This window comes from Brienomyrus brachyistius, chromosome 8 (genome assembly GCF_023856365.1).
Source record: "Brienomyrus brachyistius isolate T26 chromosome 8, BBRACH_0.4, whole genome shotgun sequence".
Taxonomy (NCBI): domain Eukaryota; kingdom Metazoa; phylum Chordata; class Actinopteri; order Osteoglossiformes; family Mormyridae; genus Brienomyrus; species Brienomyrus brachyistius.
Window position 1 is genome coordinate 5,554,766 of NC_064540.1, and position 62,416 is coordinate 5,617,181.

General features: G+C 45.2%; 5 protein-coding genes across 8 annotated transcripts; all 5 read right to left on the reverse strand.

The window, feature by feature from the left end:
* Positions 1 to 3,499: 3,499 nt before the first annotated feature.
* Positions 3,500 to 7,853, reverse strand: LOC125748155 (aquaporin AQPAe.a). The gene is made up of 6 exons (XM_049024027.1): positions 7,689 to 7,853; positions 6,588 to 6,782; positions 6,111 to 6,272; positions 5,092 to 5,256; positions 4,796 to 4,876; positions 3,500 to 4,659 (listed from the first exon to the last, which is right to left on the reverse strand). Exons 1-6 carry the CDS (start codon positions 7,839 to 7,841, stop codon positions 4,444 to 4,446), a joined length of 972 nt encoding a protein of 323 aa, XP_048879984.1. The 5' UTR covers positions 7,842 to 7,853; the 3' UTR covers positions 3,500 to 4,443.
* Positions 7,854 to 10,711: 2,858 nt separating this feature from the next.
* On the reverse strand, positions 10,712 to 29,656 carry baz2a (bromodomain adjacent to zinc finger domain, 2A). Of its 4 annotated transcripts, none has more exons than XM_049022645.1 (30): positions 29,568 to 29,656; positions 27,351 to 27,480; positions 26,389 to 27,195; positions 24,349 to 25,152; positions 23,706 to 23,909; positions 23,261 to 23,596; positions 22,645 to 22,705; positions 22,392 to 22,500; positions 22,135 to 22,236; positions 21,785 to 22,004; positions 21,509 to 21,570; positions 21,347 to 21,412; positions 20,900 to 21,256; positions 20,497 to 20,751; positions 20,146 to 20,360; positions 19,843 to 19,917; positions 19,269 to 19,440; positions 18,862 to 18,924; positions 18,637 to 18,781; positions 17,983 to 18,554; positions 17,638 to 17,848; positions 17,401 to 17,556; positions 17,137 to 17,297; positions 16,642 to 16,707; positions 15,508 to 15,791; positions 15,071 to 15,206; positions 14,567 to 14,713; positions 13,917 to 14,179; positions 13,671 to 13,814; positions 10,712 to 13,002 (listed from the first exon to the last, which is right to left on the reverse strand). In XM_049022645.1, exons 2-30 carry the CDS (start codon positions 27,478 to 27,480, stop codon positions 12,843 to 12,845), a joined length of 6,483 nt encoding a protein of 2,160 aa, XP_048878602.1. In that variant the 5' UTR covers positions 29,568 to 29,656; the 3' UTR covers positions 10,712 to 12,842. The 4 variants fall into 4 exon arrangements, with proteins under 4 accessions (XP_048878602.1, XP_048878600.1, XP_048878601.1 ...); XM_049022643.1 differs by having other exon boundaries at positions 29,456 to 29,632; XM_049022644.1 differs by having other exon boundaries at positions 29,351 to 29,632.
* Positions 29,657 to 33,355: 3,699 nt separating this feature from the next.
* Positions 33,356 to 38,775, reverse strand: ptges3b (prostaglandin E synthase 3b (cytosolic)). The gene is made up of 8 exons (XM_049023128.1): positions 38,552 to 38,775; positions 36,588 to 36,701; positions 36,046 to 36,115; positions 35,845 to 35,943; positions 35,407 to 35,496; positions 35,112 to 35,168; positions 34,404 to 34,431; positions 33,356 to 34,229 (listed from the first exon to the last, which is right to left on the reverse strand). Coding segments are annotated over exons 1-8 (480 nt in total). The 5' UTR covers positions 38,554 to 38,775; the 3' UTR covers positions 33,356 to 34,209.
* A 1,587-nt stretch (positions 38,776 to 40,362) lies between these two features.
* On the reverse strand, positions 40,363 to 50,037 carry LOC125747721 (nascent polypeptide-associated complex subunit alpha-like). Its single transcript, XM_049023170.1, has 8 exons — positions 49,907 to 50,037; positions 49,295 to 49,370; positions 43,722 to 43,807; positions 43,547 to 43,624; positions 43,067 to 43,213; positions 42,359 to 42,487; positions 40,801 to 40,923; positions 40,363 to 40,708 (listed from the first exon to the last, which is right to left on the reverse strand). The coding sequence occupies exons 2-8, from the start codon at positions 49,362 to 49,364 to the stop codon at positions 40,694 to 40,696; spliced, it is 648 nt and encodes a 215-aa protein (XP_048879127.1). The 5' UTR covers positions 49,365 to 49,370; positions 49,907 to 50,037; the 3' UTR covers positions 40,363 to 40,693.
* Positions 50,038 to 51,643: 1,606 nt separating this feature from the next.
* prim1 (DNA primase subunit 1) lies at positions 51,644 to 58,583 on the reverse strand. The gene is made up of 13 exons (XM_049023886.1): positions 58,259 to 58,583; positions 57,803 to 57,960; positions 57,560 to 57,666; positions 57,413 to 57,486; positions 56,465 to 56,601; positions 55,983 to 56,041; positions 55,788 to 55,898; positions 54,884 to 54,971; positions 54,655 to 54,787; positions 54,299 to 54,368; positions 53,450 to 53,550; positions 52,522 to 52,620; positions 51,644 to 52,256 (listed from the first exon to the last, which is right to left on the reverse strand). Exons 1-13 carry the CDS (start codon positions 58,365 to 58,367, stop codon positions 52,237 to 52,239), a joined length of 1,266 nt encoding a protein of 421 aa, XP_048879843.1. The 5' UTR covers positions 58,368 to 58,583; the 3' UTR covers positions 51,644 to 52,236.
* Between the last annotated feature and the right edge of the window lie 3,833 nt (positions 58,584 to 62,416).

Here is a 62,416-nt window from a genome sequence, read left to right on the forward strand (position 1 = left end):
AAGAATAACAATGATAATGATTGCATTGATGATGATGATGATGATGATGTTTCCATGAATAGTGTTCACTGGAATGTTGCCTCATTAAATAAATGTTAGATATGAAGTAATAGATATAAACTAGATATCCATTCAATAGTAATTTTATTAGGTACCCTGACATAGGACCAGGTATCACCTACTTTTTCCCCAAGATTTCAAAGGGCAGACGAGTTGTGCACTCCACTCAGAGAAACCTTTCTGCTCACCACATACGGAGCTGCTATTTTTGCATTTATGACCTTCCTGCCTGGCAACTCGCCTCCAACCTCAATGGTTAACAAGGCGTTTTGGGCGACAGAACTGTCCCCGGCGGGATGCTATTGTTGTCTTTTATTGTCCACAACCTCTACACACTGCAGTGTGTGAAAAGGTGGGCGTCTGAGATGCCAAAACCACCAGGTCAGGCACCATCAATCACACCATGAGTCAAATGGCTCAGATCACGCACCTTAGGCGCTCTAGAACTCGGCCGCACAGTAACTGAGCCGGTTACGCCTGTCTTCATGCTGTGTGTATTCAGTTGCAGCCACATGGTTTGCTATTTGCGTTTGTGTCAGCAAACAGATCTACCTAATAAAGTGGTATCTGAATGTGTATATTATTACACATCTAATTTTACAAGGTATGTTATCATGCAGATTTATGTTTTATGGCGCACTAGAGAAGTGATGTCTTTGGACAAGGTGGGGGGTTGGGGTTTAGTAATCTGTGGCCAAGGAAATGACATGCAGGCTAATCCTTCCCAGCTTCCTGATTATATGGAGCTTCATGCCATACTGTGATACGCTTAAGCAAACTTGCAAATTGAGGATGAATCCTTACTGACAGAAAAGTACAATGTTTTATGCAACAAGGTCAAAATGTGGTGCATATGGGCTTCTTTCACTGACTGTACACTTTGCATGTATGATGAGTATAATGATAGAATATAAATACTTCATTGAACATTGAGGGCAAATTCTCGCTTCATCTACCCCATCTTGCTCTCTGTGAAACACACAGACAGGTGAGAGCAAGCTTGGGGGTCACAGCGTAGGGTCAGCCAGCGTGCAGCGTCCCTGGGGCTGGGGGGGTTAAGGGTCTTGCTCAAGTGCCCATGGACATGTGACTACTCTGCCGAGGCTCGAACCGGCGACCTTCTGATCACAAACACACATCCCTCCAAATATATAGTATATCACTAAACCATCAATGACGTTCATAACTGTAGGAAAGACAAATTACTGAACAATCATTCCTTTGTTCAACTCAGCTTTGACAGGCGTAGTATGCAGCATTTAATGCGTTTGTCAAGAACAGGCTTGATTAGGTGAAATAGCACGGCATTCAGTCCTCTTTCGGTCCATAGGCAGTGCTTACCCAGTATAGAGTCACAGAGAGTCTGGAGTCCATCCCAGGAAGCACTGGGTGCTGACACCAGTCCACGGCACGGCACACGCTACAGGCAGACACATGCATGCACCCTGGCAGAACATGCAAAGTCCATGCATTACCACAGACAAGGTGAAAGTTGGACCTCCAGACCAGCATGTGCCTTGACCAGAACTAATACTCCCTAAAATCGGTGTCAACCACATACTCCCACACTATGTGTGCAATAAAAATATAGATAATTCTGTTCAATAGGAGTGAGGTGTGATCTGTAATAATCATACAAATGAATCTGTATTTGTTCACAAAGTTTTCAATAGTGGAGTTGTGCATGCGCTTTGAAGGACGTTGACAGTGGTAGCTGTGGTTAGCAGAACATAGAAAGACAAAGGTTAAACTCATCTATCAGACGTGTAATGTAATGTGATTATCCGCAAATAGCTGCTTAATCTGCACACTGCAGTCAGGTGGCACTTTATATCGGCATACAGTACTGTGCAAAAGTCTTAGGCAGTCAGAGAAAATGATGTTTAAATGATCCTCATGTTGGTATAAATAAAACTATGGTATTGTCTGGTGAAGTGTGTCAGCCTAAAGCCAAATAGAGCAAGAAAAATGGAAAAAGGTTTTTATTACCCAATATATACTTTTCTTATATAGGAGTTAATCGGCCTTGGAACTGCATAGGGGCATCCATGTCAGTATTTGCAGTATACATCCAATACACCCATATATTTTTTGACTAGACCACTTACCTAATCTTGTCTGGCTAATCAATACCTCAGTGAGTTAACTAATTAATTAATTAATTGATTGATCTGGTGGTGAAATTCCAAAAATACATGGAAGGGCTGGCGTGCCCCTGAGGAGAGGTTAGGGAACTGAAGTGGTGTTGTTATAGCCATCCAGCAAGATATCACGAGCTTTTTGTAAAACAGAAGAATTCTTTTTTTATTATTATTGTGTTGCTGTTCATTTGCATATGTTCTAATGTTAAATCACTTTTTTTTCTGAGTAAGAACTTACTGCACAGGCAAACAGCTGGGCCTCCAGCTCATTCCACTCCAATTGTAGGCACATCTGGGCCTCCAGCTCATGTTCTGGGTGACACCAGGCTTATTTCGTCCGGAACTGATTATGCAAAGGTTTGCATTGTTAGAACTGGCAGCCAGGAAAAGCCCTATAAAATCCCCGGCTTGTCAGGGGGGGGCTCCAGCCCTATTGAGCTTCTTCACCGGAGCATCGCGCTGATGGGTTCTGCGGCTGCCGGGAGGCCCGGAACGCTGAAAGGATACTGCTACGCTCATGGGAAACAAACAAAACAAAAGTCAAACAAAAGCAAACGAAACACTGCCAGTACAAGGTTTCGTTGTGCTTTGTTTGTGCATGTGCATGTGTGTGTACTTGATTGTGTTGGGGGAGGTGTTAGAACCACAAACAGACCACAAATAGAAGAGATGGACAGATATGAGAAATAAACCCTCCTTTGTTTGTACCTTGCTTTCCGCAAGTATTCATATGCAGCTATTAGACTCAAAGCGTTGTACTTTATTTATATCTAGATGACTGCCGATAGCACCTTGGATATGACCAAATATTAGAGGGAAATCACCTATAATTGCAGTGTGTTTGGAATATGCACGCTACGGTTCCACCAAAGGAAAATAAAACAGCATTTTTAAATTTCGCAGGAGATCACAAGAGTTCAGTGCAGATCTCTCAAAGATATACATTAATTCAAAAGTCTGTTTTTACTTGCGCTTGGCATGGTCCTTCAACGATCCATTAAGTATGGAGACGTCTGGCTCGCTTGCTTCATTATCCTGGGTAAGACTAAGACTTTGGACATCGCTCTCTCAGGTATGACAGAAGTAAAAACAGCTGTATGAAAAACCTTATGCGTTTAAACCCAAAACAGAACAACAACCAGTGGAGACATAACTAACATGTCACAATTATTACTGCATTCATCACAGCTAATGACCACCTAAGCTGTCAAAAGTACATTTTCCCTCATCTCTGTAGGGACAACATGAACAGAAATTATTCCTTTCAATGGAGTCAAATAGGGGTGTAGATAGATATTCTGGACTCCTCTGGCCCCCCACATTCAGATTGTTCTGACCTAGGGGGTTCCCCTTCCCTGCATTTTGCCAACTGGGAGCAACTTAGACATTAGATTTTGGGGCTAGAAAAAAAGCACTGTTCCCCCCAAATCTGCTAGGGTGTCCGTGCCCCTCCAGCACCCTTGGAGACAGATGGCAAATTTAATGTAATTATCCATAAAACAATGTCATTTTTAATTAACATACAAAGAGATGCTTCCCATTGAGAAGAATCTTGACCTTCTGGAGGTGGTGGCTCTGAGAGGAATGCTGTCCGAAGTATTTTGTTACGGCCGACACGGGTGCCTGGCAGGCATCCTGAGGGACGTGTTGGGTGTCCTCGCCATCAGTCTCCATTAACATGAGCGCGAACTAAAAGACCTAAAAGCCCACTAAGCAGCATTTTGTGGATGATGTCTCAGGTTTATTTTTGAATTCTAGCAGCACAAAGGCTTTATTGGGTGTCCAACAGCTACCCTTATGATTCATTTGCAATTCTTTAGATGTTGGGCCTCCTTTGATTATAAATTTGCCAGAACTCTTATTGGCTGCAGTAATGGATTTTGCGCAGAATAACCTCTTGTTCGGCATAAAGTGAAAATATAAATAATTTAGAGTATTTGCGCTGGTCCCATCTACTGTTTTTAGTTTGATCAATCTCTCAGTAGCTTCTTGCTTTGTGTTTCAAGAGTAAATTATTTTCATTGGCAAATATATCAACTCTTCCAGTATGCTATACATTAGTATATGTTTTACCAGATAATAGTAAAAAGCACTCAGAGAAGTTTCTATGATAGATTATGAAGGTGGCCTTTATGACATTAACTGATAATGGTCATCCCCACATAATCGATTGCTTTTGTCTTGCTGTGGTAGACCTGCACAATGCTATAAACTGCGATGACCTCTTGCCTGCGGTGCCCATTTAGCTGTGGTCGTGCTTATTGGCCTGCTTGGCCCTCATGGCCGTCTGGGTGACGGTGGACAGGGACGAGCGGGACACACTGGGCGCCTCCATGATCTCAATGTCTTTGCAGGTCAGGCAAGCGACCAGCTTCTGACGGGAGGCGCTGGGTGTGAAAAGGAACTCGTGGGACACGCCAGCCAGCACCGACCCAAGAGCTGGACCAATCCAGTACACCTGGGAGGGGTGGGGGAGGAGAAAAGTGAATCTCCTCCACCAATCCTTGCAAACCTCCTTAACTGTCTAGAGTGAAAGAAGCAGGTCAGACTGTTCACAGAGAAAGGCGGTGAGATGCTGAATTTCCAGAACCCACCCAGTGATGCTCCCAGAATCCTGTGATGATGGCGGGACCCAAAGACCTGGCTGGATTCATGCTACCTCCAGAAAAACGGCCCTGCGGAGACACAAGGAGTTTGTTCGGGAGAACTTTCAACAGATCACCTGAGTAAGTAGGTATAGAGAGCAGGAACATCCATCATACTGTATAGCTGTGTGCAAGTTGTTATGGATATCTATGGCTGTGGGGCACCTGTAGGGTCTGAAAACAATGGCCTGCTCTATGTCATTTGTAAAATAATCAATGAACCCTTGGCCTCTGCTAGGTCTCACCGCGGTAAGGACACCGGCACTGAGGGAGAAGCCAATGGCAAGGTTCCCAGGCTCACTCCCCTCCCGCCTCCGCTGGTCTTCCACAGAGAAGATGGTGAAGACCAGCTGGAACGTGGCCAGGACTTCCATCCCCAGGGCCTGGCCTGCGTTTCCATCTGAAGATACCTGTACGTGGGGAGGAGCACGCTGGCGTGAAGGCGGAGAACCGCACACAAACTGGGCAAAGATTACAAAGACAGACTCACACTATAGTCAGGGTTTTTCTCCTGTTCTTACAGAAGACAAGTAATTTGTACATCACCACTGTGTGGTCCCAAGCCAGAGTAAGAAAACTGGAAAAAGGTTTTTATTACCCAATATGTACTATTCTTATATAGAAGATTATTGGCCTTGGATCTGCGTAGTGGCATCCAGATTAGGAGCATTAATGGAAATTGTACCCGTTTGACTTCACATACCGTACTGCAAAAAGTCTTAGGCAAAGAAAGTTTTTAAAGCTATTTATCTGGGTAAAAGCGTATATTTGCTTACATTGCTCCTCAGTTTAACATTAGAATATACACAAATAAACAGTAATACCATTCAAAGAAAAAAAAATCTTGTTTTGCAAAAAGTTACTGATATCTAGTTGGACGGCCAGATGAACACCACTTCAGTTCCCAAACCTCTCCTCAGGGGCACCTCAGCCGTTCCATGTATTTGTTACATTACACCACCAACTCAACTTAATTAATTAACTCAATTAGTGAAAAAATTCGATGATGTACTGATTAGCCAAAGATGGCAGGCTATTGGTTGAGTCAACACATACATGGATATATTGCATGACTCCTGCAAATACTGGGATGTCATTAGTGGATGTTTGGAAATGGCTAAGCTCACGCACTTTAGATAATAGTGATGATAAAAACAGTTTTACACCACCATGAAGATCATTTAAACATCATTTTCTTGGGCTGCCTAAGACTTCTGCAGAGTACTGCATTTCAGTCCCATGCAGACTCACTCCCAGGTCTGACCTTGCTGGGGTAGCATTCTGCTGCGGATTCCAGGGGCAGAAGCACGTAGAGGATAGCAGCCCCCACAGTGGCGCCCAGGCACTGGCTGAGGACGTAGGCAACAGCCCTTAGCAGGTCCAGCCGACGCGTTGCCAAGAATGCCAGAGTGACAGCGGGATTCACCTGGGGAGCAAAGTTGAAAGACGGGATGCAGAAAAGTTGAAAGACGGGATGCAGAATGGTACAGTGTTTCTCAACCCAGTCCTCAAAGACCCCCAGACAGTCCACATATTTGCTTCCTCCCAGCCCCCAATACCCCTGTACCAGGCATTCTTGATTGCCTGATTGTTTAGTTTAGGTGTGCTAGGAGTGGGGAGGGAGCAAAAATGTGGACTGTCTGGAGAGTGGGGGAGGTGTTTTGGTTTGGTTTTCATACAATTGGAGTGGAAACCCTTCCATGGATCTGAAATATCTTCTGGGTGGACATTAGCTGCTAACCTGTGCCCCGCTGATTTCTCCAAAACAGTGACCAAGTCCAACAGCCACCATGCCTCCTGCCAGGGCAGGGTACAGTGGTCCTGGAGCAACGTCGCCGGGCCCAGGCACAGAAGAACCCAGCACTGCCGACACAAAGACCAGGGAACCCAGAATCTCTGCCAGCAATGCCCGCCAGAACTGGCGACTTCGTAGCTCCTGAGGAAGGCACACGGAACAGGTTATATTAAAATATTAAAAACACACCAGAAGATCTGCAGGCTCAGATATGGTTATAGTCGTGGGGAAGGCCTTATGCAGCACATTGAGAGAGCAGAATTCACGGCACTTTTTTGGTTATGGGTCCACAGAGGCCATTGTTCAATCTACCCCTCCAGTCACTAAGGAAATGACATCATAATGGTTCTGTGCCGATTCATGCAGAGGAGCACATGGACTCTTCCATAACCCCGAAGCTCAAATGAATAGACAGCTAATTAAGTCAGCACTCTCACATTGACATGATTAACATGCAGTGATTCATAAGGATCCACTCAGGCAGTCTAAACACAGGGCTGCCCAGCATATCAGCCATTAGCTTTCATCTTTACCACGGCGATTTGTGAAGGATATTTTTGTGGCATGGCAGCAAATATGAAATCATATTAAAAAGCATAATTAATGTTAAAAATGCTAATAGTAAAATCGCCCAAACTGCTCCCAGAACTGCATGAATAAATTAATTTATATATAATTGTTTTTTATGATGATCTTTCCAGCATCGCCATAGTAACACTTGCACAAACACACACACTTAGATGTCTGGGGTTTCTTTCAATGAAGTAAGCATGTGTCAAAGTTTTCAAGTCATCGTTTAAGCACTATGACTATATTAAGCAAATAAAAAAGCACTATGACAGCAACACAGGATTTTAAGTAAAGGTTTTGTTCCGAACACCCGCTAAGGCATAGATTATCCGAGCGTGTTGAATGTCAGAAACGTTACAGTGCCAGGCAGGCGGTCACTTCTGTGGAAGAGTTCCACTTTTTCTATATTTCTGCATTTTCTCTCGTTACATCCTAAGAAAGAAGCGCGACACAGCTGAGAGGGAAACCCAAGCTCACCTCGCGGAGGGTCATCCTGTGTCCCGTGTGTTTGAGTGCGCCTCTGTCTGCTTGCCGCTCCTTAGCATGTGAGGCTGCAGGGTTGTGTTCATCAGGGGGCGAGGGCTCATTAATTCCATTAGAAGAAGCTTTTGAAGGTCCTATAATATCCATTCGCCTCCGCCCCCTTCCTCACCACTGAAACACCCTCCCAACCCTGATTATTTTGTCCCCACCCGATTATTTTGCCATCAGGTTATTTTTTTAGATCTACCGTAGACGTCCAGATTATTTCTTTGAAAAGTCACCAAACCGGACACCGAAATATAAAAGTCTAGACAAAAAACTGCACCTGAAACTTTATTGTTTCTCAGCAAAATAAAATGGATGAATCTGAAAAGGTTGACGCAGTAGCCGGGTGACTAAAATCAATTTATAATTTAAGTTAAATAAACTAAGATTTTAACTAATCAGATTAACTTGATCGGCAAGAATCAAACACAGATAACCTTACCAATGAAATCTGTGAAACACAAAGCTATTGGGATCCCTTGGGAAAACAGCAGGCCAAATTGTATGTATAATCAACCAAAACCTGCAGTGAAAATGACACAAAAACAGGAATAACTTGTAATAACATGCAACTGCATTTTCAGCGAGCTTACAGGTAAAAACGAATATTTAAAATGAAGCCCAACATCACATCTGCTTTCCTGCCAGTAAACCATTTCCATTTCTCCTCCCACTCTTTATAACCACTCTTGCCTCCTTTCATGATCCAACTTCTGTGGTACAGCACGTTGCCATGGGGACCGCCTCTTTCGTGTACTGTGGTTGCCATGGCTTTTGCCTTTTTTTAGGCCACAACAGAAAACACCTTTTCTTAACCTTTCAACTCAAACACACATCACATTACCAACGATTTATGAAGACTTATCAGGATACACTATTTCACGAGATGTACACTCACCCTTTATTTTGCGAATAACTGATTATGTGATAATAGCGAATATAGAAACATGTGAGAACCATTTTGCTGGGATATCGAGATGAAACCCTTACAAATACAGAAAAAAAGAAGTCATTATTTAAACAGCTTTAAAATTTGCCTTTTAAAAATTAACTGCAAGTATATAGACAATGCACAAATGGTGTTTTAAAAAAGTTGCAAAGTAAAGCTCTGTAAACGGCAAGATTTTGTTACAGAAGGTTTCCTGAGCCAGTTTCGTTTACTAAGAGTTGAATTCTGCTCAGCTTTTTGAAGTGGTCCTCCTTGTGGAGTGGAGGGGAAAAGCAACAGAAGACATAGTAATAAAGTAACATAGCATTTACTAAGTTTTGGTCTATCACGCACGTTGTCCCGTCCAGAACAAACCAGTTAAAAGGAACTTGTGTGTAGCCTATTGTAGGGTGGATTACCACCCTTCGCTGACTCCCATAGAGCTCATAAGCCCCCACCCCTCTCTTGTGGTGGTAAGCCCGGTGTAGAGTACTGTTCAAATTCGCTTGCGTGGGAGATTTTGCCTGAGCTCGTATTGCTGACTCGGGCATAAGCCTTCCTCGCCGACAATGTGTTCCCAACGGCACGCTAGGCTGCCCCCTCAAACTGCCAGCTCAGGGATACCGCGGAGAGACCCCCAAGCCCAGAATACCGCAGCTGGAGAAGAGCAACAGCGCAAACATGCAGAAGCAGCTGCAGATACATGGACGTCCTCGTGCGATTGGGTCCACTGAGCCACATGTTAGGTCTCTGTGACGCACCGATAAAAAAACATCTATGTCAGCTACGTGATAAAAATCTTGGGTCTGGGCTGCCTGATAGAAAAAGTTATTCTTAGAATCTACAAGTACTATGAGTCTGTGGGGGCCACCCAAAGGGTGCAGCCTCAGCTGGGAGTGACAGGACAGGCTAACATGTGCTGCAGACAGGGAGCCCCGCAAGGCTGAAGCATGGATGAAAAAGGACCGAATGTGCTCTCCCTGGCAGCCCGAAAACAGTGACCCTACCGGGCCTGTGTGGTGTCAATGAAGACCCTCAACTATAAAAACCGAGAGTATAGCCCTCTAATCAGACAATATCACAGCTACTTAAGTCTAGTTGTTTGCAGTCTTAAAGTTGCAAAGATAATATGAGGTAGCCAAGCTTGCTTTGTGGCAAGACATGTAAACCACTTCACTTTGATTACTGGAATCTGAACGGCAGGGCTGCAGTGCTCTCTGATGTTCGGTGGCCCTATCGCACAAGCTTCTGCAGACACGCGTTAAAGAATGCATTGAATCCTTGAAAGTTCTCTGGAACCCTGGCAGATACGTTCTAAACAGCCGGCTTTAGGAACACAGCGGAATAAGCAGGATTTTCTCATGCGTCCTGTGAGACTTCATGGACATTGCAGACCAGCCTATCAACCCCCCCCCCCTCCCCACCATAACATTCTGTTGGAAGTGATGCACTCAATTGGGGCACAAAACAAAATCTAACATTTACTCAACCCACTCAGAAAAAATGTCAAACGAAAGCAGGCGACAGGTGAATTTTGAGTACTGATCATAGCCTCCTGAGGTCCAGCAATTCATCTTTGCCCCTGTAGAGAACATGATGTTTCTGCTCCTCTCTCTCATAGCACACGAGCCACTCGGTAAATTCCTGTTGTTTCTAAAAGAGCTTTAAGCTCTTATAGCAGATGTGCCCTTGCCAACCTCCTCTTCCTGTCAAATCAAACTTCTTAAATCAATATGATTTTTCTCCCCCTTGGATCAAGAGGAAAGAAAGGCAGTGTGTGTGTGTGTGTATGTGTGTGAAGACTTAAAGAGCCACGTCATTCTTGCTTTGAGACCAGTTGGGCAAGTCTTCAGTGGTTTGACTAGTTCATTAGACCAGTGTTTCTCAAACGGGTCCTCAGGGATCACCGAGACAGTCGGAGGGTCCCCAAGAAGCATGTTAACACTGCAATACTTGTTTTTGTGAAGCCATGTAACACCAAGCAGCATGACCGCAATTCTCCCCCCCCCCAGCATAAAGAAAAAAGTGCACCAATGGCATGAAATGCTCTTTCTACTAGATGTGGTTTTATTCAACTCACAGTACATTCTACAGATGCACACGTGTTACATCACATCAGTACAACATGTTCTTTAATGCCTCCTCTTAAAAATGATATTGGTCCTAAAAATATAGAAAGGAATAAATTTAAAGTCACAAAAACTGTACATTATTAAAAATTCACTTAACACCACATTTTGGTTTTAGAAAAACTATGTCCCTTTTGTGTTACAAGGAACACTTCCTATTTTTTTTTCTGACCAGTTTGATTTCAGTGTAAGAAACTAACCTTAAATACCTTTAGAATTTTTCCCCCCCCCATCCATTCCCCCCCCCCCATCTAGTAAACTCCTTGCTAATTCAGTGCCAGGTTTGTGTTCATTATAGAGGAAGGAAACAGAATTAAAGGCAGGGGAGCAGGTACACAAAAGACCAAATGCTGAAAATACAGGAAGGCCACATCTGTCAAAAAATCCACACATTAAAAATGGAGGAACTGCACAGCGCATGATGGCAAGCGGCAGTTGTCCTGCGCCTGTGTAGCTGGGCTCCATCGCATGCCCAAGCCAGTCTCCATACTCCCACAGCTGCATTTCCAGCCCCAAAAAGGGCCGCTATGCATTTTGGGGAACGGAAAGACAAGCAGGTGAAAGATTAACCTTTAAAGAACAAGAAACTAGTGGGAACATCCATGACAAGGAGCTGCGTCCATACAAGACCTGCAAGATGAGGCTTAGGGTGCGTAAGCTTTTGGATCCAGGTTCAGGAATACTGCTAAATTTATTTATTTATTTTGTTTTAATTGGTAGCGCTTGTCTAAGTTAGTGTTACAGGAATGATTGGGTCACCAGCTGCTGAAATAATTTATACACAAGACAGCTACTGGGCCAACTGATTTTTTTCTTTAAATAAAAGGAGTGAACAAATGCTAAAAAGCACTAACAGTTAACAAGTTTGGGATCCCCAACTGCCTGCAAAAACAAAACACATGGTGTGAAGTCACTTAAAACCACTCTTTAAAATTGAGCCTTAAAAGAAAATATGGAGATCCATTTCTCTTTGAACCAAGAAACTTAAAATCTAAAACTAAGACCATCCCAATTTCCCGCCTACAACCCCCCCCCCCCAGTAAAACACAGCTAAAATCATTATTTTGTGTTATACTTGACAGCAGTTCTTTACCATAGTAATGTACTGGTGATGAGAGGTCCGGCTACCATTCAGCAGGTGTACAGGTGTCAGGGAGGAAAGCGAAAGCTGCGAGTGTTAGCCAAGAGTCGCGAAAACATCCCAGGAAGAGCGGGGTGGGTGGGGGGGGAGATTTCATTTGAATACACTACTTCCTCCACTGCGAGAATTTAATTTCACAGAAGTAAATCTGTCCAACTTGTCAGACAACTAGAAAACTTTCCGTTCTGCTTTACTGGCCACTTATCTAGACAGCACTACTATGTGGTCTGTGCACATCCACTATAACCTATTGCTATTAAATAATTCCAGCTATTTTTTTAGTCTTTATATATGTATATATAGAATATATAATAAAAATAGAGAAAATTGCTTCTAGTCATGAGACCACTATATAATATTTTAGTGAAGGAAATCTAACATTGTCTTGAGAGTTTTGGAATGAGTCTGGTGAGGATCACTTTGGGGTGAAATCAGACAAACAGATGAATCCCTGTCAATGGGGTTTGGGTGGCTTTGAAAAATGACTGGGGGGGGGGGGGTGGATCCCTTAAACCTTAACACTAAGGAGGAGGGAGAGTGCTATTCATGGACCTCTGTTTGACAGACGGGTGTGTAATACACAAAACGGAGATGGTTAGATGGAAAATCGATAGCAGTGGAATTGGACCGAGGCAGGGACCAAGCGGAACACCTTAATCGCTGTCTGGCCTGACAGGCGAGTTAATCCAGACATCCTGGGCTGGAGTTTATGACGACGGAGAATAAGAGACAGTCTATACATATATTAACACACATACGTTTACAGTGAGCCACGAGGGGCTTCAGTAGCAGTTTTAGTAGTATTTGGGGACTCCCGCAGTAGGGATCTCTTGAGGATTGAGGGGTTGCGGGTCCCTGCTCCTCAGAGCTTGGTGCAGCCATGTCCAGCATTTGCCCCGAAGCGCCTATTTGTCTTTGTTCTGGTAGAACTCCGCCCAGCGGCTCTCGAAGAAGCGCCTCATGGAATGGCCGGCCTTGCCCACCTCCGACGTGTCCTCGTTGAAGAGTTGGCAGTTGTTAAAGACCAGTTGGGCATCGGCGGCAAACTCTTCGCAGCTGCAGTACCTGTCATAGACACGTCTCCATAAAAACACAGCAGAAAACAGAAAGACCTGCAGCCGTCTTAGGTTTTCCTTTTTAATTCCATTGATGTTCTAATTTTACCCCCTACCCAACCCCCACTTCCACTTCAATGTCACCCAACTCCCATGAACCTATGGAGACTTCCAAGAACAGCTGGGAGGATATATACTTGTATCCGGTTCTTCAGACAACCAGGGGTATATAGCGAGGTGGGGCGACAGCAGCACAGGCAGAGCAGAGAACTGCAAGCTGATTGGTCCATGGAGTGCTCCCTCTCCCTGTCACTCGCCCATTCAAAACATAATCGCTGACTAATGATGAAGCTGGCCCTTCTAGACGAATTATGCCCCCTCTTGCATACCCCCCTGCATACACATTCAAAAGTTTGAGGACCAAGGCCTACCGCTGTCACTGGAAAGCAGGAAACCGCTTGAAGGCCAATCCCAGAATAGATGCCACCTGAGTACCCGCATTTCTCAAATAGCACCAGTCTGCCTGCCTGATCGGAGAGGTCAGCACTTCTCATCCCGACCCCAAAGTTTGGTGAGCTGGCTAACAAAAGCCACTAATAATTCACAATGAAATCCATGGGCAAATGATGCAACGCAAACTGACCCATCCAAAGGCAAAGAGCCGAGCAAGGAACTCACCCCCCCTTGAGCAGACGCTCCCGCATGGTGAGGAAGTCCATGGGGTTCTTGATGATACGGCGATAGCCAGGAACCAGACGTGGGTTGACTGGCTCCAGAAAGGGCCAAGCGTCTGTGTGGGCCTCCATCTCCATGAGGATGATCCTGGTCAGAGAGAGACTAGTATTACCACTAGTAAAACTAGTCAAACACTAACCGAAGAGACTGCACCTCTAGCTACAATGGCAAGTGTTGATGCAGACATACTCGCAGTAGGTGAGGTCAGGCTGGTTGCGGGTGGCCATGCGCCGACGCTTGGAGGGGAAGGAATTGGAGCCGCCACTCTCCCCTGAGAAGCGGGTATAGGAGGCGGGGGTTCCCTCCCTCCTCCGTGTCGACATGCCCCCTTTGCGGTAACCTTCATCGTCGTCGGAGCTCTCGGAGCCATAGTCACCAATGTGCCTCTTGCGTGCCCGTGACTTGGGTTTGGGGAAGCGACGCAGGCGGGGGGAGTCTCCATTTACATTCTCCTGGGGGAGAGGGGGACAGAGGCAGCAGTTGTGAACCCGAGTTGCAAAACCAAAAGCATGCAGGAAAGTCCCAAAGACTTTTGCACTTAAAGCATAACATTGGACTGTTTGAGACAGAAGGACTTTCTTCTGAGTACAAACTGTTCCTTCTAACAAAACAGCAAATGGCACAGAATTCAAGGGGACAGAGGTACAGAAAAAGCAGGACAGGCCCTTCGCACCACCTTGACATTCACATTTACCAAGTCAAGCAGTAACAGAATACATCACACAAAGCCAAGCTGAGTGCATCTCAAAGCTGAGCTTGCCCTGCACTATGGTCCAACTTCAGACATATTAATGGAACCTCAAATCGAAGAGTAAATATGGCTAAATTCTTTTCATTACCGTGGAGAGGCAGATGGGGCAGAACCAGTCTCCCTCAGGGACCTGGGTGACCTTGGGCCGCAGGCAGTACATGTGGCAGCCTCGTTCGCAGCCATCGCACAGCAGCAGGTACTCATCGTTGTCACCCTTCCGGCAAACCAGGCAAGTCTAGGGGCGAGACAAAGCAGCCACATGGTCTGGAAAGCCCCCATGCCTCGGCACCCTGCCACACCACTGCCGGGCTGTGTCTGCCACACCAGCACCCAGCCCACAAAGCCACGCTTCAGCCTCCTGGGGAGTCCGTCAATCCGACTGTTCAGAGAACCATTTCTCAACCCAGTCCTCGAGGACCCCCAGAGGAGCCGAGAGGAAGCGGAAATGTGGACTGCCTGGTGGTCCCCAAGGATCCAGTTGAGAAACACTGATTTAGAGGTTAAAATCGGCCATAACAGCCATCTAAAAACAGAAGGAACTATTATGCGGATGGGAAGGATGCAGATGGCAATGTGGGACAGCCCTCCTCACCACTTTGTTGACTGATCTCTCCCAGGCGATGGCACGCTCCAGCTGTAGCAGGCACAGGCAGAGCTGGGCGGCACTGCGGCACCGGTCCACTGCCTGCCTCCATGCCCGCACCCTTGGCGTGATCTCACTCTCCAGGCTGCAACGGCAAACACGGGCAACGTGGGCTTGGTGTAGGGTACGTCCAAAAACCACACCCAGAAACTGGCAACCACAGCTTCGCTAACATACACCATTTAGCTATGATCAAAAACAACCAGTTGTTTGTGCTGAGCACAAGTGCGGTGCATGAGCGCCACCTGGTGGCCACCCCACACAAGGACTGCCTTTATCTTAGACAAACTATCAAGTAAACCAGTTTAATACAGACACCGTATGTTAAGCTTAACCGATTCACACACAGCCATCTTAGTTTTTCCTTAAAATGCACATGGACCTACCTTTCAGCGTCCATGTGGTTCTCTCCACCGGGGGGCGGTGTCAGGGGAGCCAGCCGGACCACTTCAGCTAAAGTCCAGAGAGGCTCTTTCAGGTAGCGGCGCTCAATGTTGCGCTCTAGGCGAAGCAGCCGCACCACGGCCAGGTCCAGCGGGTGGGTGGGCAGCCGCAGCAGGTCGGACCACTCCTTCTTGGTCCTGACGATCCAGTCATCCAGCAGCTCCACATCGTGCTCATAATACTCGAGGTCGGCACGGGTGGAGTCTGGTTCCGGCACGGTCAAGCCCTGTGGGGATAATGGCCCCCCCCTTAAACAGGACGGCAAACGATATCGCCTGGTCCGAACGCTCCAGGTTTACCAACTGACTAAGCGTTGAGGGGCATTATTTAACTCGTGCAAAAAGTCAGCTGCTATGCTTCCCTACAATCTGATCAAGGCTTAACTGCTCAGGCAGCTGAGGTCTGATGTGATGCAGATGCCGTTTAAAATCTGTTTTATATATAATGCTAATGTATTTAAAAAGGTTTAAGACCTGGGCAGCTGCTAAGATGACTTCACAAAACGCACTGCATCAGGGAGTTCACAAGTTAAACATTCCCCTCCCCCGACCAATCTGTCAGAGACGCAATCACGACAGCGTGTTATGCGTACTTCACTCCAGTCAAGCCTGAGAGGTCCCAAGGGAAAACGGAGGAAAACCCACTTAAGAGGTGACTGGGAGGCCGCAGGTGAGTTGGGAAAAGTGAGAAAACGGGAAGAATGAAGGAGACATGATGTTTAGTAGGAAGATTAGTAACTGGGCACCAGTGTGATGCCCACTACAGCACTGGGGGTAGGGAGGCTGGCCATCTCCAGAACCCCTGTTTCAGCCTTCGGTGACCCAATGCACCAGGTCTCCCAGACTGCCGCTGTCCCTTTAACATAATGCACTGGTGATTTAATTTCTCTTTTTGGCACTTTGCTTCCCAAATTAGGGAAGTAAACGTACTACATATTCGAGCGGGACAAACGGCAGAGACAGCTGTTCCCGTGCACAGAGGAAGGGCTCATGGCGCTGGAGATGGACTGCAGCCACGCTTGAAGTGACAGACCCCCACCCCAGTCCCCCCCCGTCACAGCCACCTAGGTGCTGTACCTGGAATCCAGGGGACGTTGTTTCCGTGTTACCTTCAGTGTCGCTCGCTCCGTTCTGAGGGGCCATCTTGAAATATAAATCGTGAAGGTGAATGTTGACTTGCGCTTTAGCGCTCACACACATACACACACAGACACGGACACACGCGCGTGCGCACATGGCAAGGCGGTACGCCGGCAGGTGCTGCCCGAGTCGCGCCGCAGGGTGCAGCTGGCGCAGAGAGCGCCTCCTCCTGGCGCCGAGCCTCTTTGGCGCTGCGACGGAGATGCTGCAGCGGGAAGGTCGCTGGCGGAGCAGAGAACTGCAACGCAATCAGGACTGGCCATCTGCCGCGGAGAGCGAGCGGACGCAGCGCCAAGGTCAAGCCAGTCCCGGCAAAACGCGCCAGGTTAAGGGCCACAGACGGGTACACCGATGGCCCGCTCTGCCGCACGCTACCCGCGATCCCGCTGCCCCGATTGCCTGCCCCACCAATCACGGCTCCCTCCGGCTCACCTTGATCTGCAGGTCGGCCGTGAAGACCCTCTGCTCCAGGTCCTCCACCCACTGGAGTACGCTGAGGTCGGCCTCCATGGCCTTCTGACTATCCTGCCATGGCTTCTGGAGGACCTGCAACAGGGAGCTGCCTTCCTCGACCTGCAGCTGGAACATGGGGTCTGGAGAGACCGAAAGACACGCACACATTCTTATGCCTCCATCTCCAGGTCAGACATCGCACCCCGCCTGTCTCAGCATGATTTAGGAAGCACGATTCCTTACCGCTGCTGGGCCGGGAGCAGACCTCACTCAGGAACTCCATGTGCTTGGAGAGGTGCTTGTGGAGTGCCTTCTCACGGATGCCCCGGCAGTGCAGAGCCTGCAGGAGGGCCTTCACCTCCTCGGGGTCCCTGATCCACCACCAGCCCCGCACCTTAGCTGCAAACACACAGGAACGGCAGCCGTTAACAGACTGGACCAGACTGGACCCTGCGTGACGGGGGCAGGGGTGTGACCCACCTGTGGGGATGGGTCGGGCTACCAACTGCGTGAAGTACTTCTGTTCGATCTCCTGGAGGAGCTTGGAGGGTGGGCGGCCACGGCGCTTGGCTGGTGAGGTAAAGCCCATTCCCAGGGAGCCACTGGCCCGCCGACGCCGCCGGCCTGGTTTCGGAGCCAGGTTTGAGCACACCTGAGTGGAGGGGGCCGGACTGGAGAGCGGCAGGACCGGCTGCAGGGGAACGAATAGATAAGGTGACGAGAGGACTAATGACCCAAAGAGAGTAGAAGTCGATTTATCCTAATTTCACAAAGAGATGTCTGTCTGTTTTGCGTAACCAAGCTTGTTCTGTTTACAAGGCACACCTGAAGCAGAGGGGCGGTCAGGCTGGGGGGCATCTCTGGGGAGGAGAGGTGGTCTTTCGAGGGGGAGCTGGGAAGGGCTGGCGGCTGAGAGAGGGAGCTGCTGTCACAGGGAGTCTTGGGCAGCAGGTTGAACCACTGTCCCTGCTTCTCCGCCATCTCCTTGACACTGTCCACGGGCTGGGCTTCGGGCCCCGCGCCTGCGTCGGAGAGGGAGCCCTGGGTCTGGCTCAGCCAGGACAGGAAGGCCGACTGCGTGAGGTCCTGCATGCCGCGCTCGATGGTGCCGCCCTCCTGGTCGTCGCTACCTGCCCGGCTGCTACGCCGCCGCCGCCGGTTCTTGGCGGTACGAAGGTGGAGCTCCACCTCGGGCTTGATCTTACGGGGCCGGCCCCTCCCCCGGGGGCTGCTCATGAGGGAGGCCATGCCAGGGAGGGGGTCCACTTCAGGGGATGAGTGGTGGGAAGCGGAAGACGGGTCGGCGACGGGGGACAATGGGGGCTCCGCCTTGGGCTCTACCTTCACAGGAGAAACGAGCGGCTCGGGTTCCTCCTTCACCAGCACGTCCTGCGATGCTGTTGAAGATAGGGGGCGTTGTGAGCTGCTGGAACGCAACACTGCGGCCAGATCAGCACAACATACAAGACTCAGACTCACCCAAAATCTCCTCTGCCCCTTCAACCAGGATGCCCCCAACGTGGGGCATGACCCAATACCGGCGCCGGTATCGGTCCTGACCAAGCGAGACGGCTCGCAGGGAATGCGATGCCTGCAGCAGCTTCTTCCGGAAGAAGATCTGGCGCTGAGAGTAAGACAGTAAAGTCAGGCCCGCCGCATTGTCCCCGGTCAGACATTTCACATGCGGAGAAAGGGAAGCCCTACCTTGGTCAGCTTATCAATCTGCCTTTCGAGCTCAGGGACGCTAGCAGAGGTCGGACTCTCGGCCTGCGGAGGACAGAGTGCCGGATGACTCAGCTTCCCCCAGCAGGCTGGTCAGTGCCGTCTCACCGTGACAGACTGCCAGCTCACGGATCACAGCCCCGTAGGAGAAGCCAGTGACAGGCTCTCGCTTATCAGTAAAACCTCTGCACTGCACACTGCAGTGTACCGTCACCTCCAAAGAAACCCGCCCACCCTAATATTCCACATTCCAGAAATTTCTCTGCTTCAGAACGACCATGGCTGTGATATAATTAATCAGCCTCAGGGGGGGGTCCAGGCGTGGGCAGATGTTTCTGTGATGTTTCAGAGTCGCCTAGGGGCAGAGGACATCCCTGGCACTGCACTACCTCGCTGAGCTGCACCTCCTCCTTCCTGGAACGCCGGCTGCTCCTCTCACTGAAGCCGCTCTCCTCCAGGTACAGGTTCTCCTCCTCGGCCACCCTGGCACTCCGCCGCCGCTCCTCAAAGTGCAGCTCGTCAGCTGAACGCCCCGTCCGCCGTGCCAACGCAGATTTCAGCCTGGCCAGGCAGAGGGGGCTCACTGGGGTATGGCAGACGGGCACCGCACGCACTTTGACCGCGATGGACGGTAACCTCACTCAAACTAATGAATATCCGGAATGATTAGAGATAACCACTGGTTCATTATCAGTACTCATTATACTAGTACTATTTAGTGAGAGTACAACCTTAGACACTGGGCATCAATAATAGATGGACACAAAGGTTTTTAGAAAAATGTTATCTATTCTCACAGAAAGATCAAAGCTCCTATTGATCAAAATAAATTTAAAAAAATCTTTACATGGAGTGCTATGATCTTACATACACTTAATATACAGTCTAACATGATCTCTTTCATTAACACTGGACAATACGTAAACCTCTTCTAAAAGCCATAAAGGAAAAACTCAAGCTTACTTGCGAAGTTTTCCTTCGATCGTCCACTTGTTCTTCCTGTAGGTAGCCATATTTTCCAGTGTATTGTCTATTTCCCTGTAATAGACAAGCTTTTATCAAAAAAGCTGCAGATTCTGTTAAAACTCAAAAGACAAAAATCCATCTGAAGTAGGAATACGTTTGGAAAGTACTGCAAACCATAATGGTTAGAACTCCTCTGCGTGTGAAATGATCAGTTCCGGAAAGTTTTTCAATGCATGTACGGCCAGGCTGAAGGTCAAACCAGACTACCAACGCGGTGGCCCACTGCAGCCCAGGCCTCACCTGATAATGATGCCGCTAGCATTGAGCTCGTCCACGAGGAAGGCCAGGATGCTGGCCTTGACGTCAGGGGAGAGAGCCTGGAAGGGCTTAGTGCGCAAGCTCTTACACACGTCGGGCTGGAAGGTGTGAGAGTCCAGGAAGACACGAAGCACCTCGGAGACGCTGCTGCGGTTCAGCTCGAGGTCTACCAGCTTCTCGCCCAGGATCTTCACCGACTGGGGCACCCAGGGAAGATTTTGGTGAGATACTGTGCCACGCTGCTGCTGTACTACAAACTCGACACTATTCCTACAGCAAATGCGACTGACACCCATCTCTTGTTCTACATAAGTGTGATAATTAGCGGCTAACCTGATAGTGAGGAGGGAGGCCAGGGTCACACAGAGCCGCCTGCACCAGCTTCACCAGCAGCTCTTGGACTTCACCCTGGCTGTCCCCCAGGCCGAGAAGGCCCTCCTGCAGGACAGCGAGGCTGGGCACATCCCGGGGCACCTGGAGGCCCAGCACCTTCCCGTAGCTGTGCAGGAACTCTACCACCATCAGACAGTGAGAGAAGGCCTGACCGGACAGCATCACACCTGGGATGCGGGAGAACTCTGGCAGCATCTGTGGATCGGAATTTCAATCCCTTGTCATTTTGGGCGTGGGACTGAGGAGCCAGGGAATTTCAAAGAACCTGGACCAACAGCCTAAGAGCAGACAAGTTATTAGTAGGGGTTCAAGATCCCTTTAAACCATCCCGTGCAGATCTCACCTGGTGGTCTGTGAGGCACATGTCCTCGGTGGGCTTCTTGAGCTCCTCCAGGATCAGCTGCTGCCTCTTGCGTTCCTCCTGTCGGCGCTGGGCCTGAGCCCTCCTCTCCGCCTGTCTGCGGGCTGCTGCAGCAGCCTGGGCCTGTGCCTCCGCTTCAGCCTGGGCCTTGGCAAGAGCCTTGGCCTTGCTCCGTGCCCCGCCTGCACGCTTCACGACCGTGGTGTTCTCCTTCTCCTCCACCACCTTCTCCACAGTAGGGGCCCTCTTCCTGCGACCTGGTTTCTTCGGTTCCTGCACAGGCTGACGGGGACCCTGAGCTTCACCAAGACCTTCCTGCTCCTCTTTGGACTTCTCAAGCTAAACACCAGAACACAAGAACCTAAACAACTGCAAAGTGAGGTGAAACGCCGAGCTCATAAAATACTGGAGTAGCCTGAACTTGGTTACCTTTGCCTTTCTTTTCTCTTGTCTGTCTTTCTTAATCTTGGCATCCTGTCTCTTTTTGTTTCTTGCCTGCAATTTAGAAAATAAATGGTTAAATCAAAAAGTACACAATTTAGATGTCTAGAAGATGACGACAAAGGGGCGTTTTGTGCGATTCTCAGGTACCTTTCTCTTCATCTTCCTTTTAATCTTATTCAGCTTCTCCTTGTCTTCTTCACTGAGTGTTTCTATAGGCAGAAAACATCTGTTTGTGAACATGACCCCAACTAGCATGACTAGGTAAACTGAAAACATGGCTGGATTTCTGTGTAAGGGGGAAGAGAACACACACACACACACACACACACACACACACACACACACACACACACACACACACACACACACACACACACACACACACACACACACACACACACACACACACACACACACACACACCTTGAGCTTCAAGTTTTTTCAACAACTTCGCCTCCACTTTGCTCAGCAAATCCACCATCTTGGTCTTGGGGGGTCTCCCTGGGCGTCTGGAGACCCCACCCACAGTACGACGGGAGCGGGGCCTTTCTTTGTCTGGGTTGGGGGGCCGACCACGCCTGCCAGTGATGGCCATGATCATGGAGGGAACCTCTTCGTCAGCCAGAAGGAACCATTTCATACCCTGAGGAGCCGCCGATGAACAGGGGTTGGTCAGAGGTCATCGTGTAAAGTCAGCCCCATTTTCAATTAAAAAAAAAACATCAACAAGTACATAAGAAAAACCCCGGTGAGTGAGTAAAAGCCAAGCCAACCTCGGCTGTCTCCCGTTCCTCGTAGAAGTCTCCCACTGGTATACGGGGGCTGAAGCTGAAATGTTCCCTGCTGACCACAGAATCCTGGTGCCTTTTGAGGTACTGCAAGAACATAGGGCAAGATGCATCACAAGAAGCACCGCACAACTAATTTGAGCCACACTGACTTGTTAGTCAAAAACCAAACCAAAATACATTTAAGTCACTCAAAATATCCAACTTGAACACATGACAGTATAAAATCTACTTCGTCGTACTTTTATGACTTCCGGAAACTGCTTCATTCTCTTCCCACAAGGGCTGTAGTACCACGTCTCCCCTTTTAGACGGTTCTCGCTCTTTCGGACCCTGATCTCCCTCCGCCACCTGTCATAAATTTGACAAGAACAACAAAGGGCTTCAAGAGCTACCTGGATACCTACAGGATGCACGTCCTGCACCTAGAGTAACTGGAAGAGGAATTACCACAGTTGTGCACTGCATCATGGGGGCAGGCCAATGAACACTTACCCATGCAGCAGAGGGAAGTTCACCTGCTCCTCTGTCGCCACTCGCCTCCTCTGGCCATCTCCTATGAAACACACACACCACTGCTGAGGACAGGCGAAACATTGTTCCTCAATTGTAAGTCTAATGGTGAGTTCCATTTGAACTCATAACTCGGAAATTCCAGGTTCCTAGTCGGAAATCTCGACTGGAACATTCCCCCCCACCCCCCCAGTTGGAATTCCAACTCAGGAACTTGGAGGAATCGACAGAACCCCGAGCTCAGAATCCAAGCTGGCGAATCCTTTATCAACAAACAGTTAAAGCTGTAGTTTTTTTGTACCGTTAATTAGCACTTATGTCTTATTTGTGGCTCATTAAATCTGTCGTCCACGAGGCGTTTGGACAGTGTTTACGTGTTTCTATGGTGTTCTTATATGCAAAATGCCACGTAATGTGTTATCCATTCATATTAACAACAATGGCAAAAAATACCAACTGATCTCAAACAAAGCCAAAACATATCACTGCACCGTGCAGGCCTTGATGATCGGTACTGACCACTCAATCACCAAACCAACAACTTAACTGCATAATGTGTGCACCCATATTGACAGAGTAGAAAAAGACACCACCTTACCAGTAGCTGCAGTACACTCGTCATCGTCTTCCTCATCGTTGCCGTTATTTCCCACCACCGGCTTCACTTTAGGCGTTTTGGGGGCTTTTATCGCCAGCTTTTTGACTCTCTTCGCCTTCTTGGGCTTTGCCGTGACAGGATTCTGCGGCTGGGATGGGAACAGCTCAGAGCCAACTGCTTTCTTGAAGCTGGACGGAAGGAGTTTAGCGGCATGCTCCGGAAATTCAGTCCTGATTTCCGGTTTGATCGCTTCCGCTTTAGCTCCCCCTCTCCGCTCAGCTGTCGCCTTCCGCCCCCACTCACCGGCAGATGGGGACAGCTGTGGGAGCTGGGGGCCTAAGTGAGATCCAGAGAGAGGAGAAGTTACAAGCAGAGCATGCATTTCAACAAACACGTACGTTAAAGCAAGAAACGGGTTAGACAACAGGAAGGCATGCTGTTTTACCGTGACCAGCAGATCCTTTGCCAGCGAGCTTTCCAGTGTTACGGGCGACAGTGCTGGTAACCAGGGGCAAGAAAGAGATGCTATCAAGGGGAAACTGGCTCCTGGCCTGAGAGAGAAGCACCTCTGGGTATCCGTCACCCGGAGCCGATGCCGTGCCGCTCCCAGCCGAGTTGGGGACGTCCAGATTGTCCTCCATCTTTGAATCTGGTGGCAAAGAAACAAACATCTTCACCCAAATCTTCCGTGAAATCCCAAAGTACAAGAACAAAAAGGATGAATACTGCCGAGTAGATGCAAAAATGACAAATTCAGAGGTTCAACACCAAGAAAGTAAACTAAAAGTGTCAACAGCCCAGCACAGTGAACAGAGTAAGAGGACACAACTTTCAAATATCTTCAAATCAAGAAAGCAAATCAAAGTAAACTCATGCTGAGGATGTCATGAAATATCTATTAAAAGATGACCAGCTTAGTACAAATCAAAGCCTCTATTGTACGACAATTCTTCAAAACGGCAAACCAACCAAAGGGGGCACAGAGAACACATTATAAAAAGATAGGGGCTATAACAGCGTTAGGTGATGAAACAGCAAGAGCACTGACCATCACGATAACACTGGCAAAGTCGGAACCACAAACTCACCATTGGAAGGAGCACTCATGGAAACACTCTCAGTGGAATTCTGGGAGATGTCACTCTGAGACTCCGCCAGCTGTGAGGTATCATTTAGTGAGGTCTCTTCGTAGGCCAAGCTGTTGTCCATAGTCTCCTCCTCGCGATGGGAAGTGTCGTCCAAATGAGAAGAGTCAGTATACGTGCTTTCTAAAGCACTTGCGTCGACTGGCCCAGAGCTGTCCATGCAGGAGGAATAGCTGCAATCCCTGGGCTCCTTTGTCTTGCATGTGTCATTCAAAGCCACATCCAGCAGTTCACCTGCACTGGGCCTCTCTTCCAGGAGCCTGACATTCGAAGATGTCCTCTCAGAGGCTTCATCTCTAGGACAGCTGTCAGCTGGAGGTCTTTCCAACTCTGCGTCTGAGTGGGCGACCACCCTGACATCACTCTCAGCCCCATCCGACGTCTTGGTTCTGGCATGAGGGGTAGCAGCTTCAGGCTCTACAGTGGTATCCAGGCCAGTTTTTACTGGAAATCCTATGTGACCCGGCTCAGGAGGTCCAGTTTCTACAGGGGATACTGTAGGGGCCGGGACCACCAGAGGGGCAGCATCCTTCATCCTTACCCCAGGCTCATGCTTTTGGTTCATGGGTGGCCCGACATCAGGGGGTATGTGCTGAACTTGTGCACAGTAGTCATTCGGAGGCACCGCGGATGGGGCAGAGTGCTTGCTGGCAAACGCCTCAGGCTCAGCTAATCGCTGGGCGGTAGGTGTCTGTTCCACACCGTTGTAGCCACTGCCCACATCCTTGTATGTTTCATTCATGTGACCTGGGGAGAACATTAAGAACATGTCATAAACCTTAACAGCTCAGGATGATTTTAAAACCCAACTTCTTCGGCTTTCTAAATCTTCCAAATTCCTCATAATGACTAATGGAGAAAAGTTAAACTGATAAGTACAACATAAATAATTAATACATAGCTTGAATCTCCCAACCTTGTGCGATTTAACAAACCAAACACTACATCGGGGAATTAATGAATTGTCATATTTTACAAAATCACTAGGCATGGCTGTGTTCATCTGTTAGTAATCTTTCATAAAATCACATTAGAAGATCCCTTAAAAAATTAAACATCCATGCAAGTAATTAAATATACATTTCATTCACTATGTCCTTTACAGAGTAGATATATTTCAGCAACACATGGCAACTTTTATTCCAAGTTTTAAAAACCCAAAGACAATCCAGTACAGAAGAGAAATAGTGGACTATATATGTCATACACAATGACTTTGATCTTGAAGGCCACGCTACCAAATAATTGTGTAGTTAATAGATTATAGGTTTAAGAGTTTAGGACCCTGGTCAAACCCAAGAGGTAAGAGTGGTCGTGGAAACATCAGCTAGATTTACAACCCTCGCCAACTAAGGACACACACAGCAGCGAGAGGCACATAGATAACGCTGCAGTCTCACCATAGCCAGAGACACCTCATCGAACTTAAAACTATCGACAAACGTTGCACTTTCTCAAAGTCCTAACTTTTGCCACAGCACAACACAGACAGTCACACCATGACATATTAGGGCAGATCTGTTTTTCCAAAAAGGGTGAGACACTTCCAAAGCCACTGGTCCTTAAATACAGATTAAGAACACGTCACCCGATATAATGCTTCATCGGTTATTCTGCACAAATACAGGATCCAAACTAAGCTGTTTTAAATCAATTACTTCTCTGTCTACACCTCTTGAGAACCCAACCACACAAATGGGCTCATGAAAAGATAATGCTGCAAATACTTATTCCTGCAACTACTAGATGCCCGTTTAGAATGTTCAGCGGTAAAGTCAAATCCTTAATTTTCTGCAATTTAATGGAGAGCCTGTCATCACTATGAACAAACAAATATCATCACGAAGAGGTAGAGGGAATTCCCCTTGACCGACGAGAGCGATGCCCATTGGGGGGGCCGTAGACACTGCCCCACCGCTCACGAGACAAACAAAAATATCAGCACTAAAACTGCAGAAAGACCATAAATCGCCGAATATGCACCTTGCATGACCGCAGGCAGCACCCCAGTGTCACAAGTCTGCGAGGCTCCGTTATCCGGAAGAGCAGAGGATATGCCTGGTACAGAGATGGGTGTCAGGGGCAGTGGGCTGCCTGAAGCCCCACGGCCCAGGTGGTGCTGATGCTGAGGGCTATTACGTGGAGGGGTAAAATTCTGCGCATTTGGGAGGATCATAGGAGGCCGGGCTTGGGCTTGACCTGAAGGTAGAGGAGGATGAGGAGCTTGGGGCTGGTAGTAGGGCACCCCGTTTTGCATCATCCCAAAATGCTGCTGCTGCTGATGGTGCTGATGCTGGTGATGATGCTGGGGTGGAGTCACGCTTGGGTGGACTTGGTTCTGGTAGGAGCCGTACGTATTGCCAGAACCATAGCTCATGGTCATGGAGGAGCCGCTCTGCTGAGAGATGGGGCTCTCCCTGCCCCAGTATGACCCCCCAGACAGGGTTACATTGGGTGGAGCAGCCACCGTAGATGGGTGAGACCCTCCGAGTTCCCCATTTAGCTGATACTGTCCATGACCCTGGAAGTGCTGCTGTTGTTGTTGTTGCTGCTGCTGCTGCTGCTGCATTACTCCACTGGAGCCCTGCTTGTGGTGCATGCTTGGCCCGTGTCCAGAGTTCATCGCCGTGGCCTGGCCATATGACGGCTCACTCCACAGGTAGTCGTAGCCCAGACCGCTCTGATGGTGATGGTTGCTCATGAGAGAGTAAGCGGTGGAAGGGTGGGGACCAGACGTACTGGTCCCTATTACAGTGGTGATGCCATTCACATTCATTTCGCCATTCATATCTGGAAGCGTCACAAAGCACAGACAGGAGGAACGAGGTCAATGCCAAAGATATCAAAACCTAGCACCCAGAAGTGACTCTAAAGAAACAAACATGGATCAACATGTACAACTGATCAAACCAATTCCAAAGCACGATGGAGATGAATGGACACACTTTTTCCTGGTTGAGGGAAGCTCATGGAGGACCCGTTAGTGTAGAGAGTGTCCCCTGAGGGAAGCTTCAGTCCTGAGTTAGCAGTCTCAGAGGGGTGGCCACCAAAGTTGAACAGGTTATTAGCCTCCATCTGGAAGTAAAATGTAAATATAAATCGCAGGAGCAAACGTAACACACAAAAATTAAAATTTGTAGATCCCTTTTGGAAAACGTTCTGGAAAGTTTGCGGTGCCAACTGTTACACAAAAAGCAGCCGAACATATCTGTGAACAGAAACTCTACAACCCTGGATGAGAGTCTCTCGGACCTGGTTGCACCAACAGGCAAAATAAAAATAAAAGTCAAAACCCCTTCAGACCAAGTGAACAAAATGAAACCGAATCCCAGCCCTACTCGAAAAACGATTACCGCTTCTGCAAAGTGAATTATCCAGAAAATATATCTAAAATATCATCGTGTACATATATATTTTTACTGAAAATACATATGTACTGAAAAATATTAGCAAGAATTATAAAAAACGAACGGACGTCCCCCCACAGGATGTGATATTGCTCGACGGCTGCTATTTAATGGTTACGATGACACACTCGGGAGGACATCACAAACATCGCACTTCCACCACTCTCAGCTAAAATGTCGCAGCACAGGATAGCATGCTCCAATTTATGAACCACACACACAACCATGTCGGTCATCCTTAATAACACCGATCCTTCGCTATCTTCCCCGGCCAAGCTGCGCTTCGCTTCGCCCTAAGTGCTCGAAAGATTGGCGCCGCTGGAGCAGCGGCGAAAAACGAATCGAATAAAATCACAATAAATTTAAAACGATTGCGACTCGCTTGCCGAGTTAACGTTATTAGCCGGCTAGCTTGCTAAAGTTTGCTAATTCTACACCGTTTCCCGTCAGTCGTCGCCTCCGTGGAAACAAAACGGCTCCCGTATAAAGCCTCCGCGACCACCGGCACACTTCAAGCTATAGCTAAGGTCCAACCGGCACCAGCCGCGGGGTTCCGGGCTGCATTTTGACCGGCAGATGCGGTGAAAAAGCCGTGAAGACACGCAGGCTCCAGCGAGTGTCGACACGGCGTCAAGTTAAAGGCAAACCGGCTAGCTGGGCGACGGTGTGCCGCTCGGATGGCGATCTGGACGGAAACATAATGCACGCAAAGTCTCGCCGAGACTTACGCTCATCTGGCGGACTAACACTGGACATTATTTTAATATCAAACCATCACGATTGTTATTATTATTTCAGCATCTATTTTGTAAGACGTCGCGTTTTACTCCGGCTAGCATGCCAACTGATTTGCATCGCACCACAACAAATTAGCCAGCTAGCTAGCCCGGTGCAGACTCAGAAAGGGAAAAACAAAAAAAGCATGCAAAGACGAAAACGTGGCACGTCGCCCAAATAATGTGATATTACCCCCTTTTTTCCCCTTAAGACATCACTGAATATACGCAAAGCCAAGTTTGATTCAAACTTGACCGGGGGTTAGATCGGTAACCATTTTTCACGGCGCCTAATTAGTCCACTTTGGCCGGCGTTTACGGACGAGCGAAATGAGTCCACATATAAGCCGATGTCCAAGCGGGGCCTTTATTTCCAAGCACTGCATCGCACCTGATTCCCCCACTTCAACGTCAGCCGAAAATAACAGGTTCAGAAAGAAACGTCCCATATCGAGACAAAATTAAAATTTAGCTTGATATTCAGCCAAATATCCAAATGAATGGTCCGCTTCAAAAGTCGGCCCCGACACCGTAAGGCCTTGTTTGGAAGATAGCGGCTAGTCCAAGGTTATTTAAATAATTATGAAACTAAACAAAATGCTCCATTATATAAGGCGACTTATTTCGGAACTTTCTTCGCGACTGTTACCCTTTTTCGTAATAATAAAGCAAAATATAAACTAGGCATCTTCTACTGGGGCATCATTATTTCTTTTTTCCAGTGAACAACTTGGACGCTCCTCTTTTGTTTAATAAACTCACATTGTTTTCCTGATTCACTGTGGAGAAATTCTGAAACGGCAGCGCACCACAGACACACACTGAAAAGTTTTCACCCTTAAAATTACATTTAAAATGCAGCCGAACCTTGCAATCCTTGATTTTTCAAAGGCGGAGAAGCCTTTGAAATTCCGACTGGAGAAATTTACAGTTTGAAGATGGTGCAGCCAATGTAAATAATAAACAGGTAATCGCTAACCTTTGGGTTTCAAATTAGCAAACATGGCTGGTGTGTTTGAGTGCAGCCATGATCATTGAAAAGAAAGAGAACGAGCCGAAAGAGGAAGTGAGTGGAGCTTTACACACTGCGGGGTGCCAGTCCGGCTCCGGGTCCTAAAGCCGAGCTCTGCACTAGAATCCTCACAGGGATTAAAAACATTACTATTTTTAAAACATTACTAGTTCGTGCTCGACAGGAACAATTGGCTTTTCCTCCTCTTGTGCATTACTTCCAGGTTGTGCATGCTGAGTTTATCTTTCTTGCCGGTTTGAAACTATATAATAAATGTTAACAGACAACCGGTTCAATTTCGTGCTCAAACTTATGCGCAACCCGGCGAGGGTCGCGGTGGCTGCGACATGTTTCGTTTGTTTATTGCAAAAGTTGCTTGCAGAATTTCGAAAAGAGAATATAAATGATTCTCTGCAGGTTTAACTTTGTTTATAACATCGGACAGTACACATGTACGCATAAGAACCACCAAGATCTTCTTATCTCCTCCATCTATACATCTTCCACAAAACGTCTGCGAAGCACTTACCACGACGCAGGGAAGTTACCATGATGCTCGCCGCACCCATCATTTTAATTAGGAATATTTTTAGCAAACGTACAGGGTCGGAGCCTATCCCAGTAGACAAAGGAAACAAGCAATGGACACACTAGATGTCAAATATGTACGATTTATTATTATTATTATTATTATAAACAAATATTAATATTTTAATAAAATATTCCACTGGTGCCTCTCATCTTCAGGGTTGGGGGTCAGAATCATAGCTTATCTGGTATGAAAATTGCATTTTGTGCGGGTTTCCTCGAGGTAGTCGGTGTCTTAATTGTTCATAGTGTGAATGTGCCCGGTCATGGACTGGAATCCTATCCAAGGTTTACCTCTGCTGTCTGGGATAGTCTCCAGTCGTCGTCCCTCACGCCCAGACCGAAATAAACAGTTAGAAGATGGACTGAATAGAAAATGAAAATAGTAAATGCAATTGTGCCTATGTTTATAGTTAATTATTTATGTTATTCATATAATAATTAAAGGTAGTGTGGTGCTTAGGGAGGCCGTAGGACCCGACGGGAATCGTAAACAGCGTTTTCGGGTCTGTAGAACTAAAACCTCTCTAGTCTCGGCGTTTTCACAGGAAGTGATGCCGAGGATGACAGAGGCGAGGCTGCGACCCCCGGGGTTGGGGTATAGAGCGAGAAATATAATATTATGCAGAAGATCATTTATTTCTTTTCTTTTTAAGGCCCTGATGCACGGAAAAAATAGATTTTTTTTCGACGAGCAGTAGACCTTCGCTGTATTGTGATTTCAGATGATATGTATGTTACAAACCTATACATTGTAAATCCTCAGCCTACATCGCACTGGGAGCTATTAATAAAGAGCGGCTATTACGAGCACCCTTTGTGACGTAATGCAAAAGTTTTAAGTGAGGGTACAAATTCAGAAGAATCCTCAAAAAATTGCCGGCGTGGCCAATTACTAAAACCACTGTATATGGGCCGACAGTATATGTATGTAGCCTGCTGTGTGACATGTCAAGTAAAACCAAATATATTATACATCCATTGAATATGGCGCAAGCATATATGCTTGCTATGTGCAAGCAATAATGCATGCACATTATTAAAAAAAAAAAAAAAAACATATATCAAAATGAAACATGAATATTATGTGATCATGATTATATGATATGATATGTATATGATCAAAATTAGTTCCACTTACTTGGTTAAGGAGAAGATCAGCATTTTTGCTATTTGTGTGTGGCTCAATAGGCTAAATCTCTACGCTTGTGATCAGAAGATCACCACTTTGAGCCCCAGCCTTGGCAGGATAGGCACATGTGTGTAGGCTCTTGGGCAAGGCCCCTACCCCCCAGCTCCAGAGGTGCTGCACATAAAATGACCATGAGTTGTCACCCCCAAGCTGTGGAGGGCAAGATGGGGTTGGTGAAGAGAAGAAACATTCCAATGGACTTGTCCAAATGGTAAATAAAGTATGTTTGTGTAACCCAAGGGTTATAGATGGATGTGGACCGTAGCGACGTGTCCCTACCAATATTCTGGGAACACTATGTATTTTTAGGCAGGAAGGGCAATCAGGCTTATTTGGGCCCTACCAATGCTGAGACCTAATCTATGCCTTTGGTTTTAAAAGAAAGCAAGTCTTTAGCATCACTATACAGAAGCTCCTCTACTTGCGAACGAGATACGTTCGGAATGGTCGTTCGTAACTTGAAATGTTCGTAAATCATTATTCCATGTAATTTTAAGGGTATACGCAAGTACAAAGAACTAGTATGCTGGGAGTACGCAGGCTACGCTGCTGCGCAGCGGGAATAGCGGCCAGAAGTCGTACTAGGCGGAATTGGCGCACAGAAAAATAACGTGATGTTGCGGATAGGAAATGAGAGCTCTCGGAACACAATTTGGACTTACAGTCCTCTTCGTTCGTATGTCTGAAAGTTCTTAAGTTGACATTTTGTAAGTAGAGGAGCATCTGTATTTGATTGCATTTGTGCTGGAAATACAGGCCTCTATGGGACAGGGCAGCCCTGTGGTCATTCCTGTAGTTTACATCAGAAGTAATGTGCTACCCAGCTAGTGATTATATGAACACTAGGCAAATGCTGTGTGATAACAGGCAAGTATGTGGCTTCACAAATTAACACTCTGTGCCCATCACATAATGATATTGCTTGGCTCAAATCCCATAGGAGGCAGAGTAATATCACTATTGGGCCCTTGAGCAAACGTCCAAACCCCAAATGCTCCTCCAACCCTGCTCTGATTCTCATTTGCGCATTGTTTTGGATAAAAGCGCCTGCTAGATAAATGTAACAATCTGTTGAAAAAAATGTACAGTATAGCGATGCATGATTCAGCAAGCTTGTTTGTGTAAAACGAAATACATAATATGCTTTTGCCCATGTCATTTGGGGTTCTACATAATCCAGAGTTTAGTGCATCGCAAATAAGACCAACACAAGTGCCTTCATGTCAACTTGTTCAACACTTGCATTCAAGAGATTTAATTTGTAAAACTTTATTTACATTATATTCTACTGACAAAAGACAGTTATGGCTCCTTCCATCTTTGAACCTGGTCGAGGACGATCTGAGGGTGAGAATGAAAGTGTGGCTGCATATAGCACATGGGTACATCCTGAATAGGATGTCCATGCACACTCACACCCACTCACTACAAGGCTATGCATCACTTGAAGAAAGCCATGTGACACAGGGAAGGCGTGAACACACTGAGCAAAGCTAATAGAGTGGTGTTGTTAATGAACGATTCATTCTTTTAAATTAATATATGATCTTCCTTGCTGCACTGACTCCATTTTCTTCAGCGAATTGATTTTTCAGCTGGCTCACAAACAAGATCGTATAAGTAGATCATGTTATTCATCACCAAGATCTCTCATCATTCCCCATCCTCTAGCGTAGCAATGTACAGAAGTCTGAAAGGCAGCATGACAATTTGTAAATTATTTCCAACTTCAAACCCCAGAGGCAACAACGCTAATCATTAAGCCACCGTGCCGTTCAACATGTGTATCCACTTCTAAGATCCAAATGCCATTTTGTCATTATAGCATAGATTTCAGTAAAATGATCACGGGTTACTACATCACTACTTTAAAAAGTGTTGCTTCATTAATGGAAAAGTGCAAGAGACCAGCCTTTAATTCATTGTAAAATAAAGAAATGTACGTAATGCACATATCCTCAGGAAAAACACATCATGAAATAAATCAAAGTTTATTAGAAAGATAGACAATAAAAAAGTCCTCCATTGCATTCAAGCTGAAATTACTCAACCAGTGATGAACTGATAGGTTGATATACATAGTAAATAAGAATATCCCGGCTACACACACAAACTTGACAGTGCAAATACAATTTGGTCATGTTTAGTTACCTTTTAATTCTTCAGATTCAGATGTATTAGTATAGGCTTTATTCAACTGTACATGTAATTGAAGGGTCAAAATGTACACGAGTACAGGCTTCACAGAGCTTTCTGTGTTTTACCGGCATGTGGTCAACTGTCAGACCTGCTTCCCTTTGCAATGTGGCAGAATCACTCATGGAAACCAATCAATTACCTCTCAGACAGACAGCAGCACTACATAAGCATGAATGCTTAATACACAAAAAAAATCATCAATGAGAAATTTAAGACTATTACAACTGGAAAAGAGGAAATTACTATAAACGCTGGAACATTTCATACTGATCAATGCAACTTTAACAGTGCTTAACTTTTTAAAGTGTGTCAAGGGAACATACAAAAGTGGGATCTGAATTAGACCCCTTTGCTAATCTCTCCTCAGCAAAGCCATATACTTGATTAACTATACATTGTAATACACCGTGGAAACATGAAAGTACATCATGGTACATGCAGGATAGAACCACAGCACTGATGGAGCTCTGTACAGTATGCATATCAACCCTCAAAGCCTTTTTGAAACCGTTAGGAAAACTGACTTTTTGGATGCAACGAGGACACCCCCCCCTCAAAAAAAAAAAAACAAAACAAAAAAAAATTGTGATTTCTCCAAGTTGTCACAAGAACTGTGGAATAATGGTGACTTTACTCCAGGTCTGGCATTTCTGAAAATAAAAAGATTAAATATTTCAGCTTTCTGCTACCAGTAAGCAGAGTGGAAGAAACTCCATTTGACAACAAAATGAAATCTCCAGATCAATGGCCATGCACAACCAAGTCCAATAAAAACGAACAGGCTTAATTTTGAAAGGAAGTATTCTTGTGAAACGCAAACTTACTTTCATCATCACTATCTGCAGATTCATCCTAGGGGTTAAAAAAAAAAAGTGGATATAATCAGATTAACATTTTAAATGCTGCAGACTGACAAAACTGTGCTTCTAATATCCGAACAAAACTTACATTAGCTGTTAAAATTAAAACTACATTTTGTATCCTACTAGGGAAAGATCAACAATCAGCTTTCTATTGATCTAAAAACAGTACTATTTAATATCAGGTAAAACTGATGTTCATTTAGGGCCGAGTTATAGTCAAACTCAAGAGAGGGAGAAGCTTTAAAAACCTGACAATGAAATTGTTTCAACATAACCTAAACTAGTGCATCCATGTTCACAGTTACGGTGTCTAGTGATGAGACTGACTATATAAAAATTACAAAATAATGATGCACATACAACTCAGTTTTCCCTTACATTAAATACAACTCATAAAGCAAGCATGTTTATAGATTTGTAAGCAGTAAAGGCAGCAAGCAAATATATATGGGTTTTAACACCTTCCCCTGCTTTAAACACATACTGAGTACATCGCATACTGGGATGCTTTAGGAGGAATCTCATGACTGAACCTGGAAACATGGCCAAACAATATTTCCCCACATTTACCATGACTTTCAAAAACAATACAAATTAACTGTAAACAAATACAATTCAAAAATGATAGCTATACAGACAGAAACAGTAAAAATGTAAAGTAAATCATACATCTTCGGCCCCATCCACCTCTGGTAGGTCATCCTCCCCGCCCATGTTGTTCATCATCTGCAAACATTACACACAATCAATATTCTGCAACACTTTTCCTAAATTTCTTCATGGCATTTTCAGATCGCCAGTATCATTTAAATTAAGGTATACCTTTACATCAGAAATGTGTGTAATGTCATCATTGAGTGACCACGAATAAGTTCCGTAAATCCTATTTAAGACCGTTAATTAAAAAATAAAAATCCACCCCATTTTAAAGGAGTCTTACACCAGCAAAACTTTGTCCCCATACCTCAGAGAAGCGGTCAAAGTTAGACAGCTCTTCATCTGAATCATCCTCCCAATCCTTCCAGTTGTTGAAGTCAACACTGAGCCAATTGATCTGTGGAACAGAAATGAATCTCTCACAACACTGTGGAGTGATGCACAAGTATGTCGAGCAACCCAAGTTTTACATTTGACAAGAAAATAATGTCAATTTTAAATCAGTGAGTGAAACTACTTTCCACTAGCATCAATATTCAGAACACAAAGCCAAGCAACCCTCCGAGACAGACATAGGCGGGCTGAGAATAATTAGCAGTTAGGGGATATGTACTGCAGAGAAGAATACATTAAATGTTGTTCAATTTCAGTGCACAAAAGCTGTTGGAGACTTACTGGTAGTACATTCCAACTACAAAAGATTAGTTGGTCTTCTATAGGACATCAATATATACAAAAGCCACACCTTTTCTTTCTGTTTTGTTAGCCTCGGCCACGATTTCCCAGACTCCGCCTTCCGTAAACAGCACAACACGGATCGATCTGTACGTTTGTGTTTGGATTCCTATATGAACGTTAAAGAAACACTCAGTCATTATCTTGCCACAGAAGCAGCACTGCGAGTGAAATCAAAGAAAAGCAGCAGTGACATAACAGTAAATCTTACATTTTGATCAATTGCTTCAAACAGGTCAATTTCATTCTGATGTTTAACGTTATCGAGGCCACCAAGACAACTGGAAAAAAAAAACACACACAAACATAATATTGATTCAGCACAAAATAGCAGTACATTGGGTGCAGAAGTTTAAGGTCAAATAATGGGTCGACCTAAACACCGTCTCAGAATTTCACGTGAGGCTACTGCAATCAAATCAAGCACCATATACACTGGAACTCGTAAATTCAATGCTGCAATACAAAAACAGCAATCTAATACAAAGGTCTTTGATTTAATTCCCTACACTGTTTAGCAACCCTACTACTGCAGTGTATACATATTCATTTGATGGTTACTTTAAAGCATTTTAAAAGACTAATATTCATTGTCTTAAAATGCTAATATGAGAGTGCCAAAAAAAAGAGGCATTGGTAGAAAGTAAATTCAGCACACATCCACAGCAATCAATGTATCATGTAACCATACACCTGAGAATCGTTTTGATAGATGTCCTTGATTTGATATTGAACCAAAATAATGAAACTTACCTGAAACCAAACTTTGATTTTTCAAAATTTACTTTAACATCTTTACTGTCCTCTACACAGAATTCGATGAAGACATAGTCCCGTCTATCATACCACTTTGCAGTTGCAGGCTGCCTAGAGATAGTAGAAATAAATGAATTAGGAATCAGCATGATGTAAGGCTTTGAAATGCAGAGCCCAAACGCGAAGGAAAAAAATAAAAAACTTGTATTTTGACATCACCATAGAGCACATTTACAGAACAGCACGTTTGACGGAATTTCAGAAGACTATAAGCTCCGATTTATGAGAGGGTAAACAATTCTCATTCATGTTCTTCCTTCCTCCCTTTTAATTTCATACTACCTTTACGTGACAATGGTGCCCTCTTCTGTTCAATACAGAATAGCACTGGTCAACAGAGCCGGGTTCGCAAGGTTAAACACCTGCACATTAAGGGATACACTACTGCGAATATTTAACAGAAAAATAGTTTTCGCCGAAACTTTACATTTCACCTTGAATACGAGATGGGCCGCCCTCTAGGTACAATACCAAAGGGCACCCAGTTGATACACCACAGTACATTTTTCATGTTACAGTAAAACCCTAAAAGCTGTGTCGTTCTCATTTTCCAAAAAGTAGCATGGAAAAACACGCGCAATTACACTATCTTCTTCCAAAACACAGTATGTTTTTCATCACTAATTATTGCGCTTTGAACTTGTAAGATGGTTGGTATATCTGGATTTGTTCTTACCACACGTACAGTGACAAATGAACGCACACGCCCAAGTTTACAAAATGGCATCATCTATAAAATTAACTGGTACTGTAGTCCTGTCAAGGCAAAAAACGTAGTACAGCCAAACCAGCTAGCACGAACCTGAGTTGGGAGGTAGTACGCTAACGAAACAGTATACATCAAGGAGGAATGTTAACGTAAATGTAAAGGGTTGGCGGTCAAAGTGCAAACACAAAAAATAACGTGCTCCCCACAAAACCCCAAACCATAGAAATTCTAGCGCGTTTATAACGCGCGGCTATGCGCTTCCCCCATAAACAGCACCAGCTAAGGTTACTGTGAACTGGAATTATAGAGCCGCCGATTAACTGTATTAGAGAATGTTCCAGAGTCACCACGGCAACGGGCCCTAGCCATGTGACTACCCAGTTACCCAGAATTTCACAGCGTAGGGAACGTGCCTTAATAAAACTACTAAATAAATGGATGGATCGTTTGCCCAATATTATATTAGCCAACGTATACTTAACGGCGTACCTGTCCTTGGCCTTGTAGTTAGCCCCCCTACTATGTTGGATTTTAAATTACAACACTGCCTTGTTAAATGATTAGTCGCCCTTTTACATTTTATTTTTGGTAAATATATATGCATCAGTTATTACATAGCTGATCAAAATAATTCAGATAGTTGTTTGACATTCATCTAAGAAGCAAAATGGTAAACATTCCTTTCAGTTAGCTAGCTAAGAAGCTAGTTAGATTATAATCATCCCACGTTCTATCTTGTTCTGGGGAAATATATATATATTATATATATTTATATAATATATAGATATATATATTTCAAAAGAACATTTTATATTTAAGACGCCTAAGCAGAAAAAAACGACTAAGCATGGTGCTATCTATTTAGAGATTTTTCTTAGAAATGCAATGGCTAAGCACATGCTAAAAGACGTTCTGGAGCGCACGTTGAAACCCACCCGATTTCAAGTAATGATTTGAATACGACACGCTATAATTAAGGACAATAAACCAGTATCCTAAATGCACTGTGAAGCGAGGCCTACCGCAAATTCACAGCCTGCACTGCTCCCGCCAACCACTGAACGAGTGTACCTGTATATGACAGACATCACGAATAACCCCAAAATCACAAGGAGCTAGCATGCTATCGAGCTAAAGGCTGAAAATCCACTGTTTAATTGTGCCATCGTTACCCACACTCCGCACAACTTACATCTCGAAGACTAATTTAATCTTTTCTTGAACTGCAGTATCGCCCCTGTGGATTGCCTTGCTCGACTCGCTCTTTCACTACACTAAGAGAAACGAGGGAGAAAAGCGAATAACGATATAGGCGACTCCACACTCCTCGCGCGTTTCTTTTTCTCGGTCTCGCGCAATGACGCAGCGGTAGCGCTAGACGTTTCTAGATCATCCACTATGGCCGCGCTGACATGCAGAAGGTGGAACCTCTGCGCGCCCCGCCCATGACGGCGTGATTTCCATGGCAACACGGTGCAAAGTTCTTTTACACTGAAGGCACACGCCGACATTTTCAGGCGATCTTGCTAACCTGTTGTTGCGATTGATTCTTTTAAACACCGGGAAACCACATCGTATTCTGTTTTACCCAATAGTTATGTTCGTGAAGCATTTCATTGAATTTGCCAAATGTTTATAATTCGATTTGGCAACACAGCATTGTTGAATTACCCCAGTTTATGGGATGTGACTCATTTTCTCGATTAGTTCATTCAACTATCTTCGGCGGCCGGCCAGTATTTAATTACGCCTTGTTCTGCTTTAACTGTCGCAAGCTTGTATTTTTATTAGCAGGGTTGCAAACTCTCACGCATCTTGCGTGACGCTCATGCTTTCACTCTCAAGCTCACGCACGAAATCTTACGGCAAATCTATATTATTCCTTTATCAGCCTAAATCAGCTACGTCAAAAACCAAAGTTGGCAACGCTGTATTAGTGATATAGAAGACAGCAGAGTGTGGGCGGTCTTTAGTTATTTTTTTAGCCATCCATATAATATTATGCATATTTATATGTCTGAAAACATTACATGTGAATAGACTCAAAAATACAACATTCTACGTTTTTGACCTTCTTGTTAAAAGATATCGAATCTTGCAATGTATGTAAATTTTTCCCCAAGCTTCATAATTCTTTCAATATTTTAAAAGCTTACATATTTATATGACTTACATACTACTTTGCTTAGCTACAAATCGCGAACTGTTGTATTATTAAACCTAGTAAGATGTAACAAATTGCTTGATTGGTAATAACAACTGAATTGCATTTCACATTAGTATCCCCTAACAATTTTTTGTAATACTACATTATATTTGCATACTTAGCAGACATACAATGAATCTTTTTTTTTTTGTGGAGGCAGAGAGCCGGGACAGCCAGCATCCCTGGCAGTTAAATGTTAAAGGCCTTGCTCAAGGATACAGTAGTCATATGATTACCCTGATTTTTAACTTATCAGTCTTATATATGATAAAACAACACACACTTTGATTTTGTGCCATGGAAATTCAAATGCTTTATTGGAAACAAAATATCTGCCTTTTGATAATTACATTGTGTTTGTTCCTTTATTGTTCATATCTTGCTAGAAAATGAGAAACTTGACCGGCGTCAGTATGTTGGTACTGCAAGAACTATTAAGGAAATAAGTTCCAGGTTAAAAATATGTTGGCAATAAATTACACAAGGATTACGTCACTCTACCCACAATGTGACTTATTGTAAATGACTGCATTTCAGTTGTTTACATTACATTTAGCCGACACTTATCCCAAGAGACATACAACTGAGAAAATAGGGTCATGCGGTCCCTGGAGCAATCAGGGGTAAGGGCCTTACTTAAGAGCCCCCATAGTGAAGTCACTCTGCTATCCATGGGATTTGAACCAGCAAGCTTCCAATCACAGACACAGAGTCCTAACCCATAAAGCGACAATGACTGGATCTAGCCGGTGGGACTGGCGCACTCAGATTCAAAAGATTTTGATCTTAAAATTCACAACTGTTACATTCAGTGTTTATTCTGTCAATCCACAATGGACATGACTATTATAAAACACAGCACAATTAATAGGAAAAAAGGCTAAAGAAAATAAGGGTGTGAACATCCTTCTTGGGTGTGTTGATTTCAGATGTGACTGCAGAGTGCATTTTCTCTTTAAGCCAAGGACACTAATGTGAGCAGTTTTTTTTTGTGAAAAACAGATCAGAGCAATTGCCCTAAGAGAAACCCAGATATGGGGAGGTCAGAAGTCACGAGGTTATAAATAATACAAAAACGTGGTGTAGATTCATCAAGTTCTTGAAACACCATGACTCAAGTCGATGCGTCTACATAGTCAGCTCCTGTAAAAGGAAAAAAAGTGTACATGTGCAATAATTCAATAAATATAATAGATGCAATAACAATTTCAGAAGTATGACATGTACATGCTTACCATGATGGCATTGACAATGTCGTTGTTGTTGTTTTTAAGGGCGCGTACAGCCTTTGCCCGAGACACATTCGCTTGAGACATCACCAGCTCAATGTCCTTCACCTCCACCCCAGTCTCATCAACCTACGAGACACAAGTTTCACATTTACACATCCAGGCATTTTATGTGGTTGGAAAAATCACCAGCCTGCAAACGCATGGATCAAACTTAATTTAAAATGGGATTTGACACACAAGGATAACCAGTTTCAGGGATTTCAGGCAGATAATATTAAATGTGCATCAGCGACCATGTTGGGTCTGTTAAATGATTTATGATTTGAATGTCTATATGGTGCGTGGAAAGCTTTATTTTATTTATTTTTTTAGTTTTTATCAGTTTTTATTTAGTCCAACAGTTTCAGGAGTGATTGAGTTACATTTCAGTGCATGTGACAAATCTTCTTGAATCTTGTAAGCACTAGATATCTGGTATTTAAATTGAACATTTTGACAAAGTGCTCATTGTACTGGAAGGAATAACTGGTGGTTTTCAGGCTACCCATTACTGCATGACAAAAAATCTCCATTAGGCATCCCCGAGTCACTTATTTTAAGCATCAGGACTAGTGATTGGTCCACAGCGGCCAATAGAGAGACTGAAGGTTTCCTGGTGGGCTGCTTAGCCGTTGTGACGTCAGAAAAATTTTTTAATTTGTCATTATTTAGAGCCAGTGAGAAACAAAATTTTTTACAACTTTAAAATTCTCCAGTGCTTTAGAATGTTAATGAGCTCTCTCTCTCACACACACTTTGAACATAGTGCATGGTTGCAGAGGTGACAACTAATCACTTGCTATTGCTAAATCACTGGAAGACTCTCAAACAACGGATGTTTGAAAGAGACTAGGCTGGGCTGAAAAAGTTTGACTGCTTGAACAGTCCAGTATGTCATTTATTTATGTTTCTTCTTGAAATGCCAGCAATTAATTAATCAGGATAATAAGACTTGAACTGTGGCATTATTTATCAAAGTTCCCCCAGAATGAAAACAAAATGGGCTGGTCTTGGGCATAAACATGACTACATGACTGCAAATGTGACTTAAGGACCATGGATTGTTTGGCCACTGGACCAAAGATTTCCAATACAGATGGGTCAACACAACTGTGATTCTGTGTGCGTGTTGGGGTCAGATATACATTACATTGAGTACTGTGAACATCAGTGACGACCTGAATAGGGGGTTCAGTTGGGTGCTGAACAGAATCTGTGACTGCAATCAAAAAGCTAAAAGAAGCCAAAAGACTTCTGCTTAAGGTCAGGCCTGGGTAGGGGTGAAGTATGTCATTCTTGGGATTAGGGTTTTGCCCATAGAAATGAATGGACGGCCCCAAGAAAGATGAGTGCAGGTCTATGTATGTGTACGTGTGCATGTTCATATCAAGGGGATAATTTAAAGGGCCTTTCAGCATGTAGGAGTGCAACAGTGGGTTCTCATCTCTCTCACACACGAACACACTACTGTTTCCCGGTTCTTATTTTACATCCAGACCTCACTGAGCATCCATGTCCTCACCTCCTCCTCTTCGCTCTCCTCCTGCACGGTGGGTGTCTGCGTTTTCTCCTGGGTACTTGAGGCCGCTTCGCCTTGGACCTTGAACTTCTCCGCTGCTGCCAGCTGGGCCTGCTGTGAAAGGTCCTCGATCTGAAGGCAGATAAATCAGCATGTAAGGTTGACTTCTGCGGCATTTTTGGCATGGGAGAGATGCCCTTGATCCAAGGCCATTTCACATTCTTGAAAGCTTTTGATGATAAAACGGTGGAAGTTCTACCAGGAACAGGCCGTCAAGACATGCGTGATGTTGCTTAATATACCAAAAGTGAAGCTGTTCTCAGTGGATTCAGAAGATCAGAAAACAAGGCTCAGACATGACCTATTTCATCTAACACATTTGTAACTGCACTTGCTGAGAAATTTGGCCAATGAGGTATAGAAATGTCCAGAAGTGGTACGTTCATTAACATCTTGAATTAACTGAGCATGGCCCTTAACCCCCAGCTTCAGGGGTGCTGCATGTTGACTGACCCTGTACTGTGACCCCCCAAGCTATGGAGAACTAGATGGGGTAGACGAAGAGAATCATTCCAATGTAACAGTATTCATACTTGTGCAAGTGGAAACTTAAGGATTCATTTATTTTAAACATCGATAGAGTGTGACTTTTCAGTGATAACTTGCACTACCCATCAGTAAATTATTTTTAAAACCTGAAAAAGTCCTTACCTTGGCTTCCCCAAAAACAATATAGGTGTCTGATGCAGGACTCTTGTAAACATCTGGCTTAGTGATGACAAAGAGGATGTTCTTTGATTTCCGGATGGTCACCCTGGTTATCCCTGTCACCTGTCGCAGACCCAGCTTGGACATCGCCTGGAACACATTTGGAAAGGTGATTTAGGTAATGCTCCGGGGGAGGGGCTCTGTGGGTTAGAACTCTGCGCCTGGGATCAGAAGGTGACCAGTTCTAAGACAGTCGGCAGAGTCATGCCACTGTTAGGCCGTTGGTCCCAGTTTCTCCAGGGCCCCCGGATGCTATCCGACCACACGCTGCGACCTGGAAATTTATTCTCATCACACTGTGTCTCTCTCTCTCTCTCATGGACGACTAGATAAGACAGACAAAAACACAATTTCCTCTTGGGGATGAATGAAACATTACTATTCTACTGGTACAATACGGCTCCTTCATAGATCAGGTCCTACCTTGCGCGCCTTCTTTTCACTTCGGCTTTGCTTGGCTTTGCTAACGGGTTCCTCGTCAATCTCTGCAGCTGCTGCAAGCTGAAAACAATGCAGTGAACTAAGGCCTAAGCGTGAGGATTAGTGACACGTTCTGGAAGCTAAATGACGCTGCCGCTAATGGGCAAAAGGGTCGCACCTGCGCTTGCTGCGTCCGTGTTTGTGTCGAGTCCGGCTCCTCCAGTTCCGGTATGGAATCATCGCTGTCTGATTCCGTGCCAGAGCCTGTTCAGCACCCAACAGATTGTATTCAGGTCATCACTGATATTCACAGTACTCAATATGTTAATATTAACAATATGCCACTGCGATATCTACCGAGTTATTCTGAGGGTTTTGAAAGGCTGGTCAGTGGGTCGAATCCCACCCCTACTCTGTGTGTGTGTGTAGAGAACAGTCATGGTCAAGAATACTAGCACCTGTGCATTCCTTTCCGAAAATGCACCACTTCTCCCAGAAAACTGTCGCAATTACAAATGCTTGGGTATTCACATTTATTTGTTTTGTTTGCAGTGGAACATTCCTAAAAAGGAGGAAAAAGTCAAATGTGATACCATTTCATACAGAACCCAAGAAAATGGACCAATCAAAATTATCGGCACCCACAACTCCATATATGGCAGCACACCCTTTGGAAACTATAACAAATAAGTCACTTCCTGTAACAATGACACTTCCTCTTACACCTCTACTGGGATCTCGGACCACCCTTCTTTTGACTACTCCAGATCGCTCAGATTTTAAGGGCACCTTCACCCAGCTGCTGCGGCCTCGACATGGTCCTGCTTTCCACAATTTTGGTTCTCAAATACTCAGAAAAGTCTTGGCTCTTCCTTCTTTCCTCCATGCGGTTCACACAGACACAGAGCCAACTTTCCTCCATTTAAATTGGTTGACAGTGGGATTTCTACATTTCCGCCACCTGTTACTTGTCCTGTCTGTCCTGGGTATGATGCTAAACTGCATCTGGCCCTGCAAGCACCTCCAACTTGCAAGGAAAAATGTTGGGGGTCGGTGGCAGGATTGGCACATTTTATGGCAGCTACGTCCAAACTGGCAAGACACCATTCTGCTCCGCTTCCTCTGCTGCCAGGGGATCTTCGTGAACTCTGCTTTTTGGTGGCAGCACTCTCTGAGGTGCGCAGACCGGGGAGTGGCCAGATCTCTGTAGGTGGACACACCCACTTTTGGTCTGGTCACTCTGATGGCTGCCATACTCAGGGAGTAGCTGTTGCTATGGCAGATCAGCTCCTCCAGATGGTGTCTGATATCACTCTTTTCAACGAGTATATTATGAGGCTTAGGCTATGTCACTCCTTGGGTGTCTTGTGTGTTGTCTCGGTGTATGCTCCGACCGCAGTGAGCGATGTCTCATTGAAGGGGACCTTTTACTCACAACTTCAGTAGATGGTTGATGGGTGCCCACGAGGTGACACTCCTTTGGTCATGGGTGACTTCAATGCAACCACTGGCACTGAGAGAGCTGGTTATTGTGTCAGGTCCCATGGGTCTGGAGACCGGGGTGAGAGAGGCTCCATGTTCCTCAACTTTGTAAAAGGCCAGGGGCTGCGGGTCTTGGTAACCTTAGTAAGATCCGAAACCTCAGCTCCTCCAAGGCTGTCAGGTCTACGCACTGAGCCGCATCCAATACTGGTAGTGCAATGAAGGAGATCGATCACATCCTCTTCTGCAGAGACTGGAGGCTCTTGAACTGCCCAGTTTGTGAATTCTGACCACAAACTTATTGTTGCTACTCTAAAGACTCAGCTTAGGTTCAGCAGGCCACCACGTACATGGAGAACCAGGTTGGACTTGGCCAGATTCCAAGATCAGGCTGTTTCTGATGAGTACCCTGGATATTAGAGAGGAGTTGCAGCACAGACTTGGTGTAACTCCAGTCTGTACCAGGAACTGAGGAGGACGGCTGTGAGGGCAGATAAGGAGGCGTCTGTAGAGACTAATCTGCGAGCAGGTGACACCATCTGTGATTTAGTGACCCACGTCCTGCTTATGGAGGAATTACGTACATCTGAATCTGTTCCTCGGAGATTTGTAGTCAGGGCAGGTGATGGAATGACACTGCAGTTGTAACCTGCTGGGCCAGCTGCTTTGAACAGTTGTTTACAGCTGATCCTCCAGCTCCGACATCACTGGGTTCATGATTCTTGAGGCTGATCCACCCGTCAGCAGTGAGTTTGCACGGGTGGTGAATCAGCTGAGGGTAGGGAAGGCCACAGGGATCTGTGGTGTCTGAGGTGAACTTCTCCAGGCTGGTGGTAGGGCTGTCCTCCTAGCATTGCAGGCAATCTTTGCTTCCATTTAGGAGTCAGATGTCATCCTGAACTGACTAGAAAACGAGACTTGTAGTCCCTGTTTGGAAAGGGAAGGGTGATCACTTGGATTGCGGCAACTGCAGGGGGATGACAATGCTCTCAGCGCCAGGTAATGTCCTTGCTAGGGTAATCCTCAACAGGACCCGTAATCACTTGATCGCCTATCAGCGACCGGAACAGTCTGGTTTTATGCCTAAGAAGTATATCATGGACCACATCCTGACACTGAGGGTTCTCATGGAGCGTAAGCACAAATATTGGCAGAGGTTTCATGCAGCCGTTTTTTGATTTTCATAAAGCGTTCGACTTTGAGTTGATCGAGTTGGCCTGTGGGACGTCCTGAGACTTTGCAGAATCCCCCCCCAAGGTTGCTGGACATCATGGCCGGCCTGTTCACTGGTGCCGTGAGTGCTGTGCAGAGTGGAGGGAGAACCTCCGCATTCTTCCCAGTTCATTTTGGGGTTTGCCAGGGGTGTTCTTGCTACAACTCTGTTCAATCCCTGCAGGGCTGTGGGGTCCAGCAGCTATGGGGCATCTGCTGGTGAGGAAAGACTTCCTGATCTAGAATTTGCCAATGACCACCAGTCAGCATTCCAAGGTGTTTCGTCATGTGGTGGGTGCATCAGTGCACTGCATCAGTGCACGCTCCCCAGCCTGACTGGCCTGACCTGTTACTAGCCACAGGCGAGTTTAAAAAGTCACATCATGACTCAAATCCAATTATTTCTTACAATTTTGGAAAAGGTGCCAATAATTTTGTCTAATACATTACTGGGATGCTGTGGGGAACGATACCAGATTTAGCTTTTTCCCCCCTCAGCCTTTTTGTGCTTTGCCAGTGCAAACAAAAGAAACATGTTGATACCAAAGCATTTGAAATTGCAACGGTTTTCTGGAAGAAACAATGCATTTTCTGAAAAGAACGCACTGGTGTCAATATATTTGGCAATGACCATGTATATTCCCTATGTGTGGACAGGTTTCCTCCAAGAGCACAGTTCCCCTCCCATAGTCCAAAAACATGCTGCTAATCAAACTGTCATCTCTAAAATGTTCATAGAATGAGAGTGCAGGTGTGAATAGGCTCTGCAGTGGACCAGCATCTTGCCTTAGGTGTCCCCTGCGTATTGCTGGGACAGGTTCCAGAATCCCCATAACCTTGTACTAGACAAGCACAGGGATAATGGGAGCATCTGAACGTTAATGTTTATTACTATCATAAGGACATATATCACTACCAGATGAGACTGCTTTGTAGGCTACATGGGTGCCTTTAGGGGTCTCCACATCTGATACTTGCTTAGTTTTTATCTCCAAAAGATAGATTTAACTCAAAATAGAAGCTATTTGCACAATCGCACGACAGCTCTCCGATCTGAGACGTGTTTTTGCGACATTAAAGCTGAACGTTAATACAGGAACTCAATTCCTTGCCACTCAATGGGAGAGAGCAGTGACTTATGCCCGCTGTGACATCATGCTCATACCTTTTGCAGTGCGAGGAGCGCAAGAACATACGAGGGTGATGGTCTGGGAGTATTTTACACTTAACAGCAACTAGCAGCAATTTACAATCTTAAGTTTTGAGTGGTGGGAGTAGTGTTTAGTGGAAAACCCCTCCAAATAAAGCACACGCAAGTGTGCGAGTAATATGAAAGAAAGCAATGGATGATTCGGGAGTCGCTAGTCTGGGCTGTTTTGTGATACAGGGTGGCTGCTATTACAATGAAGTGTAACCGCTGATACCAGTGGGAGAAATACTATGGGACATTGTAAGCATTCGTGACTTGCATTTCCTCATTTGGAAGATAATCAAACTGAACTGCAAATGCCTCAAAATAGCCTAAACAAACAAGGTGGAACAGTACGTTACGCATGTTTCTAGTAGCCCAAAGATTTTTTTGGCATACATTTTTCCTCTGCATTTACTCATTTATATATTTTAATAATGTATGAAATAAATAATATTTTAATATAATAAATATACAAGTAAAAAGAGCTCTTGTATTGGAATCAGTATCGGTAGGAGCAGTTGTGTATCGGAATTGGATCAGCTATTTTTTGAGGGGAAAAACAGGAACAGGAAGGAAGGAGGCTGTAGAGGCCTCTACCAGCCAATCAGACACCAGGTTCTTAGGGCATTTCAGGAGCACATCAGGAGAAGCAAAGATTACAGCAGATGATGACGGACAGGGCTAGATGATGACGGACAGGGCTAGAGGATGAGCAGGATGAGACAATCTTCTGGAGATGTGCACGTGTGCTTAGGTGCACCAGAACGGGCAGGGCAGGGATGCCAGCAAGAGCAGATCCAATGATATCAGTTACCTTTATATCTAGCATACAGTGAGATGAAAGTCTCCTCTCCTGGTTGAGGTTCGCAGTGATTAAAGGGCACCAACTTAAAGGGATAGTGCATCCGGGGCAGGTTCTCTAACCCTGGCAGGGTAACACATCGTCAGTAAGGATGATGTGTGTGCAGGGACACTCCAGATGAAACAGTAGGTACTAATGAACCTGTAATGCTTGATTGGGAATTAGTCACTCTTTGCATTTCCCAGACTAAGCCATCTGGAGATGCACCCCAGACTGAGATGTAGACTAATTCACCTGACGAGAAATGAAAGGGTGTATCTGGGGCTAGAAACGGAGCAGATGCAGCAAAACCAGTTGACCTGTCCACATCTGGGTCACATCTTCATTAGAACAGAGGTATAGTTCCAGAATTTCCCCCAGGGATCAATAAAGTCTATAGTAATCTACAAGCACATGTTCCTGGAAGCAGAGGAAGAAATAGCTGAAGCAGATAAGATTAAGGGAAGATACAAGGGGCAAACGAACAATCAAATGATAAAAAGAATGTTTCATTAATAAACCTAAAAACACGACACACAAAAATGTAAGACCGAAATTACATATTAACCGATAAATCGAATAAGCACTGCTCAAAACATCCTGACAACCACAGGCCATTCCGGAATCTTAATACACCCGTAAAAAAACGGTAACACAAAATTGTAACCGCTCCTCTTTTCAGCTAATCACATTTTAAAGGAAGAACAATAAAGAAGAAAATGAGCAAAATCTTGGGCGCAATCATTATGACCAGAAGGTGGCGCTAGCTACATCTATACGAAAAATCAATTGGTTTTGCCGTTAAACCTAATACTGAACAAATAGATCATTTTTAATTGTACATTCGTACAAAAGATTCAGTACTCTTCTAGGCATTATGTTGCCGAATGAGGGCATGCCAAATTTCAATTACTTTTCTTATTGACATTTATTCGGAAGTCCACTCGTTGGATTGTTAGACTAGCATTTTGCATTTGGTCGAGCTCAAGCAGAGATTGATTTCAGCATGCGGGGACATACTAACCGGTTTCCACTTGAGTCTGTTGCATCTCCCGCTCCGTGGACGGTACCGTATCTGTGGCCTGGCTGGGCATACCTGTCTATGGGAGGTTTGGGTTACTTGCCAGATTAAGGGTATACAAATCTCTCACCAGCAAAAATGTAGTTTGCCAAGGATGAATTACACTTTCATCAACAGACACGTACAGAACCCTCCACATGGCTGAAAGTCTTGTAAAACTCCAATATATAGACTTTACAGACATGGATATATCCGTTTGCAAAAGCTAAGATAGCTCGATAGTTTAGATTCGTACGTTTCAGCAGCACACTGATAAGCTAAGGTTGATGAACCAATGACCAAGATTAATTTCAGTTTAAGTCAAGTTTTTTTTAACATTTTTATGTGAGATAATATCTTCATATTATACTATACAGTGGTAAAAAAAAGAAAGCATTAGGAGAACGACCGCTAGCAATAACAGGGAGGTAATGAATTGTGTATAATGTACTCTCTAGCTAAAGAAAATACTGTGAAAACGCACAAAACAGCCAACCAGCTAGTTATTGTACTAAAACACAAGGGAAACCCTGGAAGGAATTAAGAACTAAAAATATTCACAATCAAATCCCTTACTTCCGCGAGAGTTCAAGATCCCAGGCGGCTTGAAAAGAGGATTTGACCCCGAGTGTTGCATAGTGTTTCCGGTTCACCGGCGTATTCCACATTGCGCATGGCAGGAGCGATCCTATGGGAGCGATGCCCGGGTGGAAAGGCGGTCCGTCACATTGTATCGCTTCACACGTGCGATATTCTCTGCTTCAGTGTTCTTTCCTTTCCAACAGACGTGTGTGTTGGCACTATTCAGCGGTTGTGTAAAACATGTTCATACATATCCCGATATATGAATTCAACGTTTCCTTGTACTATTAAAGAAAAAAATTAAGAAAATTGAAACTATAAATATATTCGGAATAAATTAATCTTCATATAAGGCTTTCATTAGAAGTAAGATCAAGGACGGAAGGATAGACAGGTTAGTAGTGCGGCACTATATTGTAATGTAGTTTCCAGGTTGCCAGAATCTTTGAGACCGACTGAAAGTCCTTTTCCATGACCTTACCAATCTCCTCACACAATCGAGTTTTTGCTTCAGCAACTACCAAAGTCGCTTCCCATTTGGCCTGCTGGTACCTGCCAGCTGCTTCAGGATTCCCACAAGCTACCCAAGCTCGGCAATGAAGTCCTGCAACATAGTCCATTCAGGCTCTTTGTCCCCTGACTCCCTTAGGATGCAAGAGAAGTTCTGCCAAAGGTGCGAGTCAACGATCTCCCAGACAGGGGCTTCTGCCAGAGACTCCCAGCACACCTCACTTTGCTTTTGGGTCTACCAGGTCTATCCGGCATCTTCCCCTGCCATTGGATCCAACTCGCCACCAGGTGGTGATCAGTTGGCAGCTCAGCTCCTCTCTTTACCCGCCACAACAGTCAGAGCCCATCTCCTGACACAAAGTCGAAGGGAGGCGACCCTCTCATTCACCAAGGCGAACTCCAACACACTGGCAACTAACCAGGGGGCTATAAGTATAAATGCCTCTGACAACATAACTCCGAGGATCAGAGAGGCACACAAACCCCTGCACCATAAGCTGGAGATTCACAGGCTCCTACTCACCCCCCCTTTAAAACTCTCACCCCCCCTTTAAAACTCTCACCCCATGCGTGTGTGTATTTTTACAACAACCACCACCTTCACCATGGGCCAGGTGTCATTTCCAAGGTAGTACCTTCAGATTTACGTGTAAATATATAACCGGTGCTTCCACGTAGTTAAAAGGAAATGAAAACCAGCACCACACCCAGCATGCACTTACTCACAGCAGGAGAGATGGCAGGACCTGCTGGCCTGGGCTTCCACAGATCAATTTTATTTTATTTTTTGCCCTCCAGCACTTTTCAGGTAGTGCAGAGACATTTAACACGAATCAGGCCATATAGGTGATTTCATAACCATATATACCAGTGGCCATCTGTTGGCTGGGCAACGTTCCAGGTCCAGGTGCATCAGGATAGCTACTGGATGACTGAGTGAATAAGCAGCTACTGGAAAGCAAACTATGTGTCTTCCTGCAGTTTATCCTGGTCAGGGCTGAGGGGGCCTGGAGCCTATCCCAGTCCAATGCAGAGAGATAGACACACACAGTAGGTGATGCAAAAATTATTAATTCAACTAACTTCATGTGCTCAGGCAGGGGAAAGCAGGATTTGAGCACCCAACCCTAGACATACAAGGTAACAGTCCCTGTTCCACTACACCACCCAGTTACTGGAAACTACTGGATGGAATAGGAATCCAAACAAAGAGTCAACCAATACAGAATATACGTTTATTGGGAATGTAAAAAACTGTTGTCTCTTTAGTTTTCTACATTTCTCAGCAGGAACTCCACACATCATCCATCCAAAAAAAAAAAAAACAGTTTAAATGTGGCTATCAAAGAACCTCAGTTTAAAATGACCAATCAGAAAGCCCCCCTTACATTTGATAGCTAAGAAGCAAATTCTTACACAGTCTGGAGTTGCGGTACCTACTGGTCTTCTCTTTCAAACTTCACAGCCAGCTTCCGGTCACTTAAGGCATGGTAGCGAATAGGTTACTCACGTTTGAAATCACTAATTTCTTTCCTTATTATAGCCAAGCAATCGATTAATGGGTCATGTCTTGTGCAACTGCGGAAAATCTCAATGACGCTGCAATTACCAAACCTTCAGAACGCCTGTTCCTGTACAAGTGCTCCAGGCTCCCTAACTATCTTTTTGCAACAAGCCAAATCTCTTGGCCACTGCCGAGTTATTGCTGGAGTTTGGAGAGGCGCAGGCAAAGGCGATGCTCGCAAGCCTACAAAACGTGGAAAACAGAACTCCCTTCCTTCCATCTCCGTCTTCTGTAATCTTCAGCTCGCCGTCTAAAAGTCCTTCTGGAGATCTGCGTTTGGAGAAATCACCGGTCAGACTCATCACAGGACAAGTCTGTCCCACTACTAATTAGCACCTAGCAGGGTTCAATACCATGCCCAATTCTGACAGACATTTTGAGCCATCACAAGTTTGCCACAGGCAAGGTATTTAAAAAAAATGCAGCTTTACCCCCCTCAATCAAATCGTTTTGCATCGACACTGACGAGTCTTGCCAGGGGGAGGTCTGTCCGTGTAGGGACAGGCTGACGACCACAGGACTAGCTCTGACTCACCGCTCTTCCTCAGCAGCTCCCCCTTGCGACACTGTTCCATTTCCTCCACAAACTGGTCAAACAGCTTCACATACTTTGCTAGGCTTGTTCTTTTGTAGTCTGCAGGAGGGAGAAGTAGGGAGAGTGTCAGCTCAGACAAAGCTGCTGTCCCACTTCATTTAATCCATACTTTAAAAAAGAAAAAAAAACTGTTCACAGCTTAAGGGAGGTTCAAATCCCACCCCTTCAAAGACATGAGGTTACATCTCTAATGGTGTGTGGCTCAGCAGGTTAGGACTCTGTTACCGGTTCAAATCCCAGTGTCAGCAGATGAATTTCACCATTGAGCCCTTGATCAAGACCCCTTAACCCCATGTGGCTGACTGGCTGACCTTGCTCTCTCAGTTGTACGTCACTCTGGATAAAAGTTTCTGCTAAATAAAGAAATTGTAATCATGCGAATATATGCTGAAATATGACCTTGACGTTAATATTAGCTTAGCAAAGCATCATGGTGCTGTGGTCATGCTCTCATTCCTTTTATGTTACGGTCCTGGGACTGCAGATCGTCATGTGTGGAACTTTGCTCATACATCACCAGTTTTATTGTGATGAGATCATTTGCAGGAAGCACAGCGTTTAGTACAGAAACAGCTCAGAATGCAACATGAACCAATACCTATACTAGAAAATCTCCACTGCTGGTATACGTAACATTTTATGGAAAGACACATTATACAAAATGCTGATTCAGTTACTGCCTGTCCTAATTTCATCTGATAAAACAAAATATCATTGAATCACCAAAAAAAAAAAAAAAAAAAACACATACGAGTAAGAAATCTACTGGGTTACTAGCTTCTAAACCCATGGACAAAATGAGCCGAGTGATCAGCTTAAAAGGCCTGGCCCTGATTGGCCACTTTCCTCCCCGTCAGGATTCGCCCACCTCGAACCTTGCGCTGCTCCCCGTTGTTCTCAGTCTGTCTTGCCGTGGCCTCCCCCTTTTCCTCTGCCGTTTTGGGCCGGTCCAGCTCTTCACAGATCATGCTGGTAAGACAGTAAGAGCACTCCGCTAAGCTTGTTCCAGCCATTCTGTTGGACTTTGCCAAAAATTAAATGGATCTAGGGCACAGCTCAGTTACTATTTGCAGGTAAGCGCATTAACTGGAGGAAAGTGTAAAACTGGCCCAAAACGCTTCATTTCAACTTATTTCTCTGTCCAGAGTGTCACATTTAATTCTTCATGAAAATAACGGATACTTCTTACTCTATACCTTGTTATTTTTTTTTCAGTTTTCAGCTGAAATACTTGTCAGTTTCACCATCAATTTTCCCACAGAAGCCCAGGAAAAGCCCACTAAATTATGTAGCAAAATAAAACAAAGTTTTCCAGCAGATCTGTAGTGAAATCCCACAAAGACAGAAACCCGCCAAGGAAATGAAAATGCAGGAACATTCCTTAGATCAGGGGAAACCCCAATAGCCATGTCTCAATAACTGTTAAAGATAGTGAATTATGTCATCTTTATTTGGAATCAATCTGACCTATCAAAACCTGTGCCAACTGACTGCAACTGATGGTCTAAATTCACCGCTAATCCATAAATATGTTGAAAAAAAACATTTCTTACTTGTACGTGGATTTTTCACTGCAATTACTTGGTACATGAGACCACCCCCATTATTACTGTATAATCTAGAAAGCATATGCTTTATAAACTGAAACGTCACAATAAATAAACTTGAAAATTCTCTGTCCACAAAGATAAATACTATGTCTAGTATCAGGACTCACGTTATAGAGGGGACATCAAAAGGATCAAATTTGTCTATGGCCTTCAGGTCAATGGGCACTGAAATCCGTCCTGTTTGGAAAATGCATTTTTAGCGTAAACATCTGTCCAGTCCATCACTGGAGTACGCTGCAGGCATCCAATATTATTGCTCAATAATTAAAAAAAAAACACATAAAGGTGGTACATGAAGCTAAAATGTCTATTTGGGTGTATCAATTTACTCATGAATCTGGATTTCAGCGCATATTTGTAAGTTTTCACACAATCCCAAATGAAAAAAAAAAGTGTTAAATGTAATATAAATCCACATCCACTCAACTTTTTTGAGCGAGTTCTTAAAGGAATCCCCCAGTACCTGTTTTGGGGTGGACGCTAAAGGGGCTCTTCAGCAGGTGGTTCACGCCTTTGCTGACGTTCACGTCCAGCCGCGGGTAGCAGTACTGCAGCATGATCTCCTTGTCGCCATAGAAGCCCTTTTTTGCAGTCCCCTATGTGTTGAGATGGGGGGGGGAAATAAACCCAATGCCGAAAGACAGTTTGAGGCGTAGCGATGCAGCCGAATCGCACGCCGGGTCTCGCCTCACCATGGCCTGCACAGCGGCTGTCAGCTTCCTCCATCGGACGATGGGGCTCCTTTCAGTCTGGAAGACAGCCTGCAGCTCCTTCCGAACTTGTGTGGAAGGTTAAGGATCACGTCTCGTTCGACGGGATACAGAAGGTGCTGAATGTGCGCAAGTCAAAAAACGGTTTCGAATCCGAGTCTGGAAACAATCACATAGAAAGCTAGTCAACTAGTACTGGAAACCAGATTCATCCATCATGCCATTAGGGCACCAAATCTGTAATGATCAAATGTGCATTTCGCTCGACCAAGGTAGACCGTAGCATCACGTTAGAACATTATCTTTGAGAAAATATATACATGCCCACATGGGGCATGGCTTACGTAATAGGATTCCTATTAACTTGTTAGCCTGGGCATTCAGAACGTGACTAACGTGGAGAAGGAAAGGAAACACACAACTGCACAATCGATAAAGGGAAGACTGATTCTTCTGAAGTTCAGACTGCAACATACCTAAAATACATCAAAGCCCGGGCAAAAACATACTTCAATGTTTGTTCACAACCGCCACCGGTAGCAAAGCTTAAGGTCACACAAAATGAAACGGGGTAATTGTTAAAGAATATCGCAGAGAAATAAATCACAAGGCGTATACATATGTACATGTACATCATGGAGAAGCTTAAATTCATTCAACGATTAAAAAAAAAAACCAACGATCTTATGTCTAGCTAATACCTTACGTCCAGCTACACCTAACCATGGCCACTTAATGACAGAAAAAGGCAGATATTCATATGTGAGAGCTTTATCAAGCACTACATTTTCCCATTGATGCTCCAAATCTTAACCCCTCTAAGTTCCTGCAATTAAATCACCTAAGCTAATCACCGACATGTCCGGGACTGCTCAAACAAAGGATATCGTCAGGCACCAGCGCCAACACTTTGTCTGCAGATTCCTTGCTGCCCAGGATGTCCTGCTCCACCAGTGCATACTTTTCGAAGTGCTGCTCGATCTGCTTAAGCGAATCCCTGTGGGAGGATGCAGGAAGGCGCATTATGTCTGCTCCGAATCGCATCGGGACCTCAGTCGCAGGCAGCCGGGATGGGTCTCACTTGATGAAAGGATGAACCGGATCTGAAAGCTGCACCTTCTTCACAGTGTCTTCTCCTCCCTGGGGGAAGGCAGGCGGACGAGAAGAGGGGGTCACGCTTAACCGCGGGAAATCGCCGTTTGCGATCTCGCCACAACAGGCAGAAGCAGCGATGAACTCACATGCCACTCGACTTGAATTTACTTCATAAATACATTGAAAGCTGCCGTACCTGGCAGCGTTGGGACTGAGGTACTGTCAGACGGAATTTTCAGTAAAGCTGAATGTTACTCTTGCGAACGCACGGAATTGCAACATTTGATGTTAATATTTTAGAACTGCGCCCCCTACATGAATGCTGCATACAAGAGCTTTTCTTTTGTGTACAACCAGATGAATTTAATAAACCGTGATAAACCTGCACTGGTATTTAGGGGAGTAAGTTTAATCGGCACCATGTGACATCGGCATGGCTGGGATGAGCCCGGTCAGCCTTCTCCTTACCTTGATGAGGCTGAGGTATTCAGCGACGGCAGAACGGCCTGCGGCGGACAGCTTCCTGGCGGCCTCGTCGCACACCCAACAGTGCACCCCTCGCCTCCCGGAGAAAACCCACATCAGGTGCCGGAAGCCAAAGTCCTCTGAGGACAAAGCCAGGCGTTCCGGGAAGGACAGAGAAACACAGCCGTCTTACTGGGGGGATGGGGGTGGGGGTCTCCATCCATTTATATAGGACGGCACAGTGTTTTTGCGGTTGGCATCAAGGCTCCAGTGTTGTGGGTCGTGCTCCTTCCCCACCAATGCGCGTGTGTGTGCGTGTGTGTATGCGGTTTGCATGCTATCCCCATGACGCATGGCGTTTCTTCCTCTGCAGTATACCATAGTGTTTGTCTGGATGTGCCCTGAGATGGACTCGCCCCCCCCCCCCCCCCCCGTACAGTGTGGATAGGCTCCAGGATCACTATGACCTTCTACTGGATCAGGTTAAAAGTTAACATTAAGATAAAGATGCACTTTATTAATCCTAGGGGGACATTCTGGTGCATACAGCGGCACAGACAAACATACATATGCCATGCGGACAAGGTGCAAGGACAGTACATACAAGGCAAACAAAGTAAACGTAGTGCAAACAAATTTGAAGAGTACAGAGCACACAAATAAAATGTCCTGAAAAAGACAGGATATTAAGGTACTACAGAAATCCAACCCATCTACCCATTTCCAGTACCCGCTTCTCCTATTCAGGGTGACTGGAGGTCTGGAGCCTATCTCGGAAGTTACAGGCGCAAGGCAGGGAATAACCCAGGATGGGTCATTAACCAATCGCAGGGCACACTCACACACCAGTCATACTACAAATATGATAATAACAATAATAAATTAGCAATGTTATATGTGCAATAAAGCACGGGACAGCACAGAGAGAGGATGCCACGTTCTGACGCTTACCCCGCAGTGCCCTGTCCAGGATGCGAATGGCAATTGTCATCAAAGTCCAACACTTGGAGCAGATGTCAGCAGCACTGTGATGATGGAGGAGTCACCTTCAGTACAGTTTCCGGCCACCATAAAGAGCAGCATTCAGCAGAGCACTACCTGCAGCAGCGTCTGACGTCGTCATAGTCCGTCATGTCAATGTCAAAAACCAGCTCCTTCTCCAGGGCCTGGAAGACACCGGACTTGATGGTGTTGTGTTGATTCGGCTGCGAGGAACATAAGAGAACCGGTCACAATTTTGCATTAACACAGCAACTTAGATCTCTAGATAAATGTAAGAAAGCTACTTTTAAAAGTGAGTGGCGCGATTAGATTTTGAACTTTACCGCAACCATTACTGACCCTGTGACTATAAACAGCGCCGATGTCGATTTTGTATGGGTTCATCTTCTGAATTTCCTTCTCCAGCTCACTCTGATTGCTGAAAGACTGGTACCTTACGTAGATGTCATCTTTCAACGTGAAAGAGAACTCCCGATTTTGAAAGTAGTTCTTTGTCACTATACAGTGGAGATATTAAAAGCAATGTTATAAAGGAGAACGAATCGTAGCTTTCGAAGTGATCGCCTGTAAATCTGTCACTGCGCGTTTGCGTTCGTGCCTCCTTCGTAAGCATCAACACTTAAACAGCGTATGACAGCAATGTAGAAGTCCTGTAACGTGCCATTTTACTTACTGCAAGCTAACACCTCGAATAAGGGGTCAATAAAACAAGAAGCATACAATGGCAAAGATTTATCTTACTACCTCAACTCTAGTGAAATGATTTTTTTAAGTATTTAGTTACTCGATGCTCACCTCCTCCGTAGTTCAGCCACCGATAATACTGAGAAAATGGGAAAAGTCGTTTGTAATACAGAGGCAGAAGGTCAGGCAAACTGCCTGGGTCGTAATCGGTGGTTGGCATTATTTTCAAGCGGCTTATAAACTTTGTTAGCTAAATTAATGAGGCACTTTGAACAGCAAAAGACCGAATTGTATGCCAACACGGTACAGCAAACTAACGAGACTAAAATTTAATTTAATAGACTATTATGATAAAACACAAGCGATACAGGTAAAAAATGACAGCTTTCACTGCTAACCAAAGAGGCGCGGGAAAACCTGACCCGGAACCGGAAACAGTAACCCCCTTACTGCTACTGGAATATGTAGTTCGACGTACTTCAAAAAACCGCGGTCTTTCTTCCTTTTGCTGACGCCATTGTAGTGGAATGAGTACTTTGCCTGTAGTGCACTTGTAATTGAAAGATAGCACCACTGAAGTACCCTAAGAAAGGTACCGCCCCCATGTACTGCTCCCCGGGCGCCGAATTAGCTGCCCCCCTGCTATGTCACATTATCACATATGGGTTAAATGCAGAGAACACATTTCGTTGTTGTGTACTGGGTGCTGTGAGGTGTCAACAATGACAATTAATCACTAAATTCTAATTCTACAAACATGTCCAACTAAGTTAGTAACAGAAGTAACAAAAGTGCTGATATAAAGAAAGTAATAATGAGTTTTTCTATACAGTTAAATGAGATGGTTAGTACTATACTTACAGACTGAAAACGTGCAAAATACTAATAATACACTTACGTTTCAGTTTTGCTGAGTTTGTTTCCTCTAGTGACAAAGCTATAGACATGTTTAAGACTATGTAGTGTCTTTAATAATCTAGTTATTAAATAAACGAACATAAATATGGTTCCCGCATCTTGCAAAGTATCTTTATAGTGTATTAGTTGAATATCCTTTTGTTTGACTCAGTATTATAGCTGGCATACATTGTGAGTTTGGCCATTATGAGGCCGTAAGTCAGTGTTCAGTTATAATGGTCCGTTATATGCGTATAAAATCACTTGATCGCTGGTAATGCGTTTTTACAGCCAGCATAAGGACGACGAAGTTGAAAACCATGATTTAAGTAGCGCACATTTTTTGCAGTCTTGCCTTTCCCTTTTCTTCCCACCAGAGGGCAGTCATTACTTAAATAATGTTATTCCACAGGTTCACCCAGACCCTTACGAAACCATGTACCAGACACCCACTCCCCCCGCCCCCGCCCACCACCTCCTTTGCTGCAGTCACACCGAGCCGAGCCTAACCGAGCAGAGCAGAGCAGGGCTACGGTTACAGCGGATGAGTCGTGTTTCCATGAGCCCCGTGACAGCGTGCAGCATCTGCATTGTGAGCTAGTCCAAGACACCTCCCCTCTCTGGTATCTTGTACAGTCTCCTTTTGTTTCAATCCTCTGGATTTGTCTCTGCCATCAGTGGTTTCTGCTGTAGTGTGAATAGGCAGTCTGACCTCTGAAAATGAGACTGCAAATATTTCTGAATGAATGGAATATTTTGAGATGATTATATCGTACTCGGCTCATCGATAATCCCGGTGTTTATTAACTGGACATCTGACCTAATTCTGACTGTGCAGAAACATAGATTTCACCAAAGATGATTTATACAGACCAAAATATCGTGTATTATCTGTGTTTATGTAATGAATGACTCATGTGGCAAAAGTATTATTATCTGTGGTTCATGTAAGGGAAATTTCACACACTACATGATCATTGTTGTTGCATTCATTTGGGTGCAGGGGGGGTGAGCAGGTCCTGGGATGGGGTCAGTTGGTGGGGATCAGTGTGATACAGCCTTGATGCTCACACTCAACCTCAGGGGCCCCGCGTCAAGGGCCATCGATGGATAGTTGTTGGTGGCCCTGCACGTTGCAACTTGATGTGCGTCGTGTCCTTTAGACCATGGGGGAACAGGTGAGCCAGTATGTGAGAACATTCTCCTGTCTATTCTGACCTCATCTGTCCTTCATTTTAATGTTGTATCACAAAATCAGAGCTATAAACTGCTTGATAGCAGAATAGGGCACTGTGGCAAAATGAATCTCACTATGTGTGTGCATTCTGTGATGCGTGGCTATGGGGGTTGGGCCTCTGTGTGTGTGATTGGAAGGTTGCAGGTTTGAATCCCACTTTCAGCAGAATAGTCTGTCTGTTTGGTCCTTGAGTGAAGGTATTAACCCCCCCCCCCCTAAAAAAAATTAAAATGCTGTAGGGACACTGAATAAATGGCCTGACCCACTGCTCAGGCATCAAGCTTCACTCCCACCTGTGTGTGTGTGTCTCAAAGGGGAAGCCAGATGAGGTACGTGGAAAGACGCATTCAGGTGCTTTTGATCAAATGGTAAATAAAAGTATCTTCTCACTTCAAAAAGGCTGATGTTAGATGTCAGTAGTACATTTCATTGCTGACTCAGCATTGGAAGTCCCTCCCCGTTTTACTGATGAGATGCAGAGGTGCTGGACATCATGCTCTCTCTGATCATGGTCCATTTGGGTGCCCTCTGTCTGGCTCTCTCTCTTTATGTCTTTGCCTGTCCTGTGTAGCACAGCAGATTTAGAATCTCTCTGCAAACCAATGTGTATGTTTTTTTTTTTGTTTCATTTCAGCGACTTGAGATAGCCTAACGTTTTTTCCAAAATTGTTTGTTGTTATAACAAACAGAAAAGGCATTTTGTTTAGCGTTTTATGTTAGTCTGCCCTCTTTAACAATAGTGAATTACTTGATACACCCTTTAAAATGAATAGATTCATCATTAATGATTCATTAATTGTTCGTTTTCTGAAAAAATAAGTAACACCTTGATTGATTAATTTTGACGAAGCACAATAAAATATCAGATATTACCAAATTTGCATTTTGTGGCTGCCGACCAAAGCAGATTTTTAATGAGGTTGAGGACTGAGCTCTAGCATTATGGAAGGCATCTCTGGTTGGTGGATCACCCCTCTTTATTTACCTCTCTTTTCAAAATGAAAAATGGAAACAAAGCGTCTGGGTAGATGGAGAGGAACCTTGAATGCTGAAGTGGTTGTTTAGCTGAAATGAGGCAGGGGGAGGTGGGGGGTTCGGGAAAAAGAATGAATATAAATAGGCTTGAATTATGGGGCTGTTTGTCCTTGCAGATCCGGAGTTGTCACAAGGTGCAGCATCCCCTGTTTGTGTCCAACGAACAGGCGCCAACATTCGTCTGCTCATGTCTGCGAGCTCTTTACAAATGAAAATGAAATGGTTCTTTATCTGGTATTGTAGAAGTACACAGGAATACTTCTTTTCATATATCCAGTCTTGCTCTCCTTTGTAGCATCCATACATCCATCTATCCATCCATCCATTTTACAAACCGCTTACCCTAGTGGGTCGCGGGGGGTCTGGAGTTTATCCCGGAAGCGATGGGCACAAGGCAAGGAACAACCCAGGATGGGGGGCCAGTCCATTGCTGGGCACACTCACACCGTTTGCAACACACACATGCATATATAGTTAAAAGTAAAGCTTGGGATCTGAGACATTTATCCAGCACCCCTGGAGCATTGCGGGGGGGGGGGGGGGGGAGGGGTTAAGGGTCTTGCTTAAGGGATCACCAGATATAGGATCACCAGATTTGTTAAGGATGGGATCTGAACCAGCAATCTTCTGATACCAGGCACCATCTGCATTTATTTACTTAGCAGAAGGTTTTTTTCTAAAGCAGCTTATGAGTGAGGTTCAGAGAGCAGGGTCAGGAATAATATGGTGTGGGTACCGCTGGCGCAAACCCCGTAATGAAACTGCTTCATTAGCAATATTGGCTCTAAATTTTCAGCTTGTTCATGCATCAAGATGGCTGCTGAAAATACCGCGCACTATTCCGCAAACGACGACGGGCGCTGTCGACCAGGAAGAACGTGGGGCGCTTCTGGCGCGTGGGCGGTGTCGGATACAGATAGCCGAAGGTGGTGCCTGGACTTTCCTTTCCCCAGACAGCGGCGGGCTGCTGAGCGATGCGTAACGGCGTAGTTCAGCCAGCTTGCGAGCCAGGGAGGGGCGGCAGATACCCAGAGACAATCTGCCTCTTTGTCAGGCCGACCTCAATACATCCATTTACAAGCTCCTCAGCAGAAACAGGC

Coding starts and splice junctions, on each gene's coding strand:
- LOC125748155 (XM_049024027.1), bottom strand. CDS start 7,841: ATGGATATTATAGGACCTTCAAAAGCTTCTTCTAATGGAATTAATGAG. Junction 5,257..6,110: donor CAGAATGCTACCCCAGCAAG/GTCAGACCTGGG, acceptor CCCCACGTACAG/GTATCTTCAGATGGAAACGC. Junction 4,660..4,795: donor GATTCTGGGAGCATCACTGG/GTGGGTTCTGGA, acceptor CACCCCTCCCAG/GTGTACTGGATTGGTCCAGC.
- baz2a (XM_049022645.1), bottom strand. CDS start 27,480: ATGGAGGCTAATAACCTGTTCAACTTTGGTGGCCACCCCTCTGAGACT. Junction 23,910..24,348: donor CATGAGTGCTCCTTCCAATG/GTGAGTTTGTGG, acceptor CTTTGCCACCAG/ATTCAAAGATGGAGGACAAT. Junction 17,298..17,400: donor CTGCTCCCGGCCCAGCAGCG/GTAAGGAATCGT, acceptor CGGTCTCTCCAG/ACCCCATGTTCCAGCTGCAG.
- ptges3b (XM_049023128.1), bottom strand. Junction 36,116..36,587: donor AAATCAAAGTTTGGTTTCAG/GTAAGTTTCATT, acceptor TTTTTTTTCCAG/TTGTCTTGGTGGCCTCGATA. Junction 35,169..35,406: donor ACTTTGACCGCTTCTCTGAG/GTATGGGGACAA, acceptor TAATGTTTGCAG/ATGATGAACAACATGGGCGG.
- LOC125747721 (XM_049023170.1), bottom strand. CDS start 49,364: ATGCCCAGCCAGGCCACAGATACGGTACCGTCCACGGAGCGGGAGATG. Junction 43,625..43,721: donor CACGGACGCAGCAAGCGCAG/GTGCGACCCTTT, acceptor CATTGTTTTCAG/CTTGCAGCAGCTGCAGAGAT. Junction 42,488..43,066: donor TTGTTTTTGGGGAAGCCAAG/GTAAGGACTTTT, acceptor ATCTGCCTTCAG/ATCGAGGACCTTTCACAGCA.
- prim1 (XM_049023886.1), bottom strand. CDS start 58,367: ATGCCAACCACCGATTACGACCCAGGCAGTTTGCCTGACCTTCTGCCT. Junction 55,899..55,982: donor CCGGTTCATCCTTTCATCAA/GTGAGACCCATC, acceptor ATCCTCCCACAG/GGATTCGCTTAAGCAGATCG. Junction 52,257..52,521: donor GGAGCTGCTGAGGAAGAGCG/GTGAGTCAGAGC, acceptor CTCCAAACGCAG/ATCTCCAGAAGGACTTTTAG.